This window comes from Lactuca serriola, chromosome 3, assembly GCF_051521515.1.
Source record: "Lactuca serriola cultivar US96UC23 chromosome 3, Lser_US96UC23_V15, whole genome shotgun sequence".
In the NCBI taxonomy this organism is placed as follows: Eukaryota; Viridiplantae; Streptophyta; class Magnoliopsida; order Asterales; family Asteraceae; genus Lactuca; species Lactuca serriola.
In genome coordinates, this window is record NC_136410.1 from 238,157,180 (window position 1) to 238,229,268 (window position 72,089).

The window sequence follows — 72,089 nt, forward strand, 5'->3', positions numbered from 1 at the left end:
CACTTGAGAAATCATATTTTCTAACATCAAGTTTGGCGGTTTCAAACTTTCCTTTCAAAGATTCAACTTCAGCCACTAGCTCAGCATTTTGTTTGACCACATAATCATAGTTTTCACATTTGTTACTGTAGTCTTCCCGAAGTTTCCTAAAGTCCTTGGTTTTTGCTTCTAACTCAGCCTTCAGGGGTTTCTGTCCTTTCCTGAGTTGATATCCTTCATATCTCAGGTCCTCAACTTCTCTTTTAAATATAACAATTTGTTCCCGAAGAAATTTAATCGTGTCTTCACATGATTGAGAACATGAAACTTCACATGAATGAGAACATGACACTTCATTGACCGAAAGGTTTACAGAACTCTTTAAAGCGTCAATCTCTTCAATTACTTCAGCAATACTAAGACGATTGAGATCTTTTGTCTTCTTGATGACAGCTACATTCATATCCCACGATTTTGGAAGTGAATTCAATAGCTTTTTGTTTATCTCGGACTTAGTCAAGAAGATCCCGGCTATATTCATCTCAGTAGTGAGTGTAGTAAACCGCTGCAACTGAGTTTCGAGCGTTTCTCCAGGGACAAAATCGAAAAAGTTGAAATTTTGTCTTAACATATCCTGGCGACTTTCTTTCATGTTTTCAACTCCCTCGTAGACCTTAAATTCAATAAAAAAAACTAGAAGCTAAAATAAAAATTAAACCTCAAATTTAAAATGCCCTCTTTTTTTTAAATCAACCTAGAAAGTCAAAGTTTAAAAAAAAAATTAAACTCAAAAGTCAAACTAAAAAGCTAAATTTGAAAATTTAAAAGTCAAATGAGAAAGTCAAAGCTTAAAGTCAAAGGTCAAACTTGAAAGTCAAAGTCAAAATTTTAAAGTCAAAGGTCAACCTTGAAAGTCAAATTTTAAAAAAATAAACTCAAAAATCAAACTTGAAAAGTCAAACTTAAAAGTCAAAATTGAAAAAAATTAAACTCAAAAGTCAAACATGAAAAAGTCAACCTTGAAAGTCAAATTTTAAAAGTCAAACTTAAAAGTCAAACCGAAAAGTTAAATTTGAAATTTTAAAGGTTAAACGAAAAAGTCAAAGTTTAAAAACAAAGGTCAAACTTCAAAGACAAAATCAAAATTTTAAATAAAAAGTCAAAAACAAAAATAAAAAATAAAACAATTTTTATTATTATTATTATTATTATTATTATTATTATTATTATTTAATTTATTTATTTATTTATATATTTATTTATTTATTTATTTATTTATTATTTTGGATGAAAAATGAATTTAAAATAAAAAGAAATTGAGTTTTTGGGTTAAAAGTGTCAAATTTTCGAAAGTAGGTGCGAAAAAGACGGGTTATATTTTATTTTTCGAAAGAATGAAACAAGGAATCAGCTAGTTGAGTTGGTTAAGGCGCTGGACTTCTATGGGGGAGACCCGAGTTCGAATCCCGGCACCCCCTTAATCGCTGCGCGCCCTTACTTTTATTGAAACGTTGTGCGGCTTGCTTAGTCGGCTTCCCTAGCCGAGCCGAAATCCGAGTCGCGATTCACCAAACCGAGCCGCCACGTCCGAGCCGATCTACCGAGCCGAGCCGCAAACTCTGGAAACCCTAGCCGTAAACCCGAACCCCGCCGCTGGCCGTGAACTGTTTCCGGCCGTAAACTCCGGCCGTGAATTGTTTCCGGCAGTAAGCTCCGGCCGAAAACCCTTCAACAATTACGTGAAAAACAGTGATTTTTCTACCTTGAAGCTCCAAAACTCAATCAAAAACCCTTTTTTATGAAAAACACAAAGAACAAACCCCCCCTTATTTTTGCGAGATCAATCCAAAAACGCAAAAATATTTCGAAAATAAGATCAAATATTGCCCCAAAATAGAGTTTACGGCCCAAGAACTCGGAGTTTACGGCCGTAAGCTTGGACCGTAAACACCAATTATTCAGATTCTGATACCAATTGTAAGTCCCCAATTTGTCTGTGTATTAGTCAGATCCGTTTGATGGTGCGGAATCCCAATCAAACGGATGATGTCAGATCAAATAAGAAGAGAATAAGAAGAAGAATAATAAGAATCTTGATTGTATTGATATGAATTATAATCCGGATACAAAAGATTCATACACACGATTTCTCTCTCTGGCCGTAAACTACTTCGTGTTCATCAATCTCTACTCCTCACCCTAACACCTCTATTTATACTTGAATATGGGCCGGAAACAAATGGGTCATAAATGAGTTTACGGCCGTAAGGTGTTTACGGCCGTAAACTCGGCCGTAAACTAGGCCATAAAATCATCAAATATTACACAAAAATATAATTGTCCAGAAAAGTAAAGTATAAACCATATTTTGACCCAACAGTATATGTGTTATGTGAGTGTATCTATGTTATCTTCTAATCTCATAGACAAGGTTGTAAAAATCGCTCGACGTTAGCTAGTCGGTGGACTGGGGTCAAATGATTAATCGGCTAGGCGGAGATTAATCGGGGACCATTAATTGCTAATTTGTTAGATTTTAAAAAATTAAATATGACTAATATCATATAAAAGTTCATAAATACCACTAATATCATAACAAAATAGGTTAATATGATAAATACAACACTAATCATACCTCAAATAGTTTCTATTGAGATATAACTTCTTCAAAGTGTTCAAATTTCATCGGGTTCTACTGTTTCAGTCATTTTGTATGCATGGATTAATCGTTAGGTGCTCTCTAATCGATCAAGTAGCGCCTAGGGATTAATCGGCGATTAATCGGGACTTAATCGGGATTTTTACAACCATGCTCATAGATATGATTTATTCTCTATGAAATACGTGTTATGTTTATGTGCCTCATCTTTTATCTGGAATGTGTTTTGAATGAACATACTATACAGGTTTTAAACTACGTATAAAAATGTATATTTTATCTACTAAAATGTTGGGTAGAACATGGGTAGATAGTTTTCTTGTGATAAAAAGATGAGAGGCCTCGATGTTTTTGATTTAGTCATCTAGCGGAGTTTAGATGACTACCACAGACTTTCTAGACAGTCTTGTGGAACGCTAGCAGGCTCGCCACCTGTAGGTGTTAATGAAGTTGGGTGTTCATTCGCTGTACTCCATCCCCCTCATCGTTGCCTTATTTGACTTATATTGCTGAAGAACCCCCAAAGCATGTGTTGTCGCCCCGATGAAATATTCTTAGACTAGGTCCCCTATGTTAGTTGTCTTAGGGACGTAAAGTGAGAATAACGGGAATGGGTAATTGGGTTATTATTGGTTGGTGGAATGAAATATAATTACTTATTGTGGGTTGAAAACCCTATATGCTCACCAGGCTCCCAAGCCTGACCCACTCAGTTTCTTTGTATTACAGGTAGTAGCGCCAGAGCATAAGTTGGATAACTTGTCAAGTTACTTTTGGATTATAGACCTGTTGTTTTATATAACTGTTGTAAGGTCTGTATTGAAATGTTTATGCTTTTGGTCTGTTTATCGGAACATGACATCCCGAGTATTGTAATATAATGAAAAATACATTTCTTTAAGAAATGCTTTGGTAAATCTTATCTTTATCATATTTCATTTTGGGAACAAATTCCGCAACTCTTTTAATCAAATGATTACTCTGAAATCATTTTAAAAGCATAAATTAAACCGGTCTTTTCTGGTCGTGATTTTGGGGATGTCACAGTTGGTATCAGAGCATTAGTTTAAGCGAACTAGGAATTTGTAGGATTTCTAGACTTAAACTTAGAATGCTAAGTGAAATTTTGAGATGTCTGTCTGTTATATTTTAGATACGAGCACTAGTTTATTTTAGGAAAATTGCCTAAAATGCTTTTATGTGCTAAATGTTATATGTTTTCCATATATGATATTATTTGTTCGGATCTATGGTCTGTTGCCGACCGGATCTGGAAACCTTATGTGTGTAGGATTCTAGGCGTACGTCTACGAATTTAGAACTAGCATGTAAACGTTTTGGAGTGATAAGGATGATTTTAATATCTATCGTGAATGAGGATCTAATTTCACCTTATTTGGTGTATAGATCAAAAATGGTGAGAACGAGGAGTGGATTTGGAAATGCTGATGAAAACAGGAATCAACCACCAGTGATTGAGCAAATACATGTCGTAGCAGCAGCACCTGAGCCGATAACAATGGATGGTGTACAAATGATGATTCAAACGATGTTGGATCGTCAAATGGAGGAGACTAGGCGGTTGCTTCAACAGAATTGTGAAGAACTGTCAATTCAAGTGAAAGAGCCCGAATTAAATGAAGGGCACTCAGAAGGTGGAAACTTCAGTGGATCTGTTGGTCAAGCCAACCCACCAATAGTTATGCAAAACAACCAGGATGTAAGGAATGATGGAATGGGATGCAAGTATAAGGACTTTCTGACTAGCAAACCATCGACCTTCACTGGAAAGGAGGATCTGATCGGAGTCATGGATTGGATATCAGAAATGGAGCTAGCCTTCATGACGTGTGGCTACAGAGGCAAGTTGCAGACCACTTTTGCAATACGCCAGTTCAGGGGTGGAGTTGTTCGTTGGTGGAACACTTAGGTAAGACCCTAAGTCCTAATGAGCCACTACAATTGAAATGGGCAGAGTTATTGGCGCAGTTCAAGCGCAAGTTCTGCTCGGCTCAAAATCTGTTGGAGTTGGAGAACAAGTTTTTGATATTGACAAAGGGGAGCATGTCAGTTGATGAATACACAAATGCTTTGACAGACAAGATGGAGTTTTCTTTGCGCATCGTGCCAGATGAGCTAACAAAGGTTGACCGATACGCAAAAGGACTACCATGGGAGTACGCAGGGCCAGTGCGTCAGGCACCTACTCTAGAGGCAGCTATTTGGGCTGCCAAGTCTGTTGAGGACATGATCAAGGGAAGAACCACCAGCAAGGTTGAAGTTGGTGAGAAGAGAAAGTTTGAAGGAACTTCAGGATCCAATAAGAAAAGCAAATTTTCGAATTTTGATTCGAAAAAGTTTGGAGGAAAAGGAGGCGAGGCAAAATGGTGCGAGAAGTGCAAGAAAAAGCACTTTGGGAAATGTAGTGAGGATGTAACCTGCTACAAGTTTGGAAAATTTGGGCATTTTTCCAATGAGTGTCAGTCCAACAAAAGGATGTGTATTGGTTGTAATGAAGAGGGGAACATTTTGAAAGACTGTCCGGAGAAGAAAGAGGCAGCAAAACCCAACATTCCACCAAAGCCGAAGGCAAGAGCCTTCCAGATGACACTTGAGGCTGCGAAGGATGAAGCTGATGTCGCTTCAGGTACCTTTCTCGTAAACGAATTACCTGCTCAAATTTTGTTTCATTCTGGAGCCAACTACTCCTTTATTTCGCATGAATTTGGTAGAAAACTAGCTTTGCCTGTTGATAGACTAGATAATGCTTTATTAGTCGAAGTTGCTAGTGGCAAGTTTGTACCTGTTAGCCATCGTATGAAAAACATATTAATTGACTTGAATGGGAATAAGTTTCACGAGGAATTATTTCCTATCGAACTTAACAGTTTCGACATCGTGTTGGGAATGGATTGGCTTAGCGCCAATGATGCCAAAATATTGTGCAGAAAGAAGATAGTAAAAGTAAACCCGCCAGGGAAAGAGTCATTTATGGTGTACGGGGACAAACGGCGAGTAAATTCTGGAATCACTTCCCTAATGAAAGCCAGAAAGTGTTTGACCAAGGGATGTACATCATATTTAGCATTCGTGATCGATGCTAATTAAGAAGGAAAAGAAGGTGATGCAGAGTATTCCAGTGGTGTGTGATTATCCGGAAGTATTTCCCGAAGATCTTCCTAGATTACCACCTAATAGACAAGTGGAGTTCAGAATAGACTTGTTACCAGGAACCACACCAATAGCAAAAGCACCGTATCGATTAGCACCAACGGAGATGAACGAGCTAATGATGCAACTTCAGGAGTTATTGGACAAAGGTTTCATTAGACCTAGTTCATCGCCCTGGGGAGCTCCGGTGTTATTTGTAAAGAAGAAAGACGGGAGCATGAGAATGTGCATTGATTACAGAGAGCTGAATAAGGCAACAATAAAGAATAGATACCCGTTGCCAAGGATTGATGACCTGTTTGATCAATTGCAAGGTTCGAGCTATTTCTCGAAGATCGATCTAAGGTCAGGATATCATCAGCTAAAAGTGAGAGAGCGGGATATCGAGAAGACTGCATTCAGAACACGATGTGGACACTATGAGTTTTTGGTCATGTCATTTTGACTAACCAATGCTCCAGCAGCGTTCATGGATTTAATGAATCGGGTTTGTAATCCATTCCTTGATAAATCTGTGATAGTGTTCATAGATGACATTTTGATTTATTCGAAAAGCCAAGAGGAGCATGGCAGACACTTGCGAGAAGTGTTAGAAGTATTGAAGAAGCAGAAGTTGTATGCAAAGTTCTCCAAATGTGATTTTTGGATTCGAGAAGTCCAATTCTTGGGTCACGTGGTCAACCAGGAAGAGATAATGGTTGATCCAGCAAATATTGAAGTTGTGATGAAGTGGGAACAACCGAAAAGTCCCACGGAGATCCGAAGCTTTTTAGGATTAGTCGGATATAACCGAAGGTTTATCCAAGGCTTTTCTTCGATTGCTACTCCATTAACATCTTTGACCCACAAAGAAGCTACTTATATTTGGATTGAGAAGCATAAGGAAGCATTCGAGAAGCTAAAGAAGAAGCTATGTGAAGCACCGATTCTTTCTTTACCTGATGGAGTCGAAGACTTCGCTGTTTATAGCAATGTGTCTGGTGTTGGATTGGGTTGTGTTTTGACCCAAAGAGAAAAGGTGATCTCATATATATCTCGACAGTTGAAGGAGCATGAAAAGAACTACCCTACTCACGATTTGGAGCTGGCAGCGGTAGTTTTCGCTCTAAAAATATGGAGGCATTATCTCTATGGCACGAAATGCAAACTTTTCACTGATCATAAGAGTCTCCAATATCTCTTTAATCAGAAAGAGTTAAATATGAGGCAACGAAGCTGGCTAGAGTTACTCAAGGACTACGACTGTGAGATACTTTACCACCCCGGTAAAGCTAATGTTGTTGCTGATGCTCTCAATCGAAAAGTCAATGTTGAGAGAAAAAGGCCAAGAGCGTTGAGAATAGAAGTTGTCTCGACAATTGTGGAGAATATAAAGAAAGCTCAAGAAGAAGCTTCTGAGAAGAATGACTGAAAGGGAGAACGTTTGGGCAAAACGTTGGTGTTTGATATAAATAGTCAAGGACTGAAGGTGTTCCAAGATCGGATTTGGGTACCTAAGTCCGGAGGAATTAGAGATCTTCTGATGGAAGAAGCTCAGAAAATCATGTACTTGATTCATCCTGGTAGCACTAAAATGTATAGGGACCTGAAACCCTACTACTGGTGGCCAACGATGAAGCTTGATGTTGCAAAGTATGTGGCCGAGTGTGTGACTTGTGCGAGAGTCAATACACAGCATCAGAAACCATATGGGAGTTTAGAACCTTTACATGTGCCTATGGTTAAGTGGGAAGACATTGCTACGGATTTTGTCACTAAACTGCCCAGAATGAAAAGTGGTCACGACATGATTTGGGTGGTCGTTAATCGCTTCACTAAGAGTGCGCATTTCATAGCAGCCAATGAGAAATGGTCTATATATGGATAAGCTCGCGAATTCTTATGTGAAAGAAATTGTGAGGCTTCACGGTGTTCCGTTAACGATTGTATCGGACCGTGATAGCCGTTTCACCTCAAGGTTTTGGAAAAGTCTACAAGAGGAAATGGATACCAAGTTGTGTTTAAGTACACCTTACCATCCACAGACTGAAGGTCAGAGTGAAAGAACAATACAAACACATGAAGATATGCTGAGAGCATGTACCCTAGAATTCCTAGGTAATTGGGATGAGCGTATACCTTTGGTAGAATTTTCCTACAATAATAGTTTCCACTCAAGCATAAAGATGGCACCTTATCAAGCTTTGTATGGACAAAAGTGGCGTACGCCGTCTTGTTGGCTTGAGGCTCGAGAAAAGCAGTTTATGGGACCCGAGATGGTCCATCAGACTGCTGAGAAGTTGAAAGTGATCAGGGAAAGAATGTTAGCAGCTCAAGATCGTCAAAAGAGCTATGCTGACAAGAAACGAAGATCGATGACTTTTGAAGTTGGGGATTCGGTTTTACTTAAAGTCTCACCGTGGAAGGGACTTATAAGATTTGGTAAAAGAAGAAAGTTGAGTCCAAGGTTTATTGGACCATTTAAATTTCTTCAGAGAATTGGGAACCAAGCTTACAAGCTAGAATTACCTGAAGAACTGAATGGAATTCATAACACTTTTCATGTGTGTTATTTGAGGAAGTTCACAGGAGAAGTTCCTGACATAATTCCAATTTCTGAATTGAGAATTGATGAAAACAAGACGTTAATTGAAGAATCAGAGGCAATTGTTGACCGAAAGACTAAGAAGCTTCGACGCAAGATGGTCGAATTAGTTCTTGTCCATTGGAATCATTCGAATGGGCCAAATCTCACCTGGGAGACGGAGAGTGACATGTTGAGTCGCTATCCGCATTTTTTTGTTGATGTGTGATTCCGGGGACGGAATCATCATAAGGGGGAGAGAATTATAACGCCCGCTGTGACAACCCGGAATTTTCATTCGGTCGAACCCTGGAAATCAATCACTTCTTATGATAAGTTAATGTCATTATTTCTTATTTTAACAAATTTAGAGTTTGTTTGATTAATTTAATATTATTCTTTAAACGAACGGGTGAAAGAAAGTGTCGTCTCGGGTTTTGAAATTTAAAAACCGCAAACACCTCGTGTCTTAGAAGTTCACAGCCAAACTTTTATGTTTGAGTCGGAAAAACTTCCAAAAATCGTGAACTCATGCTTAAGCATGAGTTTACTCCTCAAGTTAATCACTTTTCACTTTTCACCCTAAAAGAGTAAACTCCAAAAGAGTAAACTCAAGAAAACCTCTCAAGTAGCAAACTAGAAACAATTCAAGATCTTCAAAGTTGTAAGTGTTCTATCCATTCCAAGTTGATTAAACACTTAATCTAGTGTTTGTGCATCTACTCATCCATTCATTTTTGTGTTTTTGATTAGATTTCCAAAAACACCAAGAACACACACTAAGTGTTCTAGGACTTTTAGCATATTTCAAGCTTCCTTATAGTAAGTACTTCAATCCTTGAGTCTTATTGAGTTAGTATTACAAGTTAGCATCAAGAAAATATGCCAAGAACACATGGAACAAGGTGTTCACGGTCCAAGAATGTTCTTGGGCCGTAAACACCAAATAAGGCACCAAAGTGTGCCTAAGTCATTAATCTAAGACCTAGTTGGATGTTTAAGCCTTCCTTGGCATGTTTGAACCATCCCTTCATGGGTTTAAGCCTTGAAAAACACCAAAGAATGCCATGATCATGTGTTTACGATTTTGGGAGCTCCCAAAACCATAAACACCCTTTAGTGTGTTTATTTGGGCCATATTCCTTCCTTAGGCCTAAAAACTAACATAGGCAATTACCTTGATGAGTCAGGGACTTGAAAACATACCAATACCAATTTCCATATGGGTTTAAGGTAGTAAAACCAAAGGGAAATGACCATGAGGCCGTAAACACCTCAAAAGGGGTGTTTTGTTGCCCTAGTCCCTTCCAAAGGCCAAACCACCAAGTAGAAATGCTTCAAAGGACTTGCAAATCCTCAAAACAACTTATGGTCAAAAATAGAGGAGTTTACGACCGTAAACTCATTAGGTCAAGGTCATGAAAACCGTAAACTCCAAGGGAGTTTACCCTTGAACCCCAAACACAATAGCAAGGTCCTTTAGCACTTAGATGCAATCCTTATGACTTGTAGCACTTAAATAAGGTGTTTTACATGCCTTAGGATGTCTTAACTTTGTCAATTAGTGATTTAAAGTCTAATTGGATACATATATGTGTGATTATATGTTAACTAGGATCATTGAGTGTGAACAAGTCTTCACTTGTCACCTAGCTATCCTACATCATTCAGTACATCCAAACCACCATCTACAGGTGAGTTCATACCCCTTAATCAATGTTTTAAATGATTTTAAATACTTTAATGGGGGAATACAGGTAGAAAACAGCATGTTATTAAATCAATCATATGTATTTATAATTGTGTTTTCATTCAGCAGATTTCACATACTACAAAATGTGATGCATGAAATGGTTTTATATCTTAAAAATACCTTGATAGCAAAAGTATTACGTTTGAAATGTTTATTAAAATGAAATAAAGTCATTGTTAATTCTTGTTCAAAACTCATAGATGTTTTACAAAACCATTTTTACCTTCTTGAACGAAACTATATCTATACACTTATGTTCTTATATATGTATTGATGTTATAGTTTTTCATCCTTCATTCAGTTTCCCACACTCTTGTGTAGCAAGGGTGTATAAACCTACTTGAACAACCAACTACCTTCCAGTTAACTATTATAGGGATAGTTAGAAGATACAAAACATTATTCCTATTACAAGGAATTACATCAGAGTCAGTTCATTCATGAGTCTATACTATACATTACATGTTACATGAATACACTTACATGAGTACGCTTACATGGATACACTTACATGAATACCTTACATGAATACATTACATGAGTACCTTTACGTAGATACATTTACCTGTATACACTTACATGAATACTTGTATCTCGATTCACGAGGATGATTTATTAGTACCTTCTGTGTAAATTGCCCTGCCTATCCCAGTTCAATGGGATATCTAGACGGGACTAACCATTCCGAATCCCACCTGTTAGCAACAGTGGTTGATGAACATCTACGGATGCCTACGGTTATTACTTATACTAGGAGTACCTCTACGGGACTAACCATTCCTTGGGCCTACTGTTCGCTACAGAGGTTGATGAACATCTACGGATGCCTACGGTTAATACTTATATTAGGAATACCTTTACGGGACTAACCCTTCCTCCCACCTGCTGCAGTTACAGAGGACAATTGAACAATCTACGGATGTTCAAAGGTTATACATTTCGCTAATCGCGATGTCGTGTTAATCCTAATACAAAAGGATAACAATTACATTAGTACATTTTCCTATTACTTTATTTTGTGATACATTCACATAAACGATGAGTTAGACTAAGTATTGTTAGTAATAGTCAAAAGAAAGGAAAAACTATCATTTTCACTTACAAAACATTCGGGTCTTGGTAGAAGACTACATTTCATATTAGTAGGAAATAACGGATTTTCTAGGGTTTTCATTACTTACATCAACTGTTTCATTTAAAGATTTACAGGGCATTCGTAACAGTTTTCCAAAACAAGACAATGACACTTAAATACTTATGAATTCACCAGCTTTAGGCTGATACTCTCTTTCAAAATAACTTGTATTCTCAGGTCACCAGTAGACAGGTACGATGGCCAGGTTTTGAGAAGACGGAGCACAGACAAGACTCGTCTTTTATTTTGATTGTATTTTTGGTGTCTTATTACCTTGAAAGAACACACATGTATTAAAACTTTACTTTTAATACAATGGGTGATGTTGTTAATTTTTTACTACTTTACATTGTTGTGATACTGTACATGACGTCCACCACCCCGGAACGTCTCCGCCGTTCTTGGTTTTGGGGTGTGACACCCGCGGTTCCAGGCAAGGCATTTTCGTTGATGTAATAGTCTAGGTTAACCCTTGTAACTCTTTTTAAAGTATTAATGATGAAATATATGAGTATTATGTGAATTATGTGTATTTGTGTGCTTATTACTTAATTATAAAGATATAATTAATAAAGGATAAAAATAAGCGTCAAAATTAAAGTGTGAGATAAGCTTGATATCTTTACATAAAGTTGTAGTGGTCGAAACAGGGATTCTGGGGATATAAAGAACGCCGAAATCCGAGTTATAACGAAGAAGTTATGACCTGTCGAAGTTTCGCGACAGAACCGGCACGACGTTGAATGACGTAAAATATGAATTTAAGATAGAGTGATATCTAGCCTTATTGACCTAAACGAAAGTTGTAGGGTTCGTTAAACCGAGAGCGTGCTTAAAAAGAACACCCAAATCTGACTTCGTATGAGGAAGTTATGATTTGCCGAAGTTTCGACTTAGCAGTATGCAGCCCGAATCCTCGATTTGAGATCGAGTGTTTTTTAGCCGAAACAATCTAAATGAGAATCGAAGATCTCATCGATAGTAGTGAAACGATAAAAAGATAGGCGAAAACGGACGTCGGATGAAGAAGTTATGATTTTTTAACGGAGTTTTCCTGTCCCGACCTATTAAAAATAATATATTAATAATATATTAAAATTAAATTCAAAATTATCCAATGGAGTCTAAACGAGAGTTGAAGAGCATAATCTCACCTACACGTGGATATAAATAACGTCAAAAACAGAGCTCGTATGCAAAAGTTATGAATTTCTGAAGTTTGGTTGCGAAACCCAAGGTGGTGTCAGAGCTCACGAGGTGAGAATTGCAAAACTCACGAGGTGAGTAGTTGAAGGACGTCTTCCATTCCAAGTGGCCATGACGAACACATTGACATATCGAGCTCACGAGGTGAGAATTAAAAACTCACAAGGTGAGCCTGAAATTTTTGCCCTATAAATAGAATTCAAGGGGCAGTCAATTTTGGTTGCTCCATCTCTTCTCTCCCACTCCTGATACTCTCTCTAAGCCCTATTTTAACCCCCCGAAGCCCCGGTGTTCATCCCGAGACCCGAAGCAAGTCCCGAAGCTCGAAGATCCCGAGAAGTAAGATTCCTGAGCCGAAGCTCTCTCCGCGAGAAGCCCGATTTTTGTGAATATCTTCCAGATCTACTGAAGAATACTACTTCTACGAGCCATAGTGTTGTCCGATCATCTTCTGATCAAGTGAGTGTGTGGTTACTTTCTCCTAATACATAAATACGAAGTATTTAATATGAAATACGTGTTATGTGTTTATATATTGGTGTTGATTTGAAGGGGGTACATAATCTCTTTCAAATGCACGATTTTATACAAGTATCGATTTAACGTACTAAGTATATGTGTTATGTGAGTGTATCTATGTTATCTTCTAATCTCATACATATGATTTATTCTCTATGAAATACATGTTATGTTTATGTGCCTCATCTTTTATCTGGAATGTGTTTTGAATGAACATACTATACAGGTTTTAAACTATGTATAAAAACGTATATTTTATCTACTAAAATGCTGGGTAGAACATGGGTAGATAGTTTTCTTGTGATAAAAAGATGAGAGGCCTCGATGTTTTTGATTTAGACATCTAGCGGAGTTTAGATGACTACCACAGACTTTCTAGACAGTCTTGTGGAACGCTAGCAGGCTCGCCACCTGTAGGTGTTAATGAAGTTGGGTGTTCATTCGCTGTACTCCATCCCCCTCATCGTTGCCTTATTTGACTTATATTGCTGAAGAACCCCCAAAGCATGTGTTGTCGCCCCGATGAAATATTCTTAGACTAGGTCCCCTATGTTAGTTGTCTTAGGGACGTAAAGTGAGAATAACGGGAATGGGTAATTGAGTTATTATTGGTTGGTGGAATGAAATATAATTACTTATTGTGGGTTGAAAACCCTATATGCTCACGAGGCTCCCAAGCCTGACCCACTCAGTTTCTTTGTATTACAGGTAGTAGCGCCAGAGCATAAGTTGGATAACTTGCCAAGTTACTTTTGGATTATAGACCTGTTGTTTTATATAACTGTTGTAAGGTCTATATTGAAATGTTTATGCTTTTGGTCTGTTTATCGGAACATGACATCCCGAGTATTTTAATATAATGAAAAATACATTTCTTTAAGAAATGCTTTGGTAAATCTTATCTTTATCATATTTCATTTTGGGAACAAATTCCGCAACTCTTTTAATCAAATAATTACTCTGAAATCATTTTAAAAGCATAAATTAAACCGGTCTTTTCTGGCCGTGATTTTGGGGATTTCACACAGGCCGCTTCCTTAAACACCACTTATAGACCAGCTTCATGAATAAGATCTACTAACGGTAAGACTGACTTTTCTTATACATATATAAGTTAAACTTTTAATTATATAATAGTATAAGGGTGTATGTTAAACCTTTAAAATACTAGTTGGTTTAATCTTTTAAAAAAAATAAACTTTTAATTTAATTAACTTTAAACCATATTATCGATTTATTAATTCTCTGTTTTAATTAAACACTTAATTGATTCTATTAATAAAATCCATGAGGGTGTATTTTAAAACTTTTAAAATACTAAGGTTTTAAAATTTAAGATTTCAGAATTAAAATTATTTAATTAAATTTTAAATTTTAAAACCATAGGGTGTAATTTAAAACCTTTCAAACTATAAGGGTTTTAGAATTTCATATTTCAAAATTAAACTTTTAATTAAATTTTAAACTCCGAAACCAATAGGGTGCAAAACTATTCAAAACACTAGGTTAAATATTTGAATCAAAATAATCTTATATTATCTAATTTTAACCAAATATTCAAATTTGATAAGGATGTCATGTTACCAATCAGAAAAAATCGATTTTAGGCAATAAAAACGAGTTATGGTAATTATCTTATTCAAATTCTGGAAAAAAAATCGAAAAATCTTGAAACTGGCGAGTCACCTCGCCGAGTTGGAAAGTGAACTCGTCGAGTTCAAGCAACTCATCGAGTTCTCTATGGAACTCATCGAGTTCTCTATGGAACTCATCGAGTTCATGCTCCAGACAATAGATTTTGACTTTCTTGTTCTTTGGACGATTCACTCTTCCACCAATTCAATTGAAAAACATCTTAGGCTCTGATACCACTGATGGATTTTGAGCATAACAACAATCTTATGTGATCATGCAACCCTAATTAATTTGGATCTAAGTTTTTCTCTATTGAACATACAAATATGAACACCAAAGCAATAACCCTAGATCTAGTATATACAATTCGAAATCCACATATATATTAGGGTTAGAAGAATACCTCACTTGTTATATTGTAATAACAAGAACAATCCTTGCTTAATCTTGACTTCTAAAAGCCTAATGCCCTAAGTGTTGCACCTCTAATGAAGTCACAAACACTCAATGCAAAGGATGAGAGGAGAGATGCTAGAAATCGGCCAGGGTTCTTCTTGGAATACATAGGGCCGAAATCCTCATGTGTAGAGGTCTTTAAATAGTTATGTGGGCTACTAGGGTTTCTGGAGGAAACCCTGATTCCTGCTTAAGGCTTAAGCAGCCCATGGACTCCTCCATATGAGGCCTTGGACGAAATCTATAGGGCCTCCCTATAGGATTTTGTCCATTCCATACCATAGGAGTCCAGTAGCCCAGTTCTGCAACTATCAATGATTTGCAAAACAGTCCCTCCATTATTAATTAGTTCCTTTAATCCCAAAATTAATATCAAATTAATTTCTGATTAATTACTAATTTATAATATGATTTCCATATAATATATTAATCTTATAATATATTAATAAAATCATTTTGAGTACCAACTTATTATTCATATAATAAATCCTACTCTCTCTCCACTTGTCATCTTGTCAAGTTTCATGAGTGAAGGTAGCCCAAAAGGACCATGCTCATGATCAAATCAAGTACACACCAATTATAGTTATGGGCTTAGACACCTAATCCAACATTATTTTGGTTGGGTTAACCAAAATACTGTTTCGGTATGAGGTGTCCCAGGAACTAGACCTCTTGCAACTAGAAATCACACTTAGAGAATTTGGCATAAAGCCTCTCCATCCTCAGAACCCCAAGAATCTCTTGCAGATGTTCCTCACGTTGTTCCCTGGACTTCGAATACACCAGAATGTCATCTATAAAAACGATCATCGATCGATCCAACATGGGTCTACACACCCAGTTCGTGAGATCCATGAATGTCGCCGGTGCGTTGATGAGCCCAAAAGGCATCACCACAAACTCATAGTGTCCATAGCGAGTTCAAACGGTTGTCTTCTGAATATCTTCCTCTCAAACCCTCATCTGATGATACCCGGATCTCAAATCAATACTGGAAAACTAAGACACTCCCTACAGTTGTTTAAAAAGGCCATCGATCCTTGACAACGGATAATGGTTCTTCACTGTCAAGTTGTTCAGCTCTCTATAATCAATGCACATATGGTATGATCTATCCTTCTTCCTGAGAAAAAGGATCAAAGCTCCCTATGGAGAACTGCTTGGTCTAATAAACCCCTTTCCCAATAGCTCCTGCAGCTGAGAGGATAATTCTTGCATCTTGGTAGGTGCAAGAGGGTATGGTGCCTTGGCGATCGGCTACGCACCCAAAATCAGATCAATCTGGAATTCCACCTGCCTCCTAGGAGGCAGACCTGGTAACTCCTCAGGAAAAACATCAGGGAAATCACATACTATCGGAACCTCAAATACAGAAGTTGGCCCCTTCTCCTTAACCCGTGTGTCCATCACATATTCTAGGAAACCCGTACACCAATGCTGCAAACTCCGCCTTGCCCTGGCGGCAGAACAGAAGGCTGACCTCACTACTAGAAAAACATCCTTTTACGACGCTCATTGCGCGTCGTAAAAGGCTCAAACGATGCACAAATGCGTGTCAAGAAAGGCCCTGTCATAAAGAGAGACGACGCGCATTTACGACGCTCAATTACGACGCTCAATTACGACGCACGTTTACGACACGCAATGCGTATCAAGGAAGGCCCTGTCATAAAGGAAGACGACATGCATTCGCGTGTCGTAACCTTACGACGTGCGTGTTAATGACACGCAATACGTATCAAGAAAGCCCTTGTCAAGAAAGGTCATGTCATAAATGAAGATGACACACATTTTTGTGTATCATAATTTTAAATGTTTAAAATAAATATTATTTATAGGTTTACTAATTTTCAAATTAAATTTGTATTTAATGTCTCATAATAGAAAATAAAATATCATATACAAAAAATACAATCCATTACATAAAATTTAATGTCATACAAATAATCGTTCCATATATAGAAAAATAAAACAAATCATTAGAAGTTGTAACAGAAATTTACAAACTAATAGTTTTAATAACCTAGCTAATATGTGCCTCACTGTAAACAAGATTTGTGCTGATTTTTTTAAATGTGTGCCTTACTTGTCTCCACTCTTCCTTAATAACACCACTCAATGACTCTAAATCTATGAACTTACTCACAATATCTATATTGCCTGCAAAAAAAAACATAACTACAAAATAAGTGTGAAGATGGATTATTGCAGTGTAAGAGAAGTAAAGAACCCTGAGCTTCCTCCAATGGGACACATGGGTAGTTAGACTTGATACAGGCTTCCAGTAAATTTATATAATTTTTATTAAAGGCTTTCTTCAGCTGCAAAACCCTCCATCATATATACAGTGTCCTTCCAATGCTTCCTTGGCTACAATAGCTATCTGAACATTTGTAATTTATAATTTTTTTTAACAATTTACAAAATTATATTATATGTAATAAGCTTCTCAACACTTGTTATCAAAAACATTAATTAACTCCCACCAGGGTATTGAATTAGAGCTTGAACTCCACCACTTTTGTCAAACATTGCTATCTTTAAAACATGCCCAAAAGAGAAAATATCTGCATGTTTTTAATAGAAGCAAGAAGAACATTACCCTCAGATTCAATCTTCTTTCCATCTAAACCTAAACTGGACTGCAAAATTAACAAACTAGTAAGCATAATACAAGTATAAATATAAAATACAACAAAAAGTTGAGTAATTTTACAAAACAATCCTTCAAGCTGTTATAAAGAATAATGAATTTACCTAACCAGTAGCATCTATTGTTGAAGATGCAACAAGAAGCATAGGATTTCTATAGTCCCTGAAAAATATAAATCTTATTAGGTTAGCAGAAGAACCGTCATAAAAAGAAATAAAGTCGGAAAGATATAATATTGTCTTATACCTGCTACGATGACTCTGGAATTTTACACTCAAATTTGTATGTGCAGAAGAACACGAGGTTCATGGCGACACATCTGATCTGAGTCTCTGGAGTAACCGATCTTTGTTCTTAAAAAAAGTGTTTGTTGAAGGAATTAGGTACTGTATCAAGCAACACACACTGTCAAATTTGTATAATTTTTATTTTTAAAAAAGTGTGGAGGATTTGATAATGAGTTAGGAGTTTTGTTCCTTTGAACTCATCAACTCCATGGTTTCTTCTCTGTTCGATTGCTGAAGAAACTGAAGATGGGAGGAAATCTTTACCTCTATAAAGAACAATATACTCCTTATCGCGTGTAATTAAGGTTCCCCCAGTTAACCACTGAAATATTTTCATGTTGGAGAAAATAAATATGCCATTGTTAATATTAATTTGAAAGAAAAATGCCATATTTCAAGATGCTTTAGTATTGGTATCTATTCCAATTAACATAAACCTGCAATTCTTTAGCCATTAGCTCAGTGTTAGTATTATGTACTCCTTTCTTAACACCAATCTTTGCAATCTCACATTTCTCCCAAAGCTTTAGAATAGCTGCAGCCAATCCTTGATGTTTCCTATTTCTACCTGATACAATCCAAACAGACATATTTTCAAATAAGAACATATAGAACTACAATTTGGAGTGAGAGTGACTAACCTAAAGCAAAATGACATGGTAAAGGCCTTCCAAGTCTTCTAAGAATTTTCATCTCATCATTTGTTAATTCTAGTTAAACTCCAAAGGGGATAAGCCTGAAGGGTTTCCTGTTTATCTAACCTCAGTTGATATTTGATGCAAAGAGAAATACACCCCAAACTCCTTCAAACATCTACACATAGAAAAGATGTTATTTTAATAAGATGTCAACATAACAAAAGTAAGAAAAGGGAATCTTGAAAATATACCTAGAAAATTAGGGATCAAAGCCAACAAGATAGTATGTGACCACAACCCAAACACCAGATTCTATGATTGATGATGGAATACTTAAAATCCATGAAGGAAGTGTGTAAACCCAATTGGGGTAGAAATGTAAATCTCTATGCTTGTAGATAACAGGAAGCTTAGCTATCAACATAGGTACCTCCATGAATCCATTAAAAAAATTATAACTATCGCAACCAACATAAGCTGAAAAAACACACTTGTCATGATTATAACCCAAAACCACCCATTAATCTAAACCCATGTTGAGGGAATGCGTTTCTGTCTGGTTGAGGGGCGGTTTTTGGTTGCTGACCTGGCGGCTGATGTGTAATCTCGACACCTAGAACCGATTTTGATTTTGGGTCTGTTGAGTTACTGCCTCTTCCGTATAAAGTGTTGTTTATTTTTTTTTTTGTTCTATTAATATAGTCTAAATATTAAATAGAGATGTTTTTTAAATGATAATAAATAGAGATATTAAATAGAGATGTTAACTTATTAAAATATACAAAAACAATGGATTACATATTAAAATGATAGCCTCCAAAAAAAAAGAATACAAAAAATTTAAAAAAAAAAGTAATAGCAATTAATACATATTAAAAACAATTTGAAGGGTTGATTAGAAATTAAAAAACAATAGCAATTAAAAGGGAATTTGATTTCATTATAATTTAATAGATAGTATGACTTATATCTTTTTCTTTTGCTCTTTTGTAAACGGACAGGAAATGATGACCAGGGGATTTGTTGAAATTTAAGAAAAATAAAACAAGAAATAAAATCCTATTATCATGAAACGTCAAATAGCTTGGAAAAAATATAAGGGCAATAGTGGAAAATGACATGTCTTAATTCATAGACCCTCCATTTTTTCATCTGCAAACAAGATAAATTAGTAACAATACAAAAGAAGTTATCAAAGAGTAAAACAAAAATTATATAATCTGAAGCCACCTATGTTTTCACAATGTTCCAAAAATGCACTGGATCCTTCCATAAGATCTGCATGCTTCCCAAATAAATCAGCAACCTGAAAAATAAAATTTAAAGACATCAAATTTAACAGCATACACTGTTTGATTCAAAGAACAAAACAAAAAAGGCTTCTTTTGGAGCATTGTATTTTTTAAAGCAATGCCAAAAAAACACAATTTGTTATAAAATATATACCACGCGTTACAAAAACATACCAAGATTTATAATTTCTTCCTTGTAATTATTTATGTACCGTATATATGAAGGCATTTCAAGAATGCTTGATAATCTTTCTCACAGGATATGGCCCTGCTGGATATGCACTTTTTGTTGCAGTTTATGCTGGCTTGGAGGTAACTAGCTGCCTGTCTCCCCCTCTCTTGTGTTGGGTGTATAAATAAGTTTTGATTTTCTGCTTGTCCAAATGTAGCTTAAAATCCTGCTTTTCATTTTTGGTTTCCTTTTGATATGACAGAGATAATTTGGTAAGCTATATGCAAGTGTTTCTTTATGACTTAATGCAGAAAAAAACAGCTTAATAGATAAACTCATGATGTTCCTCTTATTCTTGTTTTTTTGTTGTGTGATTGCGTAATCTACTCTTCACATTCTCACAGAAAGTAAATTCTTGGCTATACATACCTATAATTAACAAATACCAAACTCTCGAAAAACTATGAAAAAGAAAAAAAAACTAAATCAATATGAAAAAAAAGCATCTACTACTCACTTTTGAGGGCATCTTTATCACCATATGGAGCTGAATCTGAATGTACTCCAAAATCTTCCACTTTACATGCAATTTTTTGTTGGATATCCTTATCCCTATTGTTAAGATCAGGATGATCACTATTTCTCCTCTCCCTATTCTCCTTCTGCCTCTAATCCTTGTGAAGTTTCATAATTGGTTTATCATCCATATCAGGACAATCAACAATCATGTCCCTTTCAACATGTGGACCATTGACCCTATCCCTCGTTGCTATCAATAATAACAGAATCAACCCCTTTTAAAATCAAGAAAAATATATATGAAAATGTTGAAAATTTATTACCTTATCCACCTGTGCCAGTTTGAGTTGGACCCCACCTCAGCTCCGATCATATGCATGCTGCCCTAATGAATCTTGATGTGCAGATGCAACAGCAGCAGAATATGATAAAAAATTTTGGTAATTCATCAAGAAAATCCGGATGATCATAAAAAAGTGAATCTACCTACATAAATTACAAACTGTCAGCAAAGGGTAGGGTTATTTTATTTAAAAAGGTAAAAATAGATAAGTTTACCAGTGAAGATATAGTGATCATTTTTATAATTTCATCAAGAAACCCCTCTTTACCTTATCATTTCACATCCATCAACATTAGACTAGCATACTGATGAGAGTCTAGAAGAGGGAAAAGTGAAGGAAACAAAGTTAAATATGTAAAATTTGTGTATAAAGTATGACATCAACATGATTAACCAATAAACAAAGAACTAGAACTCAGAATCCAAATTCTTCACAGAGCCATGAGCATCAGGGATATCAATAGTTGGTTCCATGATACGCCACTTGAGTCCTCATCTAACCATACTATATGATTTTGATTCACCAAACAAAAGTCTACAATTCAGGGTATATGAAACATTACTGGTTCCATCCTTACCAATCTGACCACCTCCATCTTTACACAGCCAAAAGATGAAAGAAATTATTGTCTACACTCACTCGAGCATTTCATCAAACACCTCACGTGTACTTGATCAGTTCATCTTAAATTAAAATTGAAACTGATAGAAATCCCACCAAAAAGTAGATAACAAAATCTAGATCAATAAGGAAGATGTAAGTAAGGAAAAAATAATTTTTTTTCTCTTGTTTGTGTGTGTCTTAAGCTGTTGAGAAGCAAAAAGAAAAAGAAAAATCAAATCATAATTACCTTCTATTCTGGAACCAAAGCTTGATGGTCAATGAAATAGAGCATAATTCGAGTGCAATCATCATCTACATCTTCTTGGTTCTACGATTTGGCTCCCTAATGGCGTGGTAGATGATCTTGATCATGTAAGGATCAGGTTTTGGGGCTCCTTAGAAAGCGGACATGAACCCAAACCTTGAGTTGATACCATAAACCCTATGAAACCAGATTGACTCTTTGAACTACTACCATTTTCGAGCTTTGTCCTACTTGTATGGATCGATGAAAACGAAGGTTGATTGATTTCTTCATACAAGAATCCATGTCGGCGGTAGGGTTATCTGCAACCGATGATGGTGTATCGGCGGGAGCTGCTGGTGTGGCAAATAAATTCATCGGAAGAAGAATGGATGAGTTGAGGACGAGGAAAGAGGGCAGAACCAGGAGGAAAATGCGAGGGATGGAAGTGAAAATGAAAGAGAGGGAACACGAGTTTTTAAGAAAAAAATTATAGAACGATTATATGAGTTTTCGAGGTGTATAGCAGAGATCGTATGGTGATTAGGGTTTGTAGAGAGAAGGGAAGAAGAGAATGAAGGGGGAAGCGGGGTATTAAAATATTTTAGAATTTTAAGAGGATTACATTTCCCCCTTTGAAGAACGCGCGTTTTGAGTAAAAATCATAAAACGAAATTCACAAAGGACGCACATTTTAGTTGAAGTGCCCTCCGTGTTTTTATTTTTTTTAGATGAGACACTAATTTAAGGGCACGCAACAATGCGTGACCTAAATCCTTAAATTTTTTGAAGAGACGACACTTTTTTAATATCACTCTCTTTTGCGTAACATAAATCAATGAGTGTCGTGGTTTGCGCGTCGTAAAATGGTCATTTTCTTGTAGTGCCTCGATCTAGAACCCTTACCATAGATGGTCAGCACTGCCCCACTAGGATCTCGGATTGTCACCATCTGGCGCTCGCAATCGATTAGAGCCCCAAACCTGCTCAACAAATCCATACCAACGATAACACTAACATCCCCCATTGGGATAAGAATGAGGTCAATATGATATCCTACACCAAAAATATCCAATGAACAACCCCGGTAGATATTTCAAGCTGAGACAGGACGCTCTTCCGGGATCGAGGCCCTCAAAGGCCTACTGAAGGCCTCCCACGGAATGCTAAAATTACTACTAAAGGATAACGACACAAAAACCGACTCGCATTGGAGTCAAAAAGCACAAGCGTAGGAACAGAATTCACAAGAAATGTACCTACACGATTGAAAATATTGTTGGATAAGGTGTCTAAGTCCATAACTATTTCAGGTGTGTACTTGACCCGACCCGGCATGGTCCATTTGGGTTGCATGGCACCATGCAATTGGATAGACTAAATGAGAGAAATAACACTTGGAGATTATTAATATATTATAAGTTCTAATATATTAATAATAATATTTGATTAGTTGATCAAAGAATTAATTTGGAATTAATTAAGTGATCAAAGGATAACTAATTAAATATATGGGTTGATTATGTAAATCATCCATATCTTGTATAGTGGGCTAAGAGGCTCCATGGATTATCAAGTTGGGTTCTACCCATAGGATGCTCCATGGATGCTCCATGGGAGTTACAAACCCATGGGTCATGGAAATGAAGAGTCATGACACATTAGGGTTTACATGGTGTAACCCTAGATGTGTCAACACTATATAAGAGTCCCATTCTCCACAAAATTGGGGTACACACTAAGAAACTAGAGGGCTTGGCCGATTTTGAGAAGTGTGTGTTATCTCAAGAGTCTTTCCAAGAGCATTTGGTGTTGTGTGAAGCATTTGAGGCATCACACTTGGGGTGCTAGGCTCACAAGGTTTCAAGGAACACAAGCAACAACAAGGTAAGTTATTCTATCTATGATTCAAGTTAAAATTGTTCCCCATGTATGCTAGATAGGAATATAACCTTGGAATTCAACTTTGCATGATAATTAGACAAACATAGATCCAAGGTTATTAGGGTTGCATGTACACTTAGGAAGTGTTAGAATGCTCAAAACCCATCAGTGGTATCAGAGCATAGGCTTGTTTGTTTGTCATTTGTGCTTAAAAGTTGAAGAAAGTCGAAAATTCTGTTGTCTGACTGATGGACTCGGCGAGTCCATGGGGAGGACTCGTCGAGTTCATGTGTATCTTCAACCTACTCGGCGAGTAGGTTTATGCACTCGGCGAGTAGGGTCGACAGAGTGCAGAATTTCGACTTGAGTTGCTGGAAATGGATTAGAATCATTACCCTAAAATGTTTTGGTACTTGAAAACTTGTTTTAGAAGGTGTAATGTCTTTTCTAACTCATTTACAACAACTAGTTATCAAAATTACAAAGATTAAATGTGATTTTGATTCTTGAAAGTGTTCATATTCATATTCTTGTTCTTATGATGTTTAGATGATCATAGGAATTATTTGTAACCTATGTGGTAGATTAATTCATGATCATAATGTGTTTTAATGGAGTCCATAACTTGTCCTCAAGTTATGGAAAACCAAAAGTCTCTTGGATTAAAAACCATTAAAAGAACACAAGAGTTAGGAAAAATGAAAAGTCCTCATTTTATTACTCTATTAAACTCATAAGTTACAAGAAATGAAAAGTTTTGAAAGTTTACAAAACTTGCCCTCAAGTTTTGGAACAAGTAAAGTTAAGTTAAAACTTTAGTTCCAACCCCTAGAATTTTAAAAGTTAAAATTCAACCCTTATACTTATATTATTATGATTTAATAATTATATATATATATATATATATATATATATATATATATATATATGTATGTATAAGAACAAAGTCATCTTACCGCTAGTACGCCTCATTCACGAAGCCGGTCTATAAGGTGGGTATAAGGTTGTTGCCTATAAAATGGTGACTTAATGGGTGTCCACTCTCACCCACCGCTTGCTTGATCGGTGGAGGGTCGTTAGCCGAACGGGTAAGACAAGGACTTATTAATTCTCATTGAAAGTATGATGAATATTATAAAGTAACTAAATGTTTTATTAAATTCCCAATCTTAGTTACTTTAGGAAAAATGTGAATAAGGTGCTATTCCATGAAATTACACTTTACACTTTGATTAAGTCGTTGATGGAGCGTGTGTGGTTAACCGGCACACTAACTTGGACTTAACAAGGTAGGTAAAGGGTGACTTAGGGTTTATTATAGTATCGATGGAGCGTGTGTGGTTAACCGGCACATCGATTGAGTGATAAACTTTAAGGGTACCAAGTGATTTGCATGGTTACTTCACACCTCGTTTTGTGATCCTTGGTATCCCAGTCACAAAACTTGGAGGGCACACTCGAGATTGAAACTTGCATTTGAAAAGTTCATTGAATCTCAAAGAATCTAGGAATTTCTAAGAACCATTCAAAAACCTAATACTAAAATATTGCGGTTTTCGTGGCGGAAATTGGTGAATCGTCATTCACCTACCTTTCAAATATGATATAGCTTAGATTACGGCATACCTCTTCTAAGTTATATTATATTGTGATTGGATCCTAGCCTTAATATTACATTTGGGTGTTTTATTAAGGACTCTCTTATATCTAAACTAATCTTGTTCTCTTTTCTTCAGATGTCTTTCAACAATGCTTCTGGCTCTAATCCTAATGGCTCCTTTACCCTTATGAATTTGTGTGGGAAAGTCACCTTTGATGGATCCAACTTCAATGAGTGGATCAGAAACATCAGGATGATTACCCGCTACGAGGACAAAGAATATGTCCTTGACAAGGAGCTTAAGGAGATTGATGAGTCCACTGCAACTCCTCAGGAGATCGTTGAATTTCGGGCACATGAAAGGGATGCTATGAAAGTGGCTTGCATCATGATGGCCACGATGACAGCGGAACTCCAAAAGTCTTATGAGGATTTCTACCCTTATGAAATGCACCAAGATTTGATGGAAAGATACCATCAAAGTGCACGACAAGAGAGGTATTAAATCATCTGCTCCATGATAACAACCATGATGAAGGACGGGGAATCTGTCACGAGCCACATGCAGAAAATGCAAAGGTATGTGGATCGTTTGCTGAAGCTTAATGTGAACTTCCCGGAGGATCTTGCAATAGATATTATTTTGCATTCCTTACCATCGTGCTATGATCAATTCCGCATGACATATCACATGAACAAGGAAGAAGTCACCCTCAGCAAACTTCAGGGACTTCTCAAGACTGCAGAATCAGGTCTTAAGGGGAAGTCGGTTGCTATCACTCCTACTCAAAACTCTACTCCGGTTTTGGCAATCGGGAAAAGTCGAGGGAGGAAGAGAAAGAGCTCTTCTAAGGGTACCAAGGTTCGGACCCTTGATGGCTCTTCTTCAAGTGGAACCAAGAAAGGTTTCATTACTCCTTCTTCTGACCCAAAGGAGGCTGAATGCTTCTATTGCCATGAAAAATCTCATTGGAAGCGGAACTGCCCAAAATACCAGCAAGATGTGAAGGATGGGAAAGTTAAACCCAACCATGCAGGTATTTACACTATCATTTCTAATAACTCACCCCATTCTAATTCTTGGGTCCTTGATACCGGGTGTGGTATTCATATTTGTTGTGACTTGCAGGGACTAAGAAGAAGTGAGGATGTGGAGCAAGGAAGGATAAACTTGATCATGGGGAATAGGAAAGCTATACCTGTTACCAAGATTGGAGTTTATACTTTATCGCTAAGTAGTGGGTTTAGTTTAGATTTGAATAAATGTTGTTACTCGCCAGGAATGGCAAGAAATATTATTTCCTTTCATGCTTTGTACAAACAAGGGTTTACCTTTTCATTTAATAATGAAGTTGGTTCTATTGATGCTTTCTTTAATAATGTTCTTTATTTTAAAGCATTACCTTGTGATGGTGTGTATGAAGCTGTATCTGTTGTAGATAACTTAGGAAATAATGTTTTGTGTATTGATTCTACTAATAATAACTTGGATAAAGCATCTTTATGGCATTGTCGTCTTAGACATATAAGCAAGAAACGCATAGGCCAACTCCAAAAGGATGGAGTCTTGGAGTCGTTTGACCTAAAGTCAGATGATAGTTGTGAATCATGCTTACTTGGAAAAATGACAAAGTCACCCTTCACAGGTTCGTGTGAGAGGGGTGAAGGTTTGTTGGACCTTGTACACACGAATGTGTGTGGACCATTCAAACATGCCACAAGGGATGCTAATTGTTATTATTTGACTTTTACTGATGATTACAGTAGATATGGATATGTCTACTTAATCAAGCATAAGTCAGAGACTTTCGAAAGGTTTAAGGAATTTAAACAGGAAGTCGAGAATCAATTGGGCAGGAACATTAAGATGCTTCGATCCGATCGTGGTGGTGAGTATCTTAGTTCAGAGTTCCTCGACTATCTAAGGGAATGTGGGATAGTCTCACAATTGACACCTCCCAGGACACCACAGTTGAATGGTGTGGCTGAGAGGCGTAATCGAACCTTGTTAGATATGGTTCGTTCCATGATGAGTCGAGCTTCGCTACCAATCTCATTCTGGGGGTATGCCTTAGAGACTGCCGCCCATATTCTTAATCTAGTCCCTACAAAGAAAGTTGCCAAAACTCCTCACGAGATGTGGACTGGTAAAGTACCTAAACTAGACCATATCAAGATTTGGGGTTGCGAGGCTTTCGTGAGACGCGAGACTCATGATAAGCTCGAACCTCGAAGCGAGAGGTGTATTTTCATCGGTTACCCACAGCGATCCTTTGGTTACCTCTTCTACAGACCTAGTGACAATGTGGTCTTTGTAGCAAGAAGAGGAGTCTTTCGAGAAAGAGAGTTTATAAGCCAAGGAGACAGTGGGAGGCAAATTGATCTTGAAGAAATTCAAGAATCAAGCGGTGAAGGAACTTCAAACTCTAGCCCTCAACTTGAGGAGGAAACTCCTGTTGAGCGAATTGACAAATCTGTACCTCTGAGACATTCCACGAGAGTTAGGAGTGCACCTGAGCATTACTATGGATTCCATATTACTGCAGAAGGTGAGACACTTATTAGTGATGGGACACTAGTAAGTCAAGATGACCCTAACAGCTACGAGGAAGCCATGGCAGGCCCCGAGTCTGCTAAATGGAAAGAGGTTATGGATAGCGAGATACAATCCATGTATGACAATCAAGTTTGGAACTTGGTTGAAAATGTACCAGGTCGTAAGACAGTAGGGTGCAAATGGGTCTTCAAGAAGAAGACCGACATGGATGGTAAAGTACACACTTATAAGGCTAGACTGGTTGCAAAGGGCTTCTCTCAAATTCCTGGAGTGGATTATGATGAGACCTTTTCTCCAGTAGCCAAGATTAAGTCTATTCGGGTTCTGTTAGCCATAGCTGCATTTCATGATTATGAAATATGGCAGATGGATGTCAAAACCGCTTTCCTTAATGGAAAGTTGGCTGAAGATGTTTACATGAGTCAGCCAGAGGGTTTTGTCAGCAACGAGTACCCTAATAGAGTGTGTAAGCTTGAGAAATCCATTTATGGATTGAAGCAAGCACCTCGCAGATGGAATCTTTGCTTTGATGAAAAGGTCAAGGAATTTGGCTTTTCTAGGAGTGAAGATGAATCTTGTGTGTATGTCAAGGCTAGTGGGAGTATAGTTAGCTTTTTGGTATTGTATGTGGATGACATACTACTCATAGGAAACGACATTCCAACCCTGCAGGAAGTAAAGTCCTGGCTTGGGAAGTGTTTCGCTATGAAGGACCTTGGTGAAGCTGCCTATATTTTAGGGATAAGGATCTTGAGAGATCGGAGTAAAAGACTAATTGGACTTAGTCAGAGTACCTACTTGGATAAGGTGCTGAAGAGATTCAGCATGCAGGATTCCAAGAAAGGAGAGTTACCCATCCAGAGTAACACCAGATTGAGTAAGACACAAAGCCCTAGCACTGAGGCTGAGATAGCAGAAATGAGTCGAACACCTTATGCTTCGGCTGTAGGATCGATCATGTATGCTATGACGTGTACTCGACCCGATGTAGCTTTTGCCTTGAGCATGGTTAGCAGGTATCAGGCGAACCCTGGCAAGGCACACTGGACTGCGGTAAAGAATATCCTCAAGTACCTACGGAGGACTAAGGACTGGGTTCTTACCCTCGGTGGGAGTGATGACTTGAGAGTTGTAGGGTATAGTGATGCTAGCTTCCAGACTGATAGGGATAATTTCCGCTCTCAGTCGGGCTGGGTCTTTACCCTAAACGGAGGAGCAATTTCTTGGAAGAGTTCCAAGCAAGAGACAGTGGCAGATTCTACTTGTGAATCAGAGTATATTGCAGCTAGCGAGGCAGCAAAGGAGGCGATATGGCTGAAGAACTTCATTGGAGACCTTGGAGTTGTATCAGCTATTAAAGAGCCAATGGAAATTTTCTGTGCTAGTGAAAGTGTTGTTGCCTTAGCCAAGGAACCAAGGGATCATGGGAGATCCAGACACATCGACAGAAAATACCATTTCATTAGACATCGGATCGAAGAAGGACACCTCGTGGCAAAGAGGGTATCATCAGATGAGAATCCGGCAGATCCCCTCACAAAGGGATTGACTCGGGTTAAGCATCTTCAGCATGCTCGGAGCATAGGGCTGAAGGATGATATTAGATTTAGTAGTTAGATAATCTCGAAATTTGTAAAGTGTAATTGACATTTGATGATGAATAAAAGTGTTTTATTTATGAGTAAAGTGTTGCTATCTCTTGTCGATCGTTTACTATATTTCTTTTGCATGTTTTGACTTCCAGAATAATTTTTGTTTGGTATAACATATTATTCAAACCTCCACAGTCGGTCATATGTTGGAAGTAGATATGAATCAAGACTGTCATGTTTGGTTGTAGAGGTCTTGGACAAGGCTACAACAATCATGAGTGCTCATAAGTTCTGAGTATTGGACTCAACCCACGCTCACTGGAATCACTTCATGGAATTCTATCTCGAGTGATCGTGAGACGGTAATATCATATAAGTCTTCAAACCTAGAGATATGATTTGTTACTTACAAGTTGGTTATGCATTGACTGTACGAAACCGCATTGGTAACTCGATGTTATAAAACGTACTTTTGTGTGTAATTCAATGAGTGGTAGAACAAACATATGAGTCGAAGTTTATCTGTTCCTTCTTGGATTAGAAGCTGATATCTGGGCCCCTCGATGATTTTGTTTTGACCCATGTACCGGGCCCGGTCAGAACTAAGTTGATGTGTTCAATTAAGTTCTATGTCAAACAAATCGGAAATCGGGAAACAAATGCTGGACAATAAGCAAGACAATGTTCCATGTATTTGTCCGGCTGATATCTAGAACGGAGGATTATATGATCACTTATCTTAAATGGCGTATCATCATCTTCTCAGTTCCGAGAGACCTTGAAAGAGCTACGATTGCCGGTCGGTTCCTGAAGTACTAGAAGATATAGTTATTAGACTTATCCAAGTGGGAGACTGTTGGATAAGGTGTCTAAGTCCATAACTATTTCAAGTGTGTACTTGACCCGACCCTGCATGGTCCATTTGGGTTGCATGGCACCATGCAATTGGATAGACTAAATGAGAGAAATAACACTTGGAGATTATTAATATATTATAAGTTCTAATATATTAATAATAATATTTGATTAGTTGATCAAAGAATTAATTTGGAATTAATTAAGTGATCAAAGGATAACTAATTAAATATATGGGTTGATTATGTAAATCATCCATATCTTGTATAGTGGGCTAAGAGGCTCCATGGATTATCAAGTTGGGTTCTACCCATAGGATGCTCCATGGATGCTCCATGGGAGTTACAAACCCATGGGTCATGGAAATGAAGAGTCATGACACATTAGGGTTTACATGGTGTAACCCTAGATGTGTCAACACTATATAAGAGTCCCATTCTCCACAAAATTGGGGTACACACTAAGAAACTAGAGGGCTTGGCCGATTTTGAGAAGTGTGTGTTATCTCAAGAGTCTTTCCAAGAGCATTTGGTGTTGTGTGAAGCATTTGAGGCATCACACTTGGGGTGCTAGGCTCACAAGGTTTCAAGGAACACAAGCAACAACAAGGTAAGTTATTCTATCTATGATTCAAGTTAAAATTGTTCCCCATGTATGCTAGATAGGAATATAACCTTGGAATTCAACTTTGCATGATAATTAGACAAACATAGATCCAAGGTTATTAGGGTTGCATGTACACTTAGGAAGTGTTAGAATGCTCAAAACCCATCAGTGGTATCAGAGCATAGGCTTGTTTGTTTGTTATTTGTTCTTAAAAGTTGAAGAAAGTCGAAAATTCTGTTGTCTGACTGATGGACTCGGCGAGTCCATGGGGAGGACTCGTCGAGTTCATGTGTATCTTCAACCTACTCGGCGAGTAGGTTTATGCACTCGGCGAGTAGGGTCGACAGAGTGCAGAATTTCGACTTGAGTTGCTGGAAATGGATTAGAATCATTACCCTAAAATGTTTTGGTACTTGAAAACTTGTTTTAGAAGGTGTAATGTCTTTTCTAACTCATTTACAACAACTAGTTATCAAAATTACAAAGATTAAATGTGATTTTGATTCTTGAAAGTGTTCATATTCATATTCTTGTTCTTATGATGTTTAGATGATCATAGGAATTATTTGTAACCTATGTGGTAGATTAATTCATGATCATAATGTGTTTTAATGGAGTCCATAACTTGTCCTCAAGTTATGGAAAACCAAAAGTCTCTTGGATTAAAAACCATTAAAAGAACACAAGAGTTAGGAAAAATGAAAAGTCCTCATTTTATTACTCTATTAAACTCATAAGTTACAAGAAATGAAAAGTTTTGAAAGTTTACAAAACTTGCCCTCAAGTTTTGGAACAAGTAAAGTTAAGTTAAAACTTTAGTTCCAACCCCTAGAATTTTAAAAGTTAAAATTCAACCCTTATACTTATATTATTATGATTTAATAATTATATATATATATATATATATATATATATGTATAAGAACAAAGTCATCTTACCGCTAGTACGCCTCATTCACGAAGCCGGTCTATAAGGTGGGTATAAGGTTGTTGCCTATAAAATGGTGACTTAATGGGTGTCCACTCTCACCCACCGCTTGCTTGATCGGTGGAGGGTCGTTAGCCGAACGGGTAAGACAAGGACTTATTAATTCTCATTGAAAGTATGATGAATATTATAAAGTAACTAAATGTTTTATTAAATTCCCAATCTTAGTTACTTTAGGAAAAATGTGAATAAGGTGCTATTCCATGAAATTACACTTTACACTTTGATTAAGTCGTTGGTGGAGCGTGTGTGGTTAACCGGCACACTAACTTGGACTTAACAAGGTAGGTAAAGGGTGACTTAGGGTTTATTATAGTATCGATGGAGCGTGTGTGGTTAACCGGCACATCGATTGAGTGATAAACTTTAAGGGTACCAAGTGATTTGCATGGTTACTTCACACCTCGTTTTGTGATCCTCGGTATCCCAGTCACAAAACTTGGAGGGCACACTCGAGATTGAAACTTGCATTTGAAAAGTTCATTGAATCTCAAAGAATCTAGGAATTTCTAAGAACCATTCAAAAACCTAATACTAAAATATTGCGGTTTTCGTGGCGGAAATTGGTGAATCGTCATTCACCTACCTTTCAAATATGATATAGCTTAGATTACGGCATACCTCTTCTAAGTTATATTATATTGTGATTGGATCCTAGCCTTAATATTACATTTGGGTGTTTTATTAAGGACTCTCTTATATCTAAACTAATCTTGTTCTCTTTTCTTCAGATGTCTTTCAACAATGCTTCTGGCTCTAATCCTAATGGCTCCTTTACCCTTATGAATTTGTGTGGGAAAGTCACCTTTGATGGATCCAACTTCAATGAGTGGATCAGAAACATCAGGATGATTACCCGCTACGAGGACAAAGAATATGTCCTTGACAAGGAGCTTAAGGAGATTGATGAGTCCACTGCAACTCCTCAGGAGATCGCTGAATTTCGGGCACATGAAAGGGATGCTATGAAAGTGGCTTGCATCATGATGGCCACGATGACAGCGGAACTCCAAAAGTCTTATGAGGATTTCTACCCTTATGAAATGCACCAAGATTTGATGGAAAGATACCATCAAAGTGCACGACAAGAGAGGTATGAAATCATCTGCTCCATGATAACAACCATGATGAAGGACGGGGAATCCGTCACGAGCCACATGCAGAAAATGCAAAGGTATGTGGATCGTTTGCTGAAGCTTAATGTGAACTTCCCGGAGGATCTTGCAATAGATATTATTTTGCATTCCTTACCATCGTGCTATGATCAATTCCGCATGACATATCACATGAACAAGGAAGAAGTCACCCTCAGCAAACTTCAGGGACTTCTCAAGACCGCAGAATCAGGTCTTAAGGGGAAGTCGGTTGCTATCACTCCTACTCAAAACTCTACTCCGGTTTTGGCAATCGGGAAAAGTCGAGGGAGGAAGAGAAAGAGCTCTTCTAAGGGTACCAAGGTTCGGACCCTTGATGGCTCTTTTTCAAGTGGAACCAAGAAAGGTTTCATTACTCCTTCTTCTGACCCAAAGGAGGCTGAATGCTTCTATTGCCATGAAAAATCTCATTGGAAGCGGAACTGCCCAAAATACCAGCAAGATGTGAAGGATGGGAAAGTTAAACCCAACCATGCAGGTATTTACACTATCATTTCTAATAACTCACCCCATTCTAATTCTTGGGTCCTTGATACCGGGTGTGGTATTCATATTTGTTGTGACTTGCAGGGACTAAGAAGAAGTGAGGATGTGGAGCAAGGAAGGATAAACTTGATCATGGGGAATAGGAAAGCTATACCTGTTACCAAGATTGGAGTTTATACTTTATCGCTAAGTAGTGGGTTTAGTTTAGATTTGAATAAATGTTATTACTCGCCAGGAATGGCAAGAAATATTATTTCCTTTCATGCTTTGTACAAACAAGGGTTTACCTTTTCATTTAATAATGAAGTTGGTTCTATTGATGCTTTCTTTAATAATGTTCTTTATTTTAAAGCATTACCTTGTGATGGTGTGTATGAAGCTGTATCTGTTGTAGATAACTTAGGAAATAATGTTTTGTGTATTGATTCTACTAATAATAACTTGGATAAAGCATCTTTATGGCATTGTCGTCTTAGACATATAAGCAAGAAACGCATAGGCCAACTCCAAAAGGATGGAGTCTTGGAGTCGTTTGACCTAAAGTCAGATGATAGTTGTGAATCATGCTTACTTGGAAAAATGACAAAGTCACCCTTCACAGGTTCGTGTGAGAGGGGTGAAGGTTTGTTGGACCTTGTACACACGAATGTGTGTGGACCATTCAAACATGCCACAAGGGATGCTAATTGTTATTATTTGACTTTTACTGATGATTACAGTAGATATGGATATGTCTACTTAATCAAGCATAAGTCAGAGACTTTCGAAAGGTTTAAGGAATTTAAACAGGAAGTCGAGAATCAATTGGGCAGGAACATTAAGATGCTTCGATCCGATCGTGGTGGTGAGTATCTTAGTTCAGAGTTCCTCGACTATCTAAGGGAATGTGGGATAGTCTCACAATTGACACCTCCCAGGACACCACAGTTGAATGGTGTGGCTGAGAGGCGTAATCGAACCTTGTTAGATATGGTTCGTTCCATGATGAGTCGAGCTTCGCTACCAATCTCATTCTGGGGGTATGCCTTAGAGACTGCCGCCCATATTCTTAATCTAGTCCCTACAAAGAAAGTTGCCAAAACTCCTCACGAGATGTGGACTGGTAAAGTACCTAAACTAGACCATATCAAGATTTGGGGTTGCGAGGCTTTCGTGAGACGCGAGACTCATGATAAGCTCGAACCTCGAAGCGAGAGGTGTATTTTCATCGGTTACCCACAGCGATCCTTTGGTTACCTCTTCTACAGACCTAGTGACAATGTGGTCTTTGTAGCAAGAAGAGGAGTCTTTCGAGAAAGAGAGTTTATAAGCCAAGGAGACAGTGGGAGGCAAATTGATCTTGAAGAAATTCAAGAATCAAGCGGTGAAGGAACTTCAAACTCTAGCCCTCAACTTGAGGAGGAAACTCCTGTTGAGCGAATTGACAAATCTGTACCTCTGAGACATTCCACGAGAGTTAGGAGTGCACCTGAGCATTACTATGGATTCCATATTACTGCAGAAGGTGAGACACTTATTAGTGATGGGACACTAGTAAGTCAAGATGACCCTAACAGCTACGAGGAAGCCATGGCAGGCCCCGAGTCTGCTAAATGGAAAGAGGTTATGGATAGCGAGATACAATCCATGTATGACAATCAAGTTTGGAACTTGGTTGAAAATGTACCAGGTCGTAAGACAGTAGGGTGCAAATGGGTCTTCAAGAAGAAGACCGACATGGATGGTAAAGTACACACTTATAAGGCTAGACTGGTTGCAAAGGGCTTCTCTCAAATTCCTGGAGTGGATTATGATGAGACCTTTTCTCCAGTAGCCAAGATTAAGTCTATTCGGGTTCTGTTAGCCATAGCTGCATTTCATGATTATGAAATATGGCAGATGGATGTCAAAACCGCTTTCCTTAATGGAAAGTTGGCTGAAGATGTTTACATGAGTCAGCCAGAGGGTTTTGTCAGCAACGAGTACCCTAATAGAGTGTGTAAGCTTGAGAAATCCATTTATGGATTGAAGCAAGCACCTCGCAGATGGAATCTTTGCTTTGATGAAAAGGTCAAGGAATTTGGCTTTTCTAGGAGTGAAGATGAATCTTGTGTGTATGTCAAGGCTAGTGGGAGTATAGTTAGCTTTTTGGTATTGTATGTGGATGACATACTACTCATAGGAAACGACATTCCAACCCTGCAGGAAGTAAAGTCCTGGCTTGGGAAGTGTTTCGCTATGAAGGACCTTGGTGAAGCTGCCTATATTTTAGGGATAAGGATCTTGAGAGATCGGAGTAAAAGACTAATTGGACTTAGTCAGAGTACCTACTTGGATAAGGTGCTGAAGAGATTCAGCATGCAGGATTCCAAGAAAGGAGAGTTACCCATCCAGAGTAACACCAGATTGAGTAAGACACAAAGCCCTAGCACTGAGGCTGAGATAGCAGAAATGAGTCGAACACCTTATGCTTCGGCTGTAGGATCGATCATGTATGCTATGACGTGTACTCGACCCGATGTAGCTTTTGCCTTGAGCATGGTTAGCAGGTATCAGGCGAACCCTGGCAAGGCACACTGGACTGCGGTAAAGAATATCCTCAAGTACCTACGGAGGACTAAGGACTGGGTTCTTACCCTCGGTGGGAGTGATGACTTGAGAGTTGTAGGGTATAGTGATGCTAGCTTCCAGACTGATAGGGATAATTTCCGCTCTCAGTCGGGCTGGGTCTTTACCTTAAACGGAGGAGCAATTTCTTGGAAGAGTTCCAAGCAAGAGACAGTGGCAGATTCTACTTGTGAATCAGAGTATATTGCAGCTAGCGAGGCAGCAAAGGAGGCGATATGGCTGAAGAACTTCATTGGAGACCTTGGAGTTGTATCAGCTATTAAAGAGCCAATGGAAATTTTCTGTGCTAGTGAAAGTGTTGTTGCCTTAGCCAAGGAACCAAGGGATCATGGGAGATCCAGACACATCGACAGAAAATACCATTTCATTAGACATCGGATCGAAGAAGGACACCTCGTGGCAAAGAGGGTATCATCAGATGAGAATCCGGCAGATCCCCTCACAAAGGGATTGACTCGGGTTAAGCATCTTCAGCATGCTCGGAGCATAGGGCTGAAGGATGATATTAGATTTAGTAGTTAGATAATCTCGAAATTTGTAAAGTGTAATTGACATTTGATGATGAATAAAAGTGTTTTATTTATGAGTAAAGTGTTGCTATCTCTTGTCGATCGTTTACTATATTTCTTTTGCATGTTTTGACTTCCAGAATAATTTTTGTTTGGTATAACATATTATTCAAACCTCCACAGTCGGTCATATGTTGGAAGTAGATATGAATCAAGACTGTCATGTTTGGTTGTAGAGGTCTTGGACAAGGCTACAACAATCATGAGTGCTCATAAGTTCTGAGTATTGGACTCAACCCACGCTCACTGGAATCACTTCATGGAATTCTATCTCGAGTGATCGTGAGACGGTAATATCATATAAGTCTTCAAACCTAGAGATATGATTTGTTACTTACAAGTTGGTTATGCATTGACTGTACGAAACCGCATTGGTAACTCGATGTTATAAAACGTACTTTTGTGTGTAATTCAATGAGTGGTAGAACAAACATATGAGTCGAAGTTTATCTGTTCCTTCTTGGATTAGAAGCTGATATCTGGGCCCCTCGATGATTTTGTTTTGACCCATGTACCGGGCCCGGTCAGAACTAAGTTGATGTGTTCAATTAAGTTCTATGTCAAACAAATCGGAAATCGGGAAACAAATGCTGGACAATAAGCAAGACAATGTTCCATGTATTTGTCCGGCTGATATCTAGAACGGAGGATTATATGATCACTTATCTTAAATGGCGTATCATCATCTTCTCAGTTCCGAGAGACCTTGAAAGAGCTACGATTGCCGGTCGGTTCCTGAAGTACTAGAAGATATAGTTATTAGACTTATCCAAGTGGGAGACTGTTGGATAAGGTGTCTAAGTCCATAACTATTTCAAGTGTGTACTTGACCCGACCCTGCATGGTCCATTTGGGTTGCATGGCACCATGCAATTGGATAGACTAAATGAGAGAAATAACACTTGGAGATTATTAATATATTATAAGTTCTAATATATTAATAATAATATTTGATTAGTTGATCAAAGAATTAATTTGGAATTAATTAAGTGATCAAAGGATAACTAATTAAATATATGGGTTGATTATGTAAATCATCCATATCTTGTATAGTGGGCTAAGAGGCTCCATGGATTATCAAGTTGGGTTCTACCCATAGGATGCTCCATGGATGCTCCATGGGAGTTACAAACCCATGGGTCATGGAAATGAAGAGTCATGACACATTAGGGTTTACATGGTGTAACCCTAGATGTGTCAACACTATATAAGAGTCCCATTCTCCACAACATTGGGGTACACACTAAGAAACTAGAGGGCTTGGCCGATTTTGAGAAGTGTGTGTTATCTCAAGAGTCTTTCCAAGAGCATTTGGTGTTGTGTGAAGCATTTGAGGCATCACACTTGGGGTGCTAGGCTCACAAGGTTTCAAGGAACACAAGCAACAACAAGGTAAGTTATTCTATCTATGATTCAAGTTAAAATTGTTCCCCATGTATGCTAGATAGGAATATAACCTTGGAATTCAACTTTGCATGATAATTAGACAAACATAGATCCAAGGTTATTAGGGTTGCATGTACACTTAGGAAGTGTTAGAATGCTCAAAACCCATCAAATATAAGCAACATAATTAAATTAACGGAATATAAGAAGTACATACCAGCCACGACATCTGGAGCTGTGCGGGCCTCCTCAAATGTCAACTAAGTTGCTCTGCCTAGAGCCCTTAGTGCCTCGGCCTTCCCCTGCCGGCCATCAGTGATACGTAGTGTTGTTGTGGGGGGGCGTCTGAACCGCCTTGGATGCAAGTTGTGGGTAATCTCCCTTCACATGGCCCATCTGATTGCAGCTAAAACAAAATCAGAATCCCTTGGGGCATTCCCTAGCCAAATTCCCCTCCTTGCCACATAGATAGCAAGCCGAACCGGACTGATATGGCCCCTCATGTGCCTTGTCGCACTTCCAGCAAATGCGTCCCTTCTGGCCTCCAGACCTCTGATCAGTGGGCTTAGACCGCTTAGTCGTCGGCTGCGACTGCACTGGTCTCCTATCCCTACCCTAGGCCTCCCTCTCCTCCCTAGCATGAGTCTCCAGCTCGATCTCCCTTGTCACACCCCAAAACCTTAATGGCGGAAACATTCCGGGGCGGAGGACGTCATGTACAGTATCACAACAAAGCATAATAGTAAACAAGCAACAACATCATTCATTGCATTAATAATATAATTTAATACAAGTGTGTTATGTATAGTTATAAGACACCAAAATATGACTGATCAAAATAAGAGACGAGTCTTGAATGCTCTGTCTTCACAAAGTCTGGCATCGGTACCCGTCTACTGATGACCTGAGAATACAAGTTATTTTGAAAGCGTAGATCAGCATTTAAGCTGGTGAGTTTATAAGTGTTTAGTGTCAATGTTTGTATAAGTTTACTGAAAATATTTGTAAATGTTTGTATATGTTTGAAAACTCCTAGAAAATCCTATATTTTCTACTAGTTAAAAAAGTAGTCTTCTACCAAGACCCGACTGTTTTGTATATTTGTTTCTTTGTAAAAGTGGATGCTTTTCCCAAATATGACTATCATTACCAAAATATAGTTTTATATTACCCTTTATGTGAGAAGATCATAATTTGAATATAATGGAAAAATGTATGTGTACTGCAGTATTATTTGTATTAACTACTAAAGTAATAACTACCTTAAAACCAATTGTTTAATTTAGGAAAAATTTGATAAGATTGTTACCATACTAAACCGACTATAACACGACGATGAAAGACGTCGGAAGAAATGACATTTGGCACCCGTAGACTTGCAAGTCCCACTATAGCGAACAGCAAGGTGTAGGATAGTCAATCCATTATAGATCCATACGCAAACTCACGCTCTCCCTCCAGTAGATTCTGGTTACAAAACGTGACAAAAAGAAATGATCGTTGTGTCATGAAGTAGTATCTCACATTATGTTATTTCTGAACCTTGTTATAGTATAATTGTTATAGTAATAGTATTATATGTATAGTATTCTTTGTATAGTATCATTTGTATAGCATTCTCTGTCTAGTATTCTCTGTTATAGTATTTGTATATGATAGTATTCTCCTAAACTATACCTATTATAGTTTACAAGTGATTTCTGTAATTGAATAAATGACTTAATGTATAACTTTGATAGATTTGAATAAGTGTACAAGATAGAAATTTCGGGTTGTCACATCATCCCCCCGTTAGAGAGAATTTCGTCCCGAAATTAGAGTTTAAGAAATTAAGTAGTTATAAATAACTAAGAGAAAACTTGAGGATATTTCAGTTTCATTTGATCCTCATGCTCCCAAGTGAATTCAGGTCCTCGCTTGGCATTCCAGCGAACCTTCACTATCGGGATACGGCTTTGCTTTGTTTGCTTGACCTCTCAATCCATGATCTCTATAGGTTATTCCACGAAGTTGAGGCTCTCGTTGATCTCGATCTCGTCGAGTGAGATCACAAGAGTCTCGTCGGATAGACACTTTTTCGAATTCGAGACATGGAAAGTAGAATGTACGTTACTAAGTTCGCAGGGTAGGTTGAATTTTGTAAGCTACCAAGCCGATTCTAGCGAGAATCTCGAAAGGCCCAATATATCTTGGATTGAGCTTCTCACGCTTTCCGAAGCGTATCAAGCCCTTGCAGGGTGAGACTTTCAAAATAATGCGGTCTCCCACCTGGAATTCCAAAGGTTTCCTTCTCTTGTCATCGTAGCTTTTCTGTCAGTCTCTAGAGGCTTTCAATCGTTTACGAATCTTAACGATATTCTTTGTTGTTTCCCGAATGATTTTCGAACCTGTGAGAGTGCTTTCAGGTACTCATCCTTTAGCTAACTAGGTGTCACCCACCTCAGCCCAGCACAGATGGGATCTGCACTTCTGGCCTTAGAGGGCCTTGAATGGAACAGCCTTTATGCTCGTGTGATAACTATTGTTGTAGGAAAACTCGACAAGGGGTAAATGAGTATCCCATGCCTTCCTAAAGTCGATCACATAGGCTCGCAACATATCCTCCAAGGTTTGGATACTTCTCTCACTTTGTCCGTCAGTTTGTGGATGGTAGGTTGTACTCATGTCCAGCCTCATTCCTAAGGAACTTTGTAGCGACTGCCAGAACCTTGAAGTTAATCTACTATCTCTATCGGAGATAATGGATATAGGAACACCATGCAGTCGTATGATCTCCCTAATGTATGTTCTTGTGAGCTTTTCCATCTTGTCAGTCTCTTTGATGGGCAGGAAGTGTGCGGACTTATTCAACCTGTCAACAATCACCCAAATGGTATCGAGACCACCCGTTGTCTTAGGCAACTTTATTATGAAGTCCACCGTGATCTGCTCCCACTTCCATTCCGGTATCTCCGGTTGCTGTTGTAAACCTGAGGGTTTCTGGTATTCGACCTTGACCTTGGCGCAAGTAAGGTATTTACTCACGAAGGTAGCAATTTTTGCTTTCATGTTAGGCCACCAATATAACTTTTTAAGATCCATATACATCTTATCTGAACCTGGGTAGACGGAATAACAAGTGTTGTGCGCTTCGGTCATGACCAAGTCTCTGAAACCACTGTGTTTCAGTGTCCAGATCTGGTCCATGAGATATAAGGCTCCACCACCCTTGACATCCAAGTTCTTATCCATCCCCCGCAGGGATTCACCTGTCATGTTTTCAGGTTTCAAGGCTTCGAGTTGAGCCTCTTTTATTTGCGTGGACAGGTGCGAATGGATAGTCATGGTCAATCATTTGACTCTTCGACCAGAATATTCTTTCCGACTTAGGGCATCTGCTACTACGTTTTCTTTACCCAGATGATAACAAATTTCACATTCGTAGTCATTGAGTAGCTCGACCCACCATCGTAGCTCCTTATGGTCGAATATGTGTTGTAAGCTTTTGTGGTCTATAAAGATAGTGCTTTTTGTACCATACAGGTAGTGTCTCCAGATCTTCAGAACAAACACAACTGCTCCTAACTCAAGATCATGTGTGGTGTAGTTGACCTCGTGTGTCTTCAGGTGCCTTGAGGCATAGGCGGTGACCTTACCTCGTTGCATCAGAACACAGCCGAGCCCCTAATTGGATGCATCGCAATATACTACGATGTCTTATATCCTTCGGGGAGGGATAGTATCGGTGCGGTGCATAAGGCTTGCTTCAGCGTTTGAAATGCTTTTTCTTGCTTCTCTTCCCAGTCAAAGGCCACACCCTTATGGGTCAATGTTGTAAGAGATTTCACAATTCGTGAGAAGTTCTGTATGAATCTGCGATAGTAGCTAGCGAGGCCTAGAAATTGACGAATTTCAGTAGGCGTCTTCGTTGCTGACCAGTTCTCAATAGCTTTAATTTTGGAAGGGTCCACGTGGATTCCTTCTTCACTAACCACGTGACCTAAGAATTCGACTGTTCGGATCCAAAATTTGCATTTAGAGAACTTCGCGTAGAGCTTCTCTAATCGTAGTGTTCCTAGGATCTGTCGCAGATGATCATTATGCTCCCCCTTACTTCGAGAGTAGATAAGTATTTCATTGATGAAGACGGTGGCGAATTGATCCAATTAAGGATGGCATACCCTATTCATTAAGTCCATGAATACTGCAGGCGCATTGTTCAATCCGAATGGAATCACTACGAACTCGTAGTGTCAATAACAAGTTCAGAAGGCTGTCTTCGGAACATCCTCCTCTAGCACTCGTAATTGGTGATAGCCGGATCTCAGATCTATCTTCGAAAAGTAGTTCGCCCCTTGCAGTTGGTCGAACAAATCGTCTATGTGAGGAAGAGGGTAACGATTCTTGACTGTAAGCTTTTTGAGTTCTCTATAGTCGATGCACATATGAAACGATCCGTCTTTCTTCTTTACGACAAAGACCGGTGCTCCCCATGGTGAGAAACTTGGTCTAATAAATCCATTGCTGAGCAGTTCGTTAAGTTGACTAGATAGTTCCTGCATCTCTGCTGGTGCTAGACGATAGGGCGATTTGGCTACGGGGGTAGCCCCTGGCACTAAGTCGATTCTGAACTCGACTTGTCGTTGCGGAGGTAATCCAGGTAGTTCTTCTGGGAAGACGTCGGGAAAGTCGCGTACTACCGGGATGTTCTTTAATTCTTTGGTTTCTTGGCTCGTATCGACAACGTGTGCAAGGAATGCACGATATTCCTTACGCAAGTACTTCTGGGCTTGAATACTTGAGATGATACGAAGGCTCGTGTCGGGTTTGTCGTCGTAGATAATAAGAGTTTCGCTAGACGGAAGATTAAGACAAACAGCTTTTTCGTAACACATGATGTCGACGCGATGAAGACTCAAACAATCCATGTTGATTATGTCGTCGAAACTTTTAATTGAGACCGGCATAATGTCGATTTGGAAAGAATGACCATCTAGTGTTAAAGTACAACCTATGTATATGCAGTTAGTGCTTTCCGTTTTCCCGTTTTCCATTTCTATAGTGAATGATTCTTCTAGTGCACGTGGTTTTTGTTTAAGTAAGTGAGCAAATTTCTAGTTCACGGAACTCCTCTCCGCTCGACTATCGAATAGTATGCATGCACATGAATTATCGAGGAGAAACATACCATTAACTACCGTAGGATCAGCTACGGCTTCCTCGTGGCCTATCACCATAATTCTTCCCACCCCACCAGCATATCCTGCCTTTGGGCAGTCTGTAAAGCCCCGTTTATTTATTAAATCAATAAATAAAATAATGAGCGAATAGTAGCCCAAAAATCGATAATTATATAGCAAGGTGTTGATCTCGAGGAGCTAATCGTTTTAATTTTAGAGATTTGGGGGTTAAAATGTAAGTTTCGACTTTATTTTGTAAGTAATTGAGAAGGCAGGGACCGTTTGTTATATTATTGAAAATATTTATGAAGACAGGGGCTCCGTGGTAATTATTTGAATTTAATTTGAAAGGAAGAGAGGTTGAAGGGCTGATTATGTCATAATTAAGATATTAGGGGCTATATAGTAAATTTTGTACCTAAGGTGTAAAGGATTTTAATGCCGAGGGTCTAAATGGTAACTTCTTGGACTTCTTTTGAAGGGATTTTGAGGCTTAGGGGATGAATGGTAAATTAGGGATTTATTTTGTAAGGAATTATGGAAGGGAGGGCTAAAGGGTAACTTTTGGATTTAAATTGAAAACAAATGTTGTGGGGAGGGGGCTGAACTTGGAAAAACGAAAATAAGTTTGAAGATCACGTGATTTAAACCCGGTCACCCTCCTTCCCATTTAAAGCCATCGCTACCAAACCCTAACCATATCTCCAATCTCCAGCCGTCACCCCCCCCCCCCCTTATGCCTCCTACCGCCAGCCGCCACCCCATTATCCCTTGCTTCTCCGACCGACCAAGCCGCCAAAGAACCAAGATGACCGACGTCATTTCACTCCGCTGAAGACATGAACCACCGTTGTTGAAGATGAACGCCACCATGGAGCGACATGGCAGTTGAGGTCGGAGGGAACACGCCCGGGAGTGTCGTCGTTGCTGTTTCCGGTGGACGCCGCTACTCCGTTGTAGCGCTGATGTACCGCCGCTTCTGTTCTACTGTTACAGCGTTGTTACCGTTCCTTTTTCTTCTTCTTTTTCTCTGCTACTGCTTCCTCGTGTCACCACCGCCACCGTATGCCGCCAGGTGGGCGGCTGGATCCACTTGCAAGCAAGGAAACGTGTGTGTGTGTGTGTGTGCCTTCTGTGAGTTCGTGTAGGTGTGTGTGAGTTTTGCTTCAAGATTCGTGTGGTGGGTGTTGCTGCTTGACAGGGAACCGAGAGAAACCACCGCCACCACCGTGAGGTGGTGGCTGTCGTCCCAATGCTTTTGCTGCCGCCTCATGCCGTCGTGAACCACCGCGGGTGGGTGTACTTTTGTGTGTATATGTTTTGTAAATAGAATTGGGTGTGCGTGTGTTCTTTGGGGTTTCGTATTGTACATTGTAACAAAAAAAATGGAATAGTGAGAAAGGAATTTGAAACCACCACCGTGAGGTGGTGGCTGCCGCCACCGGCCGCCGTGTCGGGTGGTGGTGTGCTTTGATGGTGTTTGGACTCGTTTGGATGATTGGACAAGGGACTAAAACCCTAATGGGCCTTGAAACCCTATTGGGCCTAACGAAGCTTAAGGGACTTTAATGGACCCAATAAAACCCTAATGGGCTTAATAATATTTTAGTGGGCTTAATAGGCCTAATAAAGCCTTAATTGACATAAAAGGCCAACAAATTGATTAATGGGCTAATATTTGGATTAGAAAACCCTAATGTCAATAAAACCCTAACTTTAAGAATTATTCGGGTCACACACAAGAATTATTTAATAATTTGAGATATTAAATAATAATAAACTTTGGCAAAGATTAATCTAAGCGATAATGGACTTAATGGATTAAGTCTTTAATGGGTTAAGTAGGAAACTTAACCCTAATCATCATTTTATGTGAAACCCTAATTTCACTTGGGTTTATTGTTGGGCCTTTCTATTGGGCCTTGATGATTTGGGTTATTAAATGGACTATCCAAGATCAAGTAAATGGTCTAGAGTAATTTAATGGGCCTAGGGTAAGGCCCATGTAAGGGGCTTAGGCCCAATTTGGAAAATTGGGCTATAAATGGGCCAAGGTTTGAGCCTTAATGAGTATACGATGTTGGGCCTTAGAATGAGACCATGTATAGGCCTAGGCCCAATTTGGAAAATTGGGCCATGTGTTGGGCTTTGATTCCTAGTTGACTTTGGGCCTACGGATTGGGCCTTGGGCTTGAATAAGCCAAGCTTGGGGTAATGTAATTATCCAAAGTAAGTGTTTATGGTTATGTAGTGGGACCCAATTATTAATTGGGTGATGTTTGATATTGACAGATCGAAAATCTGTCATCCAGTAGTTGGGGTTGAGTCTGCGGGACTTCAGCAGTGTGGGATTGTGTCTACGGGACTTCAGCAGTGTGAGGTGAGTTACCTTCCAGTAGCGGTGGGTCTACGGCCACAATGTCGGGCCACCAGTAGGAATTGTATGATAGATGTTTGTCTCTGTGATATTCATCTAGGGTTGCTACTACCTATGATATGTTATTGTGCTAGTATGATATGATGCTATGTGCTAGTGATAGTAGGGGGAGATAGTCCCCCAGAATACCGGTCGATAGGGCCGAAGGGGCGGTCATGCCCAGCCATGCTAGATAGATTATGTGATATATGTGTTATGTGGTAGTAGTAGGGGATGAAATAGTCCCCAATATCCGGTCGAGAGGACCGAAGGGGAGGCCAGCTCCCAGGTATGCTAGTCAGTATCCGGTCGAGAGGACCGAAGGGGAAGCCAGCTCCCTGACATGCTAGTCAGTATCCGGTCGAGAGGACCGAAGGGGAGACCAGCACCCAGATATGCTAGTCAGTATCTAGTCGAGAGGACCGAAGGGGAGGCCAGCTCCCAGATAGACTAGTCTGTATTCGGTCGAGAGGACCGAAGGGGTAGGTCGGGCACCCAGATATGCCTGACAATATATGTATGTTATGTGATTGTATGGTATGCGGTATGATGGGGGAACTCACTAAGCTTCATGCTTACGGTTTTCAGTTTTGGTTTCAGGTACTTCGTGTTTAAAGGAAAGGAGCCGGCTTGATCGTAGCGCATCACACTACGGTTTTCCGCACATGAGATCTTTGGGATTACACTCTGATATTATTTTATGATAACACGTTTGATTATTTCTACTTTGGTTTTGACATGACATGATATTACGGATGTTTTATTACACTGTTGGTTTTATAATGACATATTTAAAAATGAAATTTTTGCCCTGTATTTTTGGGATGTTACACAGTCTCTTTTGAAATGACCAACCTTGCCACAACCGTAGCAAGCCTGGCCCACAACAATGTCGGCGACTTGGTTCATTGGCCTCGTCGGAGCCTTACAAAAACGGGCAGTGTGCCCCTTCTTGTTGCATTTAGCACACTGCATTTCCCGGCAGGCACCATTATGATGGAAAGTGCATTTGTTGCACTTGGGCAGATTTCCAGTATATTATTCCTTGGCGCAGTAGCAGCAGGTACAATCGCGGCATGATCAGCCACAACTTGTTGCTTCTTGGCAGAGTTCTGCGCTGACTTGCCCTTTTTGTTATCCCAAAACTTTCGCTTTTTGTCAGTGGCCTTGGGTGGTTCTAAGATTGCCAGGGTTGTTGCTATTGTCGGGGTGCGGACTCCATGATCAATGAGCCGTTGTCCTAATCGTTTGGCACTATCGAATGTAGTGGGGTTTGAAGCCAAGACATTTCTCTAGAATGGAGACACCAGCCTCCAGATGTACCTCTCTATTTTCTTTCCCTCCGTGTGAACCATGTTGGGACATAGGGCCACCAGCTCGCTGAATCTAGCGATATAGGAAACTATGTCGGAGCCCTTCATGGTTAGGCTCCATAGTTCTTGTTCTAGTTTGTGGATCTCGCCCCTCGGGCAGTATTCTCCAATCATGAGCTCTCTCAGCGCTTCCCAGTCCATAGAATTTTCCACTATTAGAGTTAGTGAGTTGACATGGCTATTCCACCACGTCAAGGCTTTTTCCTCGAAGGTGCATGTAGCAAATTTGACTTTGCTCCCTTCTGGACAAGAGCAGATCTCGAAGATTGACTCTGTCTTCTCAAACCATTGCGAGAGGGCAATGACTCCGCCAGTCCCTTTGTAACGACCATAAAATTCGAGCCAAATTAAAACATTTTAATTCATTCAAAACCATTAAGCTCATACATTTTTTTTCAAAATAGTTTAAACATCAGAGTATTTCCTAGAACCATATCACATAAGTCATAAAACGTGAGGAGAGGTACAATCACGCCTTCGCCTTGCCATGGTCTCCTGAAGTACCTGAAACAATACACTGAAACTGTAAGCCTGAAAGCTTAGTGAGTTACCCCCAAAATACCAACCACAATATCATACACATATCATATCATAAACAGAACAGCCATGCATATCGAGTCTACAGTGTGACTGGTCCGCCTGCGCCAATCCTTCAGTCCACCCGGTCCACTCTCTCCAAGTCTATAGTATGACTGGTCCGCCCGTACCAGGCCTTCAGTCTGTCTGGTCCACTCCCCAAGCCTCGGCACGTCCGGTCTCCCCTCTTGGGGCCTTCAGCCTATCCGGACCGCTCGTCGGGCCTTCGGTCTAACCGGTCCGCCCTGGGTATGTTAGCCTACAGCACAAAGCAGGACTTGCCTCAACCCAACCCCGGTCCAACAACCATGTGCACATAAACATATAATCATATAACAGTTTACAACTATTCAACCGATCTAGCATATCACATAACATAGCAACATCCTAACCATGATATCGACCTAACCAGTCACTAACATAGCATCATCCTATATACCAGGATACCGACCTTAACCAGGTCTCGAACGTATATCATCCTATCTACCAGGATGCAGACATAGCAAAGCAATAACATATCAAATAACTACCCGGATTCCCATCCGATAAAGGGTCGGCCTTGGTGCCTTAGACCCTGTCGATATAGTGAGGGTAACTCACCTGCAACTGCCGACTTGAAGAAATAAGACCACGCTGCTCCGACCACCAGCACGAACTCCACCACTGATCATTACCAAATAACCAAAACCAATAAATACCAATAATTACCAAAATACCCTTTGGAAGTCAAACTGGCCAACCCTTGGTCCAAGTCAAAGTCCTCAGTCAAAGTCAGCCTTCCTAGTTGACCCTACTCACTGAGTCAACCCGTTGACTCGTCGAGTTCCTATGCTCAGAAACTCCCATGTCACGACTCAACTCTTTGAGTCACCCCAAGACTCGTCGAGTCCAACAAACTCAGAGTCCCTTCCTGCTCAACTCATCAAGTCATCCCCGACACACCGATTCACAGCTCAACCAAAGTGGTTAGGACTTCACGACCAGACTCGCCGAGTCCAAGAACAGACTCGTCGAGTCCAAGACAATATTCAACAGACTTGTCGAGTTGTTCTTCCAACACAGCGTGTTCCTGCCCATCTTCATACAACTCGCCGAGTCTACCCAAGGGACTTACACCAAGTTACTATGAAGGAGGTGGTGGTGGTGGTGGTGTTGAAGTTACCCGAGGATCACGTCTCGTTGATCGACGTAGAGGCATCTTTTAACTAAAATTTTACAAAGATGAACGTGATAGTAAGAATCAATTATAAGTATAGTGAGAATGATCCATGGGCTAAATTTCCATAGTCCAACAGTTGAATGATTGTATGTTTGAAATAGAGACACAATAGAAGAGTAGAGAAACATAAGATCAAAGATCTTCCAACAGATTAGATAACTGTCAATATTAATGGTATTATTGATGTAACAAGTTCGGGAAAATGACCTAACAATAGGTCTTACATCCAACCATAAGGGAAAACTTTGACGGCTTAGAAGTCTGGTTAAAGTACTGGAAAGTTAGGAATGTTTTACAGAAAAGTGCTTCTTAGAGCACAGATAAGAAAGGTTATTCCTTAAACCAAAAGAAAAGATGATTCAGACATCTTCTACCGGCAACGGGCATTCCTCGGGTGAACCCTCAGATCTGTCATTTGACGCATCGCTTCTTGGAGATGTCGCTCATTAGCCCTCTGACGCACTCAAAGTTCTATGACTTCGGCTCGGGATGCAGCTAGTTGTTGCTGCAGAGCCTCATCGGTTCTCCCAGTCCTTTCCATAGCCTCTTCGAGTTGGCGAATGCAGACCGTGTTAATGCCAGAGTTGGCGTCAATTTCCATGACTATGTCGATGGCTACCCGACCTTGTTCGACATTCCGAGCAATCCTTCAGACCATGATGGGCAAGACTCGGTCAGCTGAGCCTCCCTCGCTTAGATTGTAAAAGCTTTGGTCTCCATTGAAGGGTAAGGGTTGACCCTATTCATCACTCCAACGGTTCAAGTTTGTTGCCCACAAGGGTGTGGGCCTTGAAATGCTGGTCGGGGGTTGAGATTTGGGATTGGCGCCTCTTGAGGTAGGTTGTTGACTTCTGGTTTAGAGTCAGAACCATCCAAAAAGCCTTCTGCGAGGTGATCATCCAAAGGGATTGGATGATCATCTTCTGGCTCCGCTTCAAGCCATTCATCATTGCCTTGATTTGGGAAGTACGGGTCGCCAGGAGGATGGAATCCAGCCATGATATCTACGCGAGAAAAAGGGGTATAAGAATCTTATATATAATTAGACGTACTACCTAGGATAATTATAAGATGATCCTTACCGGTTACTTCAATACTTGCATAGTGCATACCAGTTATATGAAATCAAAACAGGATAGACCTTCGAATAAATGACCCTAACTCCAAATCCACAACCAAACAAGGAATAGGAAGTAAAGCAAAGATCACAGATTCTAAGTCTATGACACCTTAGTCACATATAACCTTAGCGTATCCACTTAACAACTATTGACCTACTAGTAATGACCTTTTTAGTTATCAAATAAGTAATTATAGTAACACAAAATACTCCTATAGTATTTTAGATTCATGTTATGTTCTAATATTATCATTGTAGTAGTGTTGGTAAGTTTTTAGACTTGTTGCCACATCACAACCATTCTTGGGCATATGCTAATCACTTCTCGAACCAACATAGTTGATCAGGCTATGTCATTCCCAGAACTGACCATACATCCCCAAGCCTACTTGCGATGTTCAACAATCGTAATACTTTTGTTCTGTCCTAGTAACACTGATTTTCGTATGAATGCAGGTATGTATACTTAGTTAAATATTTTACTATTTAAAAGTATAAACTCTTAGTCAGAGTATTTTAATCATGTTGCGTTTATAGTGTGTGTATATCTTTTATGGGTTGATATATTTGATTCACTATAAACAATGCTACGATACCAATCTATCACACCCCAAAACCTTAATGGCGGAAACGTTCCGGGGCGGAGGACGTCATGTACAGTATCACAATAAAGCATAATAGTAAACAAGCAACAACATCATCCATTGAATTAATAATATAATTTAATACAAGTGTGTTTTGTATAGTTATAAGACACCAAAATATGAATGATCAAAATAAGAGACGAGTCTTGAATGCTCCGTCTTCACAAAGTCTGGCATCGGTACCTGTCTACTGATGACCTGAGAATACAAGTTATTTTGAAAGCGTAGATCAGCATTTAAGCTGGTGAGTTCATAAGTGTTTAATGTCAATGTTTGTATAAGTTTACTGAAAATGTTTGTAAATGTTCAATGTAAATTTTTGTATTTGTTTGAAAACTCCTAGAAAATCCTATATTTTCTACTAGTTAAAAAAGTAGTCTTCTACCAAGACCCGACTGTTTTGTATGTTTGTTTCTTTTTAAAAGTGGATGCTTTTCCCAAATATGACTATCATTACTAAAATATAGTTTTATATGACCCTTTATGTGAGAAGATCACAATTTGAATATAATGGGAAAATGTATGTGTACTGCAGTATTATTTGTATTAACTACTAAAGTAATAACTACCTTAAAACCAATGGTTTAATTTAGGAAAAATGTGATAAGATTGTTACCATACTAAACCGACTATAACACGACGATGAAAGACGTCGGAAGAAATGACATTTGGCACCCGTAGACTTGCAAGTCCCACTATAGCGAACAGCAAGGTGTAGGATAGTCAATCCATTATAGATCCATACGCAAACTCACGCACTCCCTCGAGGAGAATCTGGTTACAAAACGTGACAAAACGAAATGATCGTTGTGTCATGAAGTAGTATCTCACATTATGTTATTTCTAAACCTTGTTATAGTATAATTGTTATAGTAATAGTATTATATGTATAGTATTCTTTGTATAGTATCATTTGTATCGTATTCTCTGTCTAGTATTCTCTGTTATAGTACTCTCTGTTATAGTATTTGTATATGATAGTATTCTCCTAAACTATACCTATTATAGTTTACTAGTGATTTCTGTAATTGAATAAATGACTGAATGTATACCTTTTCTACCCAAAGGTATTGAACTAAGATAAAAGCTTTTATGTCTATACATATATACATAATATATAACTATGGATCAAACAACACTCCAACAAACAACAGGGTGTTCTAAGTCCACAACCAATCAAGGAACAGGAAATCAAGTGAGTTATCAGTCCTAAGTCCTTCCAAACTTACTTATATAACTATATATGCATTAGACATGGTTTTGATAATATATAAGTTTGAAAGAGGTAAAAGAAAAGGTTTGGCATATAAGAATAAGTTAGATAAAGAGTGTAACATGCAAAAGAGTTTCATAAACATTTTGAAGTAGTTTTTTTGATAAAAAAAAGTTAAAAGTATAGTAAATCCATTTGTTTGATAGAACAGTTAAAAGTATAGTAAATCCATTTGTTTGATAGTTATTAATTACATGTGATTGATTTAATAACTATAAGGTTTCAACTTGTATTCCCCCCCCCATAAAAGAATTTAAAATCATTTAAAAAGTAGATTACGGGGTATGAACTCACATGTAGTGAGTAACTCGAATGAAAGGTCGATATATGACTATAGGGTGCCAATTGGAGTCTTGAGCACAAACGAATCCTATTTAACATATAATTACACATATATGAATACATTTAAGGTATATAACCACTAATGGTGATAGGGACACGCCTTATGGACATAAAAACACTTAAAATTAAGTGTTACCAACACCTGTGGTTGCACATAAGGGGTGTATGGCCTTATATTGGAGTGTAAGGCCACAAAATCATGGGTTTTATGTGTGTGCGGCCAAGTGTGTGTGTGGCCGCACACTCACTATGAAGTGTGCCAAAAACGTGTTTCCAAGCCTTAGGAATGTTCTAAGGAAGGTGTTTTGACCATTGCTTAGCCAAAATGGAAGTTTGATGCTATTTTTGGACCTTTAAATGGGTATGTACGGCCACACAAGGAGTGTACGGCCGTACACACTTGATATCCATGTAAAAATGGTCAAAAGTGCATTCCAAGTCTCTATCTTGCATCTCATAAGTGTTCTTGATCATGTGTTAACTTAGAACTTGAGTTTTAAGGCCATTAAGCACCAAATGAAGGGGTGTATGGCTACACATGGTGTGTGCGGCCGTACACATGGTGTGTGCAGCCGTACACACTTGAAGATCATATGAAATGGTGTTTTTCATGCATAACTTCAAGGGTCCTTAGCTTATATCAAGCTATTGCAATTGTATACCCGATTTAATGGCTTAAAAGTGTAGTTAAAGCCCAAAAAGTGGTGAGTGTTCTTGGTATTCTTGGTATTTTTGAAGATCTAACACCAAGTAGGTGTTTTCATGGATCAAATCAAAGGGAAAGGCTAGTTAAGGCCTTGTATTAACGATTCAAAGAAGCAACACTTACTTGATTTGAAGATTTAAAGAGAAAAGATGGTTGATACTTGAGAGAAAACGAGTTCTAGACTTGAAGAAGTGGAAAAAGTGTTCAAAAATGATCAAGGACCATATATATATATATATATATATATATATATATATGTGGGAGTGTGCGGTTGGGATGGGTGTGTGGCCGCACACACCTTGTATTGGTGTGTTTGGCTCATTTGCAAGGTGTTACACTCACAATTATTCATCCCAAGACCCATACCTAGATTATACTAGGCTTAGAACACTCAAATAGACCTTAAATCGCGCTAAAAGATAGCAAAATGAGTCTAACTTTGATAGATTTGAATAAGTGTACAAGATAGAAATTTCGGGTGGTCATGTCCTTCCTCCTGGAATTGGTCTAAAGCTCAGCCAATGTGCTATACATGGTATTCTCCATGAACTCCTCGATATCCCTCCTCAGAGCACTCAAATACCGGGCCACTCGGGCCTGCTCAGTCGATACCTGCTCAGGACAAAACAACGCCCTCTCATGGAACATCCTGGTGATCTCTATCACCAACTCTTTCTTCTGCTTAAGAGACAGAAACTCCTGAGTTAAGCTCTCACTCTCAACTGCGGGCAAACACTCCTATCTAAACTTCACAGTGAACCTCTCCCAAGTCATCGCTACATGCTCTACAGGCGTGTAATCAACGGTCACATATTTCCACCAGTCCTTCGCTCCCAAGCGAAGCAGGTTCAAAGCGAACCGGACCATCAAATTTTACGGATAGGAGCATGTATAGAAACATCCCTCGACATCTGAGATCCATCTCATAGCAACAATCAGGTCCTGATTCCCATCAAACTCAGGTGGCATTGTGTTGGTGAACTCCCTCTACCATAACGAATCACCCCCTTGTGGCCTCATAGCAGCGAGAGCTGCAGTGGCTGTGGCAACAACAGCCTCAAAAACAATGGCATATCGCTCATCAAAAGTCTCAATCAGCGTGCTCTTGATAGACCCAAACATCTCTGGAATAACCTCTCGGATCACTGCGGACACCTCTGCAGCCATCATCCTGTGAATCTCATCATCATAGGCACTCAATCTCCCAAGGTCACTGGAGCCTGAACCTCGGATAAGCACCATACATAAATGCATAAGAAATTTGTTAGCAACAAACTAAAACACATATAACAACACTTGCACCCTTATAGGTTCTTTAGTTATTGTGGTTATTCCTCGATCCACGTACGGATCCAGTGCTTCCAGTAGTACGGGCCCAATACTACCTTCCACACCAACCCGTATTCATCTTGGATCATAACCACAAGTCCCAAAACTAAACCTTGACATAACTGTTATAGACTCGCTCTACTGGCTCCTAAGAACCTCAACCCTTGTCTAGACACCAGTTCGAGACTACTTGCCTCACTGCTTTGCCTAATGAGATCTCCGCGGCTCCCACTAATTACCTCGCATATGCAATCGTACATAGTACCAGACTTGATAGACATTCGAATAAACGATCCTAACTCAATCCACATCCAAACAAGGAAAAGGAAGAAAGAATAAACCAGGCATCTAAGGCTATAAAATCCTATCTATGTACCACTATATGGCATGCGCCAAATAATTAATAAGACCAGATTCAATCTCATGTTGAGCAAACCTCCTAGGCTAAGGCATCATAAATTGACAATACATCATTCTGCAAGATTCCTTAGCCTACACCTAATTAGAATGCAATTCTAATTGCTCATAATATAACAATTATTCCTTGTATTTCTATAATAAGAATGAGCTATTTTGGGAAACTGTCGCTCGAGCGTTGGTCGATTGTACACACTGCCCCTCTGGATTTTCCTTATATAAAAGTCTTCATTCTTGGTAAATTTTCTTTAAAATGTTTGAATCCTCAGTTTGAGTTTGGAATCCCCCTGAGGTTCATCCAAATCCCTCAAACCAGGGCTCTGATACCAAATTGTAACACCTAAACCAAAATTTTCATTTTTACGGTTTCCAAAAACATAGTTTCACAACTAATTGTCAAATACAAATCATCTCAAAACCACAAGTATCATTGTTATCAGAATACATAAAGATCATGTCCCGATAATAAAATTTCAGTTCATGTGTACAATCAGACCTTCGCCTTCCCGTGGTCCTGCGAAGTACCTGTCACGTGTAAATCAACAGTTGTAAGCATAAAGCTTAGTGAGTTCCCCAAGATACCATACATAATTCAACATAAAATAAACAACTATGGGTTATCTGCAACCCTAAGACTATATGTAAATCAATAGCTGTAAGCACAAAGCTTAGTGAGTTCCCCAAGATACCATACATAAATCAGCTTAAAATAAACAATTATGGGTAATCTGCAACTCTAAGACTATTAGCAGTCCCCTTGAGCTAACAGCATGCTCGAGAGGTTATCCATAACCCCTGGTTGGCTAACAGCAGCCCAACTAGACAATTATATAACAGCACATAACACAACATATCATAACAACAAGATCCAGCTGGTCATAGCAATACAACTATCCTACCACACATGCAAGAATAAGTGAGGAGACTCACCTAATGCTGATGACTCGAAAACCTAGCACCCGAACTGTCAGATCTAGACTCCACCTATTCAGCTGAAAATATTAACCTTATTTAATATTTAAGGTCCATGCCTCTCACGAGTCCCAAAGTCCATAATTAAGCCCACTAATGGAAAAAGACCATTTTGCCCCTCCCTAGGTCTAAAACCCTAAACTTTTACCAAGGGTCAAAGTCAGAATAGTCAATAGAAAGTAAACAGAAGTCAACACCCAGTGAGTACGTTGGGCGTACTACACCAAACGTTGGGTGTACAACTGATCAAGTACGCGATGGGGAACAGCCAGACTACGTTGCGCGTAGTTAGGATTATGCACGACGTACTCCCCAGATCTCCAAATCCTTCACTAAATGTCTTAATCCATTAATACATTCAACCCAACTTCAGATCTGACTAATTTAAAGCTTCTTAATCCATAAAGTCGATGACGTTAAGCCTCTGCATGGCTAAGGGAGACTAGAGCATCATTTCACCTCTTTCAAACTACTTTACTCATGCATGGGACACAAAGGAAGATCAAGCAAGCATTTTTATTCATCTAGACACCCGAAAATGCATGAAAGGACAGCCTAGACTCTCCGGAGAGTCACAAACTCGAAAAGGTCCAAACTTGAGGACCAGAACTCATGAATCTTGTACCAAAAGAGATCTAAGAGAATAATAGCCAAGGTACGAACTTTATACCTGGAAATGATGCACAAATATGGATGGTTTCTAGATCTCAAAGCTGAATAACACCTTCTTCTTCTTCTTCTTCTTCTTCTTCTTCTTCTTCTAGCTTTCCTCTTCTATAGCAAGGCTAAAAATCACTTTAGGCTAGCAAAATCACACTCACAAGCACACACTCGAGATTTAGGGTTTAGGAGAGGTTGGAGACTGATAATAGTGGCCAGAAATAAGGCCAACATATTCCTTAAATAGGGACACAAAGATATTAGGGTTTTGCATTATGAGCCTAGTATGCTTAGTGTACCCTTTGGTACGCCCAACGTACTAGGTGGACTCTGCGTTCTTGCATGGTGCATGAGTACGCTATGTGTACTCATGCGTACGCCCTGCGTGCCAACTTGACACCTTTCTCACCCAAGGGACTAAAATTGACATAATTAAGAAGGTTAAGGAAAAGATAATTATACCTCAGATCGGATTGTTACAGATAGAAAGAAAAGACTTATTGGTCTTAGTCAGAGTACATACTGATGGGTTTTGAGCATAACAAACAATTCCTATGTATGCATGCAACCCTAAATTGTAGGATCTATGTTTTCTCTATTGGACATGCAAGTATTGAACACAAAACAAGAAACCCTAGGAGACATATATAATTTTCGAAATTAACAATAAACTATATCTTAATTGTTATATTGTAACAACAATGAAATCCTTTAAGATCTTGGACTTGAGAGCAAGTGTAACACCTCTAATGGCTCACAAACACACTTCCCAAGGGGATGAGAGGATAGAGGAAGCTTCAAGAATTTGGATCTTCTTAGGTTTTAGTAAGCATGGCTGAAATCAAGAGGGGTTAAGGCCCTTTATATAGTTGTTGGTAGCTTAGAGCCAAAGCTAAGGTTTTAAGAAGGAAACCCTAATTCCTTTGTTTAAGGCCTAAGCAGCCCATGAACCCTCATCCATAAGGCTTTGGACGATAATTCTAGGGCCTCCCTAGAAGTTTTCGTCCAACCCTCTATAGTCAGGTCCAAGAGCCCAATTTCACAACTATCAATAAATTGCTAAATAACCCCTACACTTTTAATTAATTCCTTTAATCCTAAAATTAATTCCAAATTAATTTCTAATTAAATATTAATTAAATAACATGATTTCTAATTAATATATTATTTTCATAATACATTAATAAATCATTTTATATATTACTTAATTATTCCAAATAATAAATTCTTCCTCTTTCTCAATAGTCATCTTGTCTAGTTGCTAGTATGAAAGCAACCCAAAAGTACTATGCTACTATCAATTCAAGTACATATCAATTATAGTTATGGGCTTAGACACCTAATCCAACACATACTTGGATAAAATACTAAAGAATGTTAGTATAGAAAACTCAAAGAAAAGGGAACTAACTATTCATAGTACTATCAAGTTGAGTAAGACTCAAATCCCCAGTACAGATGAAGAGATAGTTGACATGAGTCAAGTCCTATATGCTTCAGATGTAGGTTCGATCATGTATGCTATGACATATACTCGCCCTGATGTGTCTTATGCCTTGAGCATGGTCAGCCACTTTCAGGGAACTCCAAACAAAGCTCATTGGACTACACTAAATAACATTCTTAAGTATTTACGAAGGATGAAGGATATGATTCTAGTCCTTGGTGGCAGTGATACATTAAGAGTGACTGGATATAGTGACACTAGCTTTCAGACAGATCGAGACAACTTTTGTTCTCAGTTGGGTTGGGTGTTTGTGTTAAATGGTGGAGTAATAACTTGGAAAAGTTCCAAGTAGGATAAGGTAGTTGATTCTACTTGTGAATTAGAGTACATCGCAATGAGTCAGGCATCGAAGGAGGCGGCTTGGTTGAAAAACATCGGCGATCCCAGAGTAGTCCCGACCATTCAAGTGTCATTGGAACTTTTCTATGATAATGAAGGAGCGGTTTCTTTAACCAAAGAACCCAAGGATCATGGTATATCCAAGCATATCGACAAACAGTACCATTACAATAGAAATATGGTTAAAGAAGGTCATCTCCCAGTGAAGAGAGTGTCCTCAGAAGATAACCTGCAGATCCTTTCATGAAGGCTCTAAGTAAGGTTAAGCATAACTAGCATGGTATGAGCATAGGCTCGAGATATTATATTAGTTTTAGTAGTTAGTTGATAATTTGAAACTTGTAACAAAATAAATTTAATTGATTTTGGTGATTAAATAATAAAGATTATTTATGAGTATGGTTACTGTCTATTCAATTGTTTATTCTAGTGTTTTATTTTGCATGTTTTACTTCCTGAATTATTTGATTGTTCAATATTCTACAGTTGCTCATACTTTTGGAAGTAAGTAGTGAATCAAGATTGTTATGAATGGATTGTAGATTGTCTATGGAGATTAGACATTGCAATTGTTGCTACAATATTCATGAGTACTTAGAAAATGGAGATTTTGAGTATTGGATAAACCCACGCTTAGAGAATTACTTCATGGATTACATCACAAGTGATTCTGAGATGATAATATCTTATATTCATGAAATGGAGATACATGAGATGTAATTTACAAGTTGGTTGTGCATTGGCGTTACAAAACTGCATCAGTAACATGATGTTATAAAAATAGTGTCATGCATGATTTAATGAGTAAAAGATAAAATCATAGAGTCAAAGTTTATTCATTTCTTTTTCCCTAATGGGAAAAGTGATATCTTTGGGCCCCTCAGATATTTGGTGTTGACATTATAGTGTTGGGCCCAGCTAGGACTGAATTGATGTGTTCAATTAGTAGTCTTATGAGGTCATCACAAATCAGGAAATCGGGAAACAAATTTTTAGACAAGAGATTGATTGTAATCCATGTCTCATGTCTACATAATATCTTGAAGAATGAAGGAATATTTGATCACTTATATTAGGGCTGATGTTTGATCGGATTAGAGTCTTGCAGTTGCTTTGGAAAGTACGCTTTGCTGTTTAATTTAGAAGTTATACTCGTAATTGTAGTTATAGACTTATCCAAGTGGGAGACTATTGGATTAGGTGTCTAAGCCAATAACTAAATTGGTATATACTTGAATTAAAAGCAAAGTCCTTGTTAAGTTGCCCTCAAAACTAGTAATTAACAGAATGACTCTTGGAGAGAGAGGTTGATTTATTGGTTTATTATATGATTAATAAATAACAATAAATGATTTATTAATATAATATGAGATTAATATATTTATTAGAAGTAGGATTATTTAATTAATAATTAATCAAAAGTTAATTGGAATTAATTCTAGGATTAATTTGATTACTTAAAAGTGCAAGGACTTAAGTTGTAATTGTTTAATAGTTGAACAAGAGAAGAATTCTAGAAGGTTCTTAGGGTTGAACGAAATTTAGAGCTCCTTGTGGTTTCTAGATTATTCCATATGGACAATATGGATAATTAGGAAACCAGATAATTTCGAATTTAGAATAATATTATTTTATTTCAAATTAGGGTTATCTATGGTTTTCTATTAGCTATAAATAGGGTCTTTTGGCATCATATTTTTGGCCACTCATACTCCTTGAAGGATAGCTAAATTTTCCATCCTCTCTCCTATCTCCTCTCAAGTCTTCTATTGCTAGGGTTTGGGTACAAACCATTAGAGACACGATATTTCTAGTGCTAGCTTTCAAGAAGATCAAAAGGAAGGAATTGTTGATTATTCACTACAATAATCAAAAGGTATATAAACCCTAAATCCCTTGTAATTTCGATTATAGTAGGGTCTCTTTAGGTTTCTTGATGTTCAATTGTTTGTTGTTATCAATAAAGAAACTTAGATCCAATAGGTTGCATGTGAACTTAATAGTTAAGTTCTTCCGCCATATTTTTTTGGTAACCTATAAAACCTATCACTTTTCTAGTTCTTGACGAGTGTTGAGAAGATCTTGAAGAAATTTTCCATATCCGGGTACTTTTGTTATGGCTTTAATGAATGGAGTATTAATTAGAATCCCCTTCACTTGTTCGATAAATCTTCTATGCTCTTGTTCTAGTGGATGTTGTCTGGATCGAGAAGGATATGGTAGTGGTGGTTGATAAGAGTTAACTAAAGAAGTCTTAGTGTTGTTATGCTCATGCCACGACGTGACAGGATGATCGTCACGACGTGAATACTGGGCATAAGATTTTTTTGTTTCGTTCTTCACTTCTTCTGACTGTGGATCGGGTTGCTCAGTGGTTTCTTTAAGGATCACTAAAGGCTCAGAAATAGTGTCTTCTTCAATGGACATCGTCATCACATGAGTTTGGGGTTTGGGTCGATTTGTTAGGGACTAATCTTTCGTGCACGAGTTTGGTTAATTGCCCGACTAGTGTGTGTGTCTATATATATATATATATATATATATATATATATATATATATATATATATATATATATATTGCCAACAAATCAATGAAGGAGCGAGATAACAAATATCCAAATTCGAAAATCGATTCAACCTAAACGAAATCAAATGAAATCCAAATTCTAGAACCGAAGATCTAAAATCGAGTACATAAAACATGTGCACTTGTTCTTAATTTCAAACCAGATAAATGATAATGATAATACAAAATAAAGGAAAAAAGGAGCTTGAATCGAAGATAAAATGGATGAATGAAGAGTGGGTGGGTAGTGGTAGTGGCGACAAAGGAGACGAAAGAGGCTTGTGGTGAAGGAGGGGAAACATTGTAGAGGGTGCAGGAGGCGATGATTGCTGCTCTGAGTGTGATGCCGACAAAAGATTAGATGATCGAGAAGATGAACATGATTAGTGGGAAGATAGATGGAAATGATAAGGGTGGTAGTAAGACCCATATTATTATTATTTGTTGTAAATAAAGAAAATAAAAAACTTAAAGATATTAATAAGAGCAAACTAGTCCTTTTTTTTTAAATAGATAGGGACCTACACCATAATTTGTTAAAACTACAACGATGCAATCTATAAAAAAAATTCGACAAAGGACCATAATTACAATTTTGAACAATAATGTATCTCTATAATTTACTTTATTATTTAGGGAAAGTGTCAGAAAAGTTACATCTTAGTCCCATATTTTATTTTCGAAATAAAATTCCTGATTATTTTATTTTACAAGATAATATGTCATTTCCTATAAAAAAAATAGATTTTTTGTTCATTTGAGTCAAAATAAAATAATCAAGAACTTTTATGTAAAAAAAATTATGACTAAAATGAACTTTTCAAAAATATTAAAAATTTTCTAACTATTTCCTTGTTATTTATTGAAAAAAAACATAAGTTTAATAAAATAAATCATATCCCTATTCTAATAAAAAAATAGTTTTAATCTCCTTTTGACATGTGTCATCCTATTAGGTATCCTAATTAATGCATATTTTATTTTTCTTTTGTCATGTGTCATCCTATTAGACCTCCTAATTAATGTATGTCACTTGTCAACCTATTAATTTTAACTTTTAAATTTTAATTTTTAATTTTTAAATTTCTCATTATGATTACATTAATTTAATAACACTAGAATAAAAATTAAAATAAAATTAATACAAATTATAAGGTGATATAATTTCATATATTTATTTAAATTAATGATTATAATTTTATATAACTAACAAAATATCTATTAATTAATAATTTATTTAAAATAATTGATTAATAATTTTGAGTTCTCACTATTAAAATTTAATTAATTTTATAACCATGGTTTCACGAATTATAAACTAATAAAAAAAAATAAAGATGACTGCCTTCTTACCGTTCTTACCGTGTAAAATGATTTTCTTTAAAAAGTAAAACAGAAGACGCGACAAGATTCACGAACCAGAGAGTAGTGCAGCTACCTCCCAGTTTTCCTGCTTGCTGTCCACACACGGCCAACACACATCACTCAATTATGACGACGACCACCGACCTTTCTCGGAGAATTTTTCCGATCAGTAGCTGATAACTCTTCACCTGAAAAGCTTTCATTTTACACGCTCCTTCAACAATGGAGACCTTATCGTCGTCCAGTATCATCTCAACAGCCATTAAACCTTATCCATTGTTATCGAGGACCAAAAACACGAGATTCTCCTGTTCAATGAAAGTCGCATCATCCTTTTCCTACCAAAAATTCATTCAATATGCTTTGGATGAAACCAAACTCTCAACTTCAGACCTGATTCCTTCTTCGTTGCAGGTAATTATCGCTTTCGATTCCATTCTGAAACGCACGAATTGAATGCTGTTAATAATTGCAGTTGCAGTTTTTCACTAGTTTGTATTCGTTATGAACATAATCACTCAACGAGAATAGTATATAATATTTAATTAAGTGTCTGAATTTAGATTGATGTAGCACGTTCTTCGGAAAGGGTATATTTCTTTTGTATTTTATGATTAAACTAGTTAGGTTTTTCTTTGAATCCTAATTTGAAGAAAAGAGTAATTTTATATTGAGAAAAACATGGATTCTACTTTGGACTATATGAACTTTAGAATCAAATTCAAATTTCACCACTATTTTAGGTCTATTTCACACTTTTATCATTTACTTCTGGTGCTTAAAGTTATGGATCAAAGTACCTTTTGTGTATTATGAAATGCAAGATTGGGGATACTCTATCAAATCACTATACTGAAAATCTGAAATATCAACAAACTATACAATAAATGTGGCCTTCAGTGCAAAAAAGTATTTCATTGAGGCATTTCATCAAACACTTAAAATCCATGTGAAATTACAAATTTGCTCAAGAAATATAAAAGCTTATGCAAATGAACATAAACAGAGTGTTGTGAAATTGATAGAGAAAGAAAATAAGAAAAGAAGTCAATACATATCTTTCAATTTATATCTGCTTCAGATTATTGATGAACACTTGAATCACTCTGCTTCTACTATTGAAATCAGTTATCAGTTTTGCTATAATACACAAATAAATGAAAGTTCATGGCAATTTTTTACATTTAGTCCCTTTTCATATTTCCTAACAGGAGGATTTCAGCACCTTGAAATCACTGGATGGGAAAACAGAGCTTAAGATGTGTTCCTTTAAAGCTTCCAAAATTAGGCTTCTTCGCAGCCTTTCTATTGAAACAAGTGAGGGTATGCAGGTAAATTCCAAAGGGTTAAATGTAATAAATAACAATTTGTTTATTATTATAGCATTCTATTTTCATTTTTGATTATTACAACATTGTACTTAAAAAAATCTACCTAACTATAGCAATTTCCCAAATACAGAGCAATTTTGAATGTTAAAATTTATTTTAATAAATTCAAAGCAAATCTAATCTATAAAGCTGGACTTTATAATTCAATATTTATCATGGATTACTTTATAGTTTATGCTCCACATGCAGGTGCTTGATTTTGCTGTATTCCCAGAAGCAGAATTTGACCTCCCAATCTTTTGTGCAAATTTTTTCACCTCTGCCAATATAAATATAGTTGTACTGTAAGTCTTTATTCTAAAATTATATAAAACATGATTACATTTTTAATCTTTTTCTCCATGTTAATATGCATTGTTGGTTATTTACATGTCATTCATGGCATTTTTGTAAATACTTTTGGTTCTCACACGATCCTAATCATATATGCAGGGACCTCAATCCGTTGCATGATGTCATCAATGAAACACATTACAAAGAGAAGTATTATAAAAACTTGATTCCTCTTGGTGTCAAGTACTCTGAGGTGTGTTGACTTTCAACTTCTTTAAGCTGTGTTTGTTACATTGGACTGGACAAGCTTTCTAGGGCTTTTTTTTTTATCTGGAGGGCATTTTCGTCTTTTGCACGTAGGAGAGATAGAGTGAGTCTCTGTCCCACTTTTTTAGGTAGGACAAAAAAGTTAAACTTTATGTCCCATCGACATCGGTGCCATGCCAATGCATGTGAAATGCAGTACAACCTGTCCTATCCTGTCTATAACAAATGGGCCCTTAAAATTATTAGATTACATGCAGCTTTTGCCATGGGGAGGAAAACTCACTAGTGAATCGTTGAAATTTTTTTCACCAATTGTGATATGGACAAAGTTTTCTTCAAGCCAAGAAAACCACAATATATTGTTTTCCGCTTTCAAAGATTACTACAAGGTATCCACTGTGTGTGTGTGTTTTATCCCATAGTGTAAATAATGAAAACCACAATATTTTGTTTATTATTGTTTTTTTGAGTTTTTAACTTATTATAATGAATTGTCAGGCATGGCTCAATTTGATGGATCATGCAATAGAGGAGACCGATCATTCTCAAATAAGCTTGAACCTTGAAGCACAACATCGGTATCTAACTTGGAGAGCCCAAAAGGTGTCATTTTTCTTATATTATATTTAAAGCATATATAATGTATTTGCTTATTATGGCTATGAAATGTTATAGATATATACACAATCTCGTGCTGTGTTTGTTATAAAGGATTGGACAATATTTCTAGGGCTATTTTCGATGATGATGATGAGGAGGGCATTCACGTCTTTTGCACAAACGAAAGATCAAGAGTGAGTCTCTATCCTGCCTTGTTCTACCTTTTTGTGTTGAAACAAAAATTTCAAATTTTGTCTCGTTGAGATCAGTCCCAATCCAATGCATGCCAAATGCAGTGCAACCAAATTTGTCTAGTCCTGTCCTGCGTGAAACGGGGCGGGACGCCCCGTTTGTTAGCAGTACAGGAAAAAACATGACATACTTGCACTGCCTTTGGCTTGCATTTGGATCAAGACTGATGTCAGTAAGACAAAATTTGAAAATTTTGTCTTATGCAAAAAGGTGGAGCAAGGCGGGACAGAGACTCACTCTTGATCTCTCGTTTGTGCAAAAGACGTAAATGTCCTCCTCATCCTCGTCATTGAAAATAGCCCTAGAAAGCTTGTCGTGTGTCGTTTATCAATTTCACCACCATGGTTTCTTATAATGTCCTTGTTGCTACAATCAGGATCCAGGTTTCCATGTTCTCAAACGATTAATCGGGGAGACCCATGCAAAGGTATCAATCTTCATTAGCCCAACTCAATGTAAACTATTATGCTTCAACTTTTGAGGTCGATTTTTCGAAGGGCTAGTTTGAGCTCTTTTTTTATTTTCCAATGATATGTAGGATGTGGTAAAGAAGTTCCTCTTTAGTGGTGTTAAGGATCTTGGGAACAAAACATTTCTCGATTACTTTCCCGAATATGAAAGCAAGAATGGGTCAATTATCGAAAAACGAAGCATCATCGGTAAGTCGTTTGAGAAACGGCCTTGGAATACCCGAGGGGTATTTATTGGTGATACTTTCGGATGAGACTGAAAAAATTTTCTAGGGCTGTGTACGATAATGGGGATGAGGGTATTCACGTCTTTTGCACATACAGGAGATCGATAGTGAATCGCTATCCTACCTTGTTCCACCATTTTAGGTGGAAAAAGAAAATTACAATTTTGTCACATCCACTCAAGTCTCAGTCCAATGCATACCAAATACAATATGAAGCTGTGTTTTTATCGTGTCCTATGTAACAAACATGACATTTGCATCAATGTCACCTAACATAGTTAAGAATTTTTGTAATGATTTCTCGTGTTGAGAATTTAGGTTGTGATTGTGAATTATTCATGATTGGAAATACTTCATTTTCATCTTTCTTGTGAAAATAACTCATATTCAATTAAAAGCTTTCTATAGCTCTAATTATGTTTCAAATGAATAATTTGATCTCTCGACTCAAGTCAACTTATATCCTACGTGAAGACTCTGCTCAGATCCAACTCATGGTTTTTAAAGCTAACCTATGTCAAAACTTACAACCCGCGATAATGGAGACGAACAAGTTGGTAATTTTAGAATTTACCAAAAGAGGTAATTTACATAAAACATTTTAAATACATAATATTTTGAATACCTAATAATATCAGCATTATAAAACTAAAAAGTAACTAAATCTAATTCTATACTTGTGACTAAATATATACCAGTTGAAAATTGAGTTACAAATATAGAAGACAGAAGAATTCTGGGGTATTGTATTGAAATTGAACAAATAATACAAGAGATTATATTGTGTGTTACATAAGCTATCCTTCCTCTCTGATACAATTTTACCAATCAATTTAAGCAAATATATATATATATATATATATATATATATATATATATATATATATATATATATATATATACACTGATCTAGCTGCGATTTGATCAAGTAACAGTGAGTATAGTTTGTTTTCATTAATGGAAGAGGTTGTCTTTGTATCATTTCATCGAACAGTTTGAGGGCACCATCAAGCTTAGTAATATTGCCAATCATATATCAAGGAGAATCAATCGGAGCTTGACGATTTGAAGAAGCTGAATGAAACGGAGCTAAATTCGGTTTGGGGGGACGGATTTGGGTACCTATTCGAAAAATGATGAAGGTTTTCTCGAAGGAAAAAGGGAATGGGAAGTTATGGTACCTTTAAATTTGTTGATGGAATGGGAGACGTAAAAAGAAGCAGCGTTTGCACGTTTTACCATCACCACCATTATCATCTCGCAACTACAAGTTGGAACGTCTAAGGAAGTATGAAGTGGAGGAAAGGGACGACTATCGTATGTCTTTTCTAGGTTGTTTTTTGCTAATTCAGTCGTCAAGTAACGGATAATTTCATGTCATTCTTGTCGGTCCGGACTAGAGCATTAACCGGGGCGACCCAGGCCCAAATGTTAGGGGTATTAAGAAAGCAAAATTTGCATCGATTCCGACTTTGTGGTGTAGAATTCCAAGTGATCATTACATTTAGCATATACTACGTTAGTTCAAAGGAAAGATTTTTCTACATTCAAGAATCAATAAACCGAAGACTTTACCTTATAGAATCAAGAAAGAATGAAAGGTTCGATGTGGCTCTCGGGTTTCTTAAGCTATCGTAGAATTTTGAAAGGGTGTTGCTAATAAGACATTTTTTAGAAACCTTTATTTAAAAGTCAAACCATATTTTATATTAAACTAGACGAATCTTCACGCGTTGCACGCAAATATAATTATTTAATTAAAATAATAAAATTTTACAAATTGTGATTTAGTATTTATACATGCAAAAACCAATGTTAGTAGCATAATAAAACACAGTTAACCTATTAGTTTTATTAACTGTAATAAGTTTATATCATTAATTATTTCTACTATTAATTGATGATTTTATAGACCATTTTATGTTGTGTAAATTGTATATCAAACTTGGGTTGATTTCTCTCTCTCTCTCTCTCTCTCTCTCTCTATATATATATATATATATATATATATATATATATATATATATATATATATATATATATATATATCAAATAACAAAGTAATATGAAAAAATAAATACTATAACTTCTGATGATTTTATAAACTGTTTTAAGTTATGCAATTGTATATAAAACATATGTTGATTTGTATATAAAACAAATAAGAAATAATATGGAAAAATAGTACAACTTTTAACAACATAAAAACATTACAACATTTAGTATAATATTTAGAACAAATTACGCGAATGGTCCTTTAGCTTTTCAGTTTTTCCCTGATATGGTCTCTACGAAACTTTTTTCCCTAAAATGGTCCTTACGGAGCAAACCTTGCACACAAAAGGCCCTTATGACTAACTCTGTTAACAGATTCTGTTAAATAATTATAAATGACGAAAATACCCTTTGTTCTTTGTCCACAAATGGTCCTTTTCTCTCTCTCTCTCTCTCTCTCTCTCTCTCTCTCTCTCTCTCGGGCATCGATGGTAGATCCACTAGAGATCCAACAACATAAACGATGGGGAAATGTTCCCCGTTTATTGTCTGACCGGAGAAGCAAAAAGAGAAACACAAATGGAAAGCAGTGATCGGGAAGCTCCGGTGGTCAAGCAGATTGTGAAGAGGAGCGGCCGACCTCCAACGACCATCTATGGTTCTTTTCTAGTCGTCGACGACCACCAATCAAAGGGGAAAGGAAGCAACTTGATCGAAGGGTCAAGGAGCCGTCTCCCAGGTGAGATTCGGCCCATTCGTGTGTTTCCATCGGACAAGCACTAACTCGACCATCTTGCGTCGCAACTTCTTAGTCTTTCGGTCAACGATTGTCTTTGGTTCTTCAATAAACCTTTTGTTCTCATCGATTCTCAACTCCGAAAGTGGAATCATGTCGGGAACTTCTCTCGTGAACTTCCTCAAATAACACACATGAAAAGTGTTATGAATTCCATTCAGTTCTTCTGGTAGTTCGAGCTTGTAAGCTTGGTTCCCAATCCTCTGAAGAACTTTAAATGGTCCAATAAACCTTGGACTTAATTTTCCCCTTTTACCAAATCTTATAAGTCCCTTCCACGGCGAGACTTCAAGCAAAACCGAATCTCCAACTTCAAAAGTCATCGGTCTTCGCTTGTTGTCGGCATAGCTCTTTTGACGATCCTGAGCTGCTAACATTCTTTCCCTAATTATTTTCAACTTTTCAGCAGTTTGATGGACTATCTCCGGTCCCATAAACTGCTTTTCCCCAACCTCAAGCCAACAAGATGGCGTACGACACTTCTGTCCATATAAAGCTTGATAAGGTGTCATCTTAATGCTCGAGTGGAAACTATTATTGTAGGAAAATTCTACCAAAGGTAAATGTTCATCCCAATTACCTAGGAATTCCAGGGTACATGCTCTCAGCATATCTTCAAGTGTTTGTATCGTTCGTTCGCTCTGACCATCAGTCTGTGGATGGTAAGTTGTACTTAAACACAACTTGGTACCCAATTCCTCTTGTAGACTTTTCCAAAACCTCGAGGTGAAACGACTATCACGATCCGATACAATCGTTAACGGAACACCGTGAAGCCTCACAATTTCCTTCACGTAAGAATTCGTAAGCTTTTCCATAGACCATTTCTCCTTGGCTGCTATGAAATGCGCACTCTTAGTGAATCGATCAACGACCACCCAAATCATGTCATGACCACTTTTTGTTCTGGGCAGTTTAGTGACAAAATCCATGGCAATGTCTTCCCACTTACCCATAGGCACAGGCAATGGTTCTAAACTCCCATACAGTTTCTGATGTTGTGTTTTGACTCTCGCACAAGTCACACACTCGGCCACACACTTTGCAACATCAAGCTTCATCGTCGGCCACCAGTAGTAGGGTTTCAGGTCCCAATACATTTTAGTGCTACCGGGATGAATCGAGTACATGGTCTTGTGAGCTTCTTCCATCAGAAGATCTCTGATTCCTCCTGTCTTAGGTATCCAAATCCGATCTTGGAACAACTTCAGTCCATGACTGTTTATACCGAACACCAACGTTTTGCCCAAACGTTCCTCCTTTCGGTCATTCTTCTCAGAAGCTTCCTCTTGAGCTTTCTTTATACTTTCCACAATTGTCGAGACAACTTCAATTCTCAATGCTCTTGGCCTTTTCCTTTCAATATTGACTTTCCGACTAAGAGCATCCGCAACTACATTAGCTTTACCAGGGTGGTAAAGTATCTCACAGTCGTAGTCCTTAAGTAACTCTAGCCAGTGTCGTTGCCTCATATTCAATTCTTTCTGATTAAATAGATATTGGAGACTCTTATGATCAGTAAAAAGTTTGCACTTCGTGCCATAGAGGTAATGCCTCCATATTTTCAGAGCGAAAACTACCGCTGCCAACTCCAAATCATGAGTCGGGTAGTTCTTTTCATGCTCTTTCAATTGTCGAGACGCATATGCGATCACCTTTTCTCGTTGGGTCAAAACACAACCCAATCCAACCCCAGACGCATCGCTATAAACAGCGAAGTCTTCAACTCCATCGGGTAGAGAAAGTATCGGTGCCTCACATAGTTTCTTCTTTAGCTTCTCGAATGCTTCTTTATGCTTATCACTCCAAGCATAAGTAGCTCCTTTGTGGGTCAAAGCTGTTAATGGACTAGCGATCGAAGAAAAGCCTTGGATAAACCTTCGGTAATATCCGGCTAATCCTAAAAAGCTTCGGATTTCCGTGGGACTTTTTGGTTGTTCCCACTTTATTACAGCTTCAATCTTTGTTGGATCAACAATTATCCCTTCTTGATTGACCACGTGACCCAAGAATTGGACTTCTCGAATCCAAAAATCACATTTGGAGAACTTAGCATACAGCTTCTCCTTCTTCAAGACTTCTAACACTTCTCGCAAGTGTCTGCCATGCTCTTCTTGGCTTTTTGAATAAATCAGAATGTCGTTAATGAACACTATCACGGATTTATCAAGGAACGGGTTACAAACCCTATTCATCAAATCCATGAATGCTGCTGGAGCATTGGTTAGTCCAAACGACATAACCAAGAACTCGTAGTGTCCATATCGTGTTCTGAATGTAGTCTTCTCTATATCCTGCTCTCTTACTTTCAGCTGATGATATCCTGACCTCACGTCGATCTTTGAAAAATAACTTGAACCTTGTAGTTGATCGCATAGGTCATCAATCCTCGGCAACGAATATTTATTCTTTATCGTTGCCTTATTCAGCTCTCTATAATCGATGCACATTCTCATACTTCCATCTTTCTTCTTCACGAATAACACCGGAGCTCCCCAGGGTGATGAACTAGGTCTAATGAAACCCTTGTCCAATAACTCCTGAAGTTGCATCATCAGCTCCTTCATCTCCGTTGGTGCTAATCGATAAGGTGCTTTTGCTATTGGCGTCGCCCCTGGCTACAAGTCTATTCTAAACTCCACTTGTCTATCAGGTGGTAATCCGGGAAGATCTTCAGGAAATACTTCCGGATAATCACATACGACAGGAATGCTCTGCATCACCTTTTTCTCCTTCTTAGCATCTATCACAAATGCTAGATACGACGTACATCCTTTGGCCAAACACTTTCTGGCTTTCATCAATGAAATGATTCCAGAATTTACTCTGTGTTTATCTCCATACACCATAAACGACTCTTTCCCAGGCGGGTTTACTTTGACTATCTTTTTCTTGCACAATATCTCGGCGTCATTGGCGCTAAGCCAATCCATTCCCAACATGATGTCAAAACCATTAAGTTCTATAGGCAATAATCCCTCGTGGAACTTATTCCCATTCAAGTCAATTAAGATGTGTTTCATACGATGACTAATAGGTACAAACTTGCCACTAGCAACTTCGACTAATAAAGCATTATCTAGTCTATCAACAGGCAAAGCTAGCTTTCTACCAAATTCATGCGATATAAAGGAGTAGTTGGCTCCAGAATTAAATAAACTTTGGGCAGGCAATTTGTTTACGAGAAAGGTACCTGAAGCGACATCAGCTTCATCTTTAGCAGCTTCCAGTGTCATCTGGAATGCTCTCGCCTTCGGCTTTGGCGGAATGTTGGGTCTAGCTGCCTCCTTCTTCTTCGGGTAGTCCCTCGACATGTGTCCCTCCTCACCACAACCATAACAAACTTTCTTAGTGAGGGTACATTCATTGGCATAGTGCCCTGGCTTTCCACACTTGTAGCATGTGGCCACTACCTCACATTTTCCATGATGCTTTTTCTTACATTTGTCGCACCATTTCGCTTCGCCTCCACCTCCCCTCGAACCAAACTTCGAGAACTTGTTTTTCTTGTTGGACCCTGAAGTTCCATCGAACTTCCTCTTTTCACCAACATCTATCCTTTCCATGCCCTTTTCCTTCTGCTGGGCCTCCACATTCTTAGCTGCACAAACAACTGTTTTCAGAGTAGTTGCCATCTTGACTGTCGGACCAAAGTCGGCAGGCAGTCCATTAGCAAACCTCTCAATCTTGGAGAGCTCCGTTGGCACTAGGTACGGAAATG

General features: G+C 38.2%; 2 protein-coding genes and 2 long non-coding RNA genes across 5 annotated transcripts; 1 reads left to right on the forward strand and 3 right to left on the reverse strand.

Moving 5' to 3' along the window:
* Positions 1 to 17,023: 17,023 nt before the first annotated feature.
* LOC145094842 (uncharacterized) lies at positions 17,024 to 17,897 on the reverse strand. Its single transcript, XR_013703598.1, has 3 exons — positions 17,837 to 17,897; positions 17,566 to 17,721; positions 17,024 to 17,462 (listed from the first exon to the last, which is right to left on the reverse strand). It is a non-coding gene; the product is annotated as an uncharacterized LOC145094842 (long non-coding RNA).
* Positions 17,898 to 17,983: 86 nt separating this feature from the next.
* LOC145094843 (CRM-domain containing factor CFM2, chloroplastic-like) lies at positions 17,984 to 19,589 on the reverse strand. The gene is made up of 5 exons (XM_079032856.1): positions 18,909 to 19,589; positions 18,661 to 18,832; positions 18,457 to 18,587; positions 18,284 to 18,341; positions 17,984 to 18,118 (listed from the first exon to the last, which is right to left on the reverse strand). The coding sequence occupies exons 2-5, from the start codon at positions 18,710 to 18,712 to the stop codon at positions 18,087 to 18,089; spliced, it is 273 nt and encodes a 90-aa protein (XP_078888982.1). The 5' UTR covers positions 18,713 to 18,832; positions 18,909 to 19,589; the 3' UTR covers positions 17,984 to 18,086.
* Positions 19,590 to 19,798: 209 nt separating this feature from the next.
* On the reverse strand, positions 19,799 to 22,407 carry LOC145094844 (uncharacterized). Its single transcript, XR_013703599.1, has 3 exons — positions 20,639 to 22,407; positions 20,162 to 20,368; positions 19,799 to 19,963 (listed from the first exon to the last, which is right to left on the reverse strand). It is a non-coding gene; the product is annotated as an uncharacterized LOC145094844 (long non-coding RNA).
* A 39,718-nt stretch (positions 22,408 to 62,125) lies between these two features.
* On the forward strand, positions 62,126 to 65,939 carry HY2 (phytochromobilin:ferredoxin oxidoreductase, chloroplast / phytochromobilin synthase (HY2)). Of its 2 annotated transcripts, XM_079031989.1 has the most exons (8): positions 62,127 to 62,511; positions 63,309 to 63,428; positions 63,678 to 63,772; positions 63,921 to 64,014; positions 64,286 to 64,417; positions 64,527 to 64,631; positions 65,257 to 65,307; positions 65,419 to 65,939. In XM_079031989.1, the coding sequence occupies exons 1-8, from the start codon at positions 62,320 to 62,322 to the stop codon at positions 65,602 to 65,604; spliced, it is 975 nt and encodes a 324-aa protein (XP_078888115.1). In that variant the 5' UTR covers positions 62,127 to 62,319; the 3' UTR covers positions 65,605 to 65,939. The 2 variants fall into 2 exon arrangements, with proteins under 2 accessions (XP_078888116.1, XP_078888115.1); XM_079031990.1 differs by lacking the exon at positions 64,286 to 64,417 and having other exon boundaries at positions 62,126 to 62,511.
* The last annotated feature ends 6,150 nt before the right edge of the window (positions 65,940 to 72,089 follow it).

What these genes read in the sequence shown, in the direction of transcription:
- LOC145094843 (XM_079032856.1), bottom strand. Translation starts at nt 18,712, where the DNA reads ATGAAAATTCTTAGAAGACTTGGAAGGCCTTTACCATGTCATTTTGCT. An exon ending in TAATGGCTAAAGAATTGCAG is followed by an intron (nt 18,342 to 18,456) that starts GTTTATGTTAAT and finishes AAAATATTTCAG; the next exon opens with TGGTTAACTGGGGGAACCTT. An exon ending in GTATATTGTTCTTTATAGAG is followed by an intron (nt 18,119 to 18,283) that starts GTAAAGATTTCC and finishes TGCTTGATACAG; the next exon opens with TACCTAATTCCTTCAACAAA.
- HY2 (XM_079031989.1), top strand. Translation starts at nt 62,320, where the DNA reads ATGGAGACCTTATCGTCGTCCAGTATCATCTCAACAGCCATTAAACCT. An exon ending in TGATTCCTTCTTCGTTGCAG is followed by an intron (nt 62,512 to 63,308) that starts GTAATTATCGCT and finishes ATTTCCTAACAG; the next exon opens with GAGGATTTCAGCACCTTGAA. An exon ending in TTGGTGTCAAGTACTCTGAG is followed by an intron (nt 64,015 to 64,285) that starts GTGTGTTGACTT and finishes GATTACATGCAG; the next exon opens with CTTTTGCCATGGGGAGGAAA.